Consider the following 72089-nt stretch of genomic DNA (forward strand, 5'->3'; position numbering starts at 1 on the left):
CATGGTTTAGTGCTTCAGCTGGGGAAGGGTTTCTCTTAGCAAATTCAGGTGGATGATGCAGAGGTTCTGTCTGCTCTGTCAGGATAATGGCTGTGTTCAGACATGGATGAAACTATGGCTTTAGGCAGACCAGGTTTGGCCCTGAGGAGCCTCAAGGAAGAAAGCTCTGGCATTTATGCGCAGGTGAACTACAAAGCAGAAAAAAGCAGATGTGCTCCATGTTGATTGTTATGATTCATAAACAAGATTTTATATTCTACTCTCTTTTTCTTACTAGAAACAGGACTTGTAAGTTTTTATCATGGGCTTCGGAAAGTCTACGTAATGGTGGCTGAGAACAGCTATGAGGTGCCTTTCTCTCCTCAGGTACTGAAGATTTACCTCAACAGCCGTGACTCCACGTCGGTGACTGAATGTTTGGTGAGCCTTACCATGAACTGCACAACTGCGTTTCCATGCTATTTAGTAATGTATTAAATGTTGTACCAAAAATTTAAATTCTCGTAGTTAACAATAATACAAGCATTCCTACTTTTAGGCCAACGATATTATACTAAAGGAGGCTAAAGGACTGTTTGGAATAACATCCAGATTGAAAAGGATACTATTTTCATGCATACACCTATACTAACTAAAAACTGTGGCTCCGATCTTGCTAAGACTCAGTAGGGGCTTAACTCGGGGCATGTGAGCAATTGTGTTCAGTGGGTCTGTGTTTCTCTGTAGGAACGGGGCCTGTATGCTACGGTGTTAGTTTGCTATTCAAATACAGAGAACGCACACTCCTTCTTCTTGAGTAGCTTTGTATACAGTTTTCACAACCTGTTTTGACTTCACAAAATGCTGTTGTCCTTGTGCATAAAATAATTTACATCTCAGAGACTGCTGAAGTCGAGACAGTCTAAACACAGTTTAAGGGATGGAAAATAACGCCGGTAAGTCTGTGCCCGACCAAAGACTTCAGATCAGCCTGGGGCAGTGCCATGACGTGCCTTGACTTCCTTCTTCCCTTCTGCACAGGAAATGTGTTCTTATATTTGACTCTTTTTCTATAAATAAATGGAACATAGTCAGGAAAACACTTGCTAGCTTTGGACTCCAGCTTGTGACCCATGTGGGGAAAGTATCAGAATATTTTGAGGCGTATTTTGGCTAGGCTGCTTCAAGATATGGCTGAGGCCTGACAGAATCAACGGTCTGCCAGACCTGACCTGGATAAACCCTCTTCTGTGCTTGTCTGAGTACTGGAGCTAGAAATACTGCAGCAAAGCGGGATGTTTGTTGTGCTGATTTGCTTCTCAATAGCTGGATTCCTCATCGAGCCGCAGCTGCTGCCTAAGCTCCTGGAGCAAACTAAACCACGCTGGGTGATGGTGGTGGCACAGGGAGTCCTCTCTCCATGCCTCGCAAGCCAGCTAGCTTCTCCACTCTGATACTTTTGGACACAAAGCAGAGATTTTTTTCCCCCTTAAATTATGTATTTGCTACTTTTCTTAAAAATCTCCCATGAAAGACCAGTAACTGCCACCCAGCAGAGTGTCTCAGCAGTTCCGGGGGTTTGTTTTCTCTAAGGGTTGCGAACTCACCAGTGTTTGTGCCATGTCTCCAGATCATCCTTCACCTTGCTCCCAGCGCCTGCTGAGCTTGTAAATTGGTTTCTGCCCAACATGGACTAAGAGGAACTGGGAAAAATGGAAATAAAGATCTAAGGAATAGGGTAAAGCCTGAGATGGCAAGACCTAAAAACCTCAGAAAATAAGACGGAGAGACTGTTAGTAAGAACACTGGGATCTATTCAGCTGGAGTAACATAGGTGTCTAATGTGGTTGATTAAATTTAAGACACAGAGAGATTCAGATTGGCTTTACAGAGCTGAGACTGCCTCATACACAGCTTAGGCAAAATAGTACTGGAAGCTTAAATTGGGTGTTTGTAGTTAAAAACTTAAATGCAGTTAATAGTTAATTGATGTTATTATGTGAACTGCCTTCTGGAGGAAGATAAACAATTTCAGTTTATGATGGTTTTCTTTCCCATATGGCACAAATGGGTCCAGGACCAAACTGGCTCTCAGCAGAAAGCCTTCCATCTCCATTCATTCAGCAGGTCATATTTAACAGATTTTAATATCCTTCCTGTACACTCACTGGTGGATCCATTCCAATCAATACTCTACAATTAAAGTTTTTAAAGACTTCATTTTTTACCCTCCTTGACTCTTCTGTTGCTCATGCTACTGTTGGATATTCCCTTGTATCTGCTCTGCTCTTTGTCTCTCTGTGCTATTGATTATGCTGAGCTATTATTTCCAAAAGCGAAATTTTGAGCACTCTCACCTCATTCCAGATTTCCTAAGAAAAAGCAGAAACACTACTACAATAATTCCCATGAAAACCCAAACAAATAAATCAATTAAACAACACTTGCATTGATTTAGAAAGATGAAGAGATATTCATGCCCTCATCAAAGAATGACATAACTGTAGGACACCAAGCTGAGTGGTGTGGTTGACACGCCTGAGGGATGGGATGCCATCCAGAGGGACCTGGACAAGCTCGAGAAGTGGGCCCGTGTGAACGTCATGAGGTTCAACAAGGCCAAGTGCAGGGTCCTGCACCTGGGTTGGGGCCACCCCCGGTATCAAGACAGGCTGGGGGATGAAGGGATTGAGAGCAGCCCTGCAGACAAGGACTTGGGGGTACAGGTGGATGAAAAGCTGGACATGAGCAGGCAATGTGCTCTCACAGCCCAGAAAGCCAACTGTATCCTGGGCTGCATCAAAAGCAGCGTGGCCAGCAGGTCGAGGGAGGTGATTCTGCCCCTCTACTCCACTCTGGTGAGACCCCACCTGCAGTACTGCGTCCAGCTCTGGGGTCCTCAGCACAGGAAGGACATGGACCTGTTGGAGCGGGTCCAGAGGAGGGCCACAAAAATGATCAGAGGGATGGAACACCTCTGCTGTGAGGAAAGGCTGAAAGAGCTGGGGTTGTTCAGCCTGGAGAAGAGAAGGCTGCGGGGAGACCTTATTGCGGCCTTTCAGTACTTAAAGGGGGCTCATAAGAAAGATGGGGACAGACTTTTTAGCAGGGCCTGTTGCGATAGGACAAGGGGTAATGGCTTTAAACTAAAAGAGGGCAGATTCAGACTAGATATAAGGAAGAAATTTTTCACAATGGGGGTAGTGAAACACTGGAACAGGTTGCCCAGAGAGGTGGTAGATGCCCCATCCCTGGCAACATTCAAGGCCAGGCTGGGCAGGGCTCTGAGCAACCTGATCGAGTTGTAGATGTCCCTGCCACTTGCAGGGGGGATGGACTAGATGACCTTTACAGGTCCCTTCCGACCCAAACCATTCTGTGATTCTGTGATTCTACTTGCCTCCCCTTTTTATTCTGGTACCTCCTGTTTTCATTCCAAGTTATATTATTGCATGTTTTCCCAGTCTATCCAGATCAGGCAAGAAACATATTTTCAAATGTACATAATCACTGAAGGATGCAGCTAGGCACCCACCCAAGCAGGTGAAATCCCGTAAAATTTTCTTGGATGCTTAAGCACCTTCGAAAATCTGCCCCTGGATGTTTCAGAACAAGGGCTTATCTTTCCTGGAAAACAACAAACATTTGTAAGTGTCATTAAAAACTACAGGACTGGCAACAATTTGGCTAAAAGACACCAGGATAGAACACAACATAAAAATAGGGTGTAACTGGAGAAAAGCCATCTGAAGAAAAGACATTAATACTTCTAATAGTTTAGGAAAATGGAAAATTACTGAGAAAAGGCACTTTAAGATAACTGTGTTTTCTGGCATTGCTTCCAAAACATCTTAGCTAAATTCCAATGTTTTTCTATGCAAATTCAATAGCTATGAAGGCATAACATATATCTTCCAGTAATAGAGTTGTCCCTTGTATAACCTCATGACTTAACAGTGCTGACAGATGTACAAAGCTTTACTAACAGTAGGACCCATGGATTCTGGAACATGTCTAGGGATGATTTAATGTAACGAAATTTTGCGTCATGATTAGAAACAAGATTTTCTTACCATTATCAGAGGCCCGGTCATGCGGGTCTGAGACTGCTAGATCACAATACTACAAGTCATTTTTGTCTCCTTCTGCTACAGAAGAAAAAGCGGAAATCTTTCATGCCGCTCCTGAAACAAACTAAAGGTCAGCCTTTGAACGGTATCCAAACCTTTTTCTCTCTTAGTATTACAAATAAATTGCTGTACTGCAAACTCGAGCAGTTTGTCAGCAGTTCCTTGCTCCGTGCAGCAGCAGAAGGAACAAGGCACGACAGCAAAGTATTTTAACTAATTGCGTCGAAGTTCCTGCGGGTTTGGAACCCGCTTCGTGTCCCAGAACAACCGCTGGCAGCAGCGGGAAGTCCAGCTGTGGACACACCTGCGTTCCCATGAAGGTACAAAGAAACGGGGTGCTAGTTTAGCGACAGAAAGGAAGGTCGCGTCAGCCAGGACTTCATGACAGAGCACAAGCATCTGAACGACAGCTGACAGCCTTCAAGGGCCTTACAGAGCCTCCCCCACAACCGATGGCCCCTTTTTCCCCTCTAAAAAAGACTGGGTGCTCTCCATGTTTTCAGCAAAATAAATGGCAACCTTTCTTCAATATGTTAGCGCTCCCTTCTCTGTTTTGGTTATCTTTCCCCTCTTGTAATTTATGGTAAGTGCAGAATATTGCTCTTTCTTAACAAAGAATTCTCCTTTTAACAGCACAAAATAATCCCACAGTATAGTTTATGGCTTGCGATCAATCGTTTCTGGCTGGCCACGTGTTGCTGTGGCGTTCCTCGCTGCCCGGAATATCGCCGGCAAGCCCAGCAGTCATTCCCCACTGGCACAAACACTGTTAGGCCAGGTCCGGAGGCACCCGCATGTGCCTGGCTCCCCAGAGGAAGGCAGAGAGCATTCAGTGCAGAGTTGCGAAGGGCGTCTGAAATTAGCGTGGAAGCTTTTGTTTTCCCTCCACTTTATTTTCATTGCTTTGAGCGGATGGGTGAGGTACCTGACGCTGCTTCTCTCACCTACGATGTTTCAGACGGGGACGCCTGAAACAAGCACAGACAGCGGCGGGCTCATCCTCTGCAGGCAGCTTGTGCTCTCTGGCGAGTGCAGCCAGCGCTAACTTCTGGAAGACCGAACTCGGGTAACACACACCTACATTAACTTCTAGGTGTGAATTTCTCCCTCCAATCTAAGGAGAAAAAGAATTTAAGATACCTTCCACAGTACACTTAGATATTGCATTCATCTCAGATCTTTGTAAGTAGATTATCAGAGGTTTTGGAAAATATTTTAAAATGTTTTAAAAATATTTTAAAAAGAAGGGAAAAACATGCCTGAATGTGATGCTTTTACAGAAAGGCAAGGATCCCTCTCTCTCCTGCTATGCTACCTGCTAGCTGTCTCTGGCTATGTAATGTTTTGGAGATTCTGGTTTTTAACTGAAACTGAAAGTTTTCTGGGTAGCGAGAATCAATCACAGTCTGCAGGTGTAACAAGGCTGATTCCAATAGGGGCTTTCACTGCCATTTTATCTGAGAAAATCAAAATGCAAACATATGCAGAGAAGCTGATGTGGCCTTTATCTTCTTCAGTATAAAGAAATATTAAAATTTAACACTCCCAATGTTTTTGTTGAAATAAATGCTATTCTCACCACAGAGCAATAATGATGGCTCCTGACATACATACATACATCGCCAAGCTAAGCATCTTACGGTGTATGAACGGTGATGATTTGACTCTTTCACAGATCAGAAACTGTTCTGCAACTGACTATCACATACAGTTAATATTGTATTTCGGGGAGAAGTGTTGGAATTGTACATTACAGAAATTCATTAATAAAACTTTGAGTTTGACCATAATTTGGTCAGGAAACAGAACACTAATAGTAAGCAATCAAAAAACCAGACACTGTTTCCTACTTTGTTCAACTATAAATACCAGAATGCAGCAGCTAATTGAATTGAAAACTTAATTACAGACCTTTTGGACTATTTGAATTCTATTTTTTAAGCAGAAACTACTAGATGTTCAGACCATAGCTGTAGTTTGTAACATGAAATCCTAAACCATATTCAGTTAACCAAGTTGCAGGAATTATTCTTCCTACTTTGGCTTTCTCTCCAGAAAATCACTTTCAGATATTTTGGAACTGGACCAGATGTAAACATGAGTGAACTGAATAAAGTCTAAAGCCGGATGGCTGCTAAACATTTACGTAACTTTAAACCAAATTACTGCCCATGTTAATTTGTATTCAACCGGTAGGGAAAGGATGCTGGGGTTAAGAGTGCATGAGAAGGAAAACAGATAAAAAGGGATGCCCACCAAATACATAAACACGATGTCCAGAAAAATAAGGGATTGTAAAGAACATCCTCTCTTCTTCAGTAACAGATGTTGCTGAACTGATTTAAAAAAAAATACATTGCTTTGTGGGTCATAGGGTGCAACCACAACGGAAAAAATGTTTAGTGGCCTTTTAGTTAAAGGAATGGAATCAACACCAGTATTGAACCAGGAGACAGCTACAGAAAAAAACGTATGATTTTTTTAAACTATCTGCGCACACCAAAGAAACTAGATCCAATATTCATCAGCCATATAGGCATAATTACCTGTTCCTTCCGTTACACTAATGATACTTTGGAATCTGATTATTAAAGTAATCGAAAACTAATTTTTCAGATGGAAGTGCTTCAAGCCAAGAGTAACCTGGATGGCAACCGAGACGTGGGGACACGCTCAGATATATGGAGGTACAAAATTCAAAGATCACATTAGGAGAGAAAAACACCTCTTATTCACAGTGTAATTGCACTTGCAAATTCACTACTGAAATCTGTATGGTGCTTTTCCACAATGTTAAAAATATGATGGCAGGAGGAAATAAAATTAATTTGAAGAAACATTCCGGTTCTTCTTATCTTTTCTATAAATCTGGTCTTTTCTGTTAAGTATGTAGATTTTAATAAACTGAATCTTCCAATGAGACAACTTGTACACAGTCTGAATTATGTGCATCTACAGTACTTCGCATTTTTTGGTTGTTGTTGCTGAAGGCTGATCATCGTAGCAAGGCAAACTGGATTGTGACTTTCTAGGACAACAGGAAAAAAGGAAATAATCTAATGGATCTCCTGGGCTAAGCCTAAGCCTAAGCATGTCTGCCTAGGCAATGTGCCAATACGACTAAATCCATAGAAATCAGAAGCATTAAGAAAAGTTTTAACACTCTCATAAAAGAAAAAGCGATGAAACTCTTTTCACCAGCTTCTTCCAGGGACTGTACGGGTGTGCTTTCTACTCCAAAAACAGAAGAAAGTTTTTCCAAGAGGGAAAGCTTTTCAAGAGAACTCTTTAAAAATATAGGTTAAAAAAGTAAAGGAGAGAGGGCTAAAGCATTTCTCTAGCAATCACAATAATTCTTTGATCTTCTTCATTCCATTCACATCATGGATTTTACCCAAATAACAACAGCTTATGAGCCACAGGATACATACATAAGGTATCCTTAGATTACCAGTTAAATGCGTATTTTTGAAGAGCTTTTACAGGATGTGCAAAATACGCTGAAGCAGGAAAATAAACAACTGTGCAATGTAACAAGTGTTCTTAATGTTTCTTTATTAGTTTAAAGGAACCTGAAGCTAATGACAATCTGCCTCTTACGGTTCAGAGCAAAGCTATTGAGACACAGCTACTTACTTTGCATTGGCTTCCCTCGGGAAGCTGGTGAGAACAGTTACATACAGTACAGAATTGAATTTTCCACACTTAACATGTAAATTAACAAACAACTTCTTCAAGCATGATGCATAAGGGAAGGAAGGAATCTCTAGAGTCTACAGTATCCATGCGTTAACTGGTATTCTATGTTTTCCTATGCATTTTTTCTTTTTTATACAAGTCGTCTCCAACATTGTCAGATCTGTATTCTTAAAGACGACAAATGGTTACAAAGAGTCTCAACTTAGACATGCTACAAAAACCAAATCATAACTGAATAATTGTGCAACTAGCATTCAACTTTTGTGCTTAATGAGGTTTCATTAAGAATATAAGCACAGGAGAACACTATGTTAATTTTTTCACTTGTTTGTGTCCTATAGAAGTAAGAGGCTACCATGCAGAAATTGAAACCTGCCTGGCATTGTTTTGTCTTGATTAAAATCCAGCACATTAAACACACACATCTATGGCTACATGACATGCCGAAACCATGACATCTTCCAGTATCAACAGTGTCTTGCAAAGGTTCATTTTGTACCAGCGCTCTAATTCAGCGCATTCTGAGAGTTAAAACTTCTCTTCAGAAGAGGCAGTAATGAACTGCCAGAAATGTACTATCAATCACACAACATACAGCTTCAGCTGAAACTTTTGAATTGTGGAATTAAATCAAAATAATGCTTTCAATTTGGCAGCAGCATATCTGACCAAGACTAAAGGGACGCTGAAGTCAATAAAATTCTGTAAAATAATCTTCACACACACAATGGCGCTTTTGAATTATCTCATGCAACACAGTGAAGTACCTGAGTTGCAACAGGTAGCACGATGGACTGAGCGAAGAAAAGATGCATTCACAATGAGACTTGAGGCAGACAAATTATTAGTCAAAAGGCATCTTATGTGGTAATTTTAAATATTTAAAAAAGGTAATAACTTTAAAAGCCCTCCACGTTTTAGGTAAGAGCTCTCACTTCTGTAAATGTTAACCAATATCTCTAGAGTAACCCCCTTGTTATATTGAGTTGAAAGAAACACAAGTCAGTTGAAACACTCTTCTGGGAGATGCTTAAGGGAGTGTAGTCAAATTTCTGCTTCACCAAGCTTACAAATCTTCAGGGGAGGATGGTACTGCTTCAGACTCTGTATTTTGCTTTGCCGTGATCATTGATAACACATATGTGCTGAAAAAAATATAACACTGATTGCAACAGCATAGTTGATTACATTATTAATTATTAATGAATTGTTCAGAAATGCTTTTGCTTGACCGATCTAGTGATCTTGTAATTACCCCTTCCTTTCCAGAGACCTGGAATTGAATTCTGATTTCCCTTTCTAGCTACAGCAAGTTTTCCCACTTGCGATTCCCAGCTTTGAGGTCCTCCCGTGGGAGTACCGCAGGAAGCAAAGGCAAGGCTTGCACCTTATTCCCATCACTATCTCGCTGAGAAAAGGGGCAGGCAACATAGCAGCAAAGTCCAAACCTGTCTGAACTGTAGCTGTGTTTCACTTCTTACTGCTGTCTGTACATACTGGGAATGGTGGACCTGTGAAGTCCTAGGCTCACAGAAGATGGAAGAGTAGCAGAGGTATGACTTCTGCTCGTAGCGGGGATAGATGGGAAGGAACCGTTCACGGCGCTGAGCAGTGACTCCTTTGGATTTTTTGAGGTTTTGCAGGGAGGTCTACACTCACTGAAAGGATCCCAAGCATGACATTAAGGCCCCAGGGAGAAGGCAAATTATGGGGTATTTAAGACGCCCTGGAAAAGTAAAACAGTGATTTTTTTAACTATTTTTTTTAAAGAAACTTACATTCAGATCTCTGAAGTGCTCGTTGTAGTCTAAGGCATAACCTACCACAAATAAATCTGGAATTTCAAATCCATAATCTGTATTGAGACAAATAACAAACACCATCAATACAAGATCAGTAGCAATTATATAGCCCTTAAATTCACGTGTTGGTTCTCTGACAAGCAAACTATAGCTGTATGTAGTCAGTTGAGGTTATGCTACTTTTGACTCTGAGACATCAAGGTCAGCAGGAGCCCAATAACCAGTTCCTGCTCACAGACTCTTTGTGACAGGGATGTGACTAGTTCAGTGGAGAGCAGGAGAGCTGTGTACAATTACCACTGGCACAACAGACACACCGTGGAAGGAAGCCAAAATCAGAGCTGAAAAATTCTGCCTACGTTCGGAAGCTCCATCGGTATACATGCATGATGACAACTGTCCAGTATTACACTAATGATGAAAAAAATGTACCATTTTAATTCAGAAGTAACTTTCAGAGATTTATATATTTTCTTCTGAGAATAGCAAAAACTATTTTGCATATTATGCTACCGAAACATGTCAAATGCTTCTGAAATTAAAGCCCCAACCTTACGAAGACTCATGCACAGGCTTAACAAAGTAAATGCATGCAGCGTAGCTGAATCATACAACTCACACACTTGAAGCTAAGCACAGGCATCTATCTTTTTGAGTGTGAAGGTCTGTGCAGTATCAGCACTACAGAAAACAAGTTAGACTCTTTCCAAATTATTCACTAAGTAACTAGAGAAAAATACAACCTTATGGACACAAAAATAGGTCAGTATGAAAAAATTTACAGGTATTCAAGTAAGGAATTTATTCAATTGTTAAAAATTGTGGATAATAGACACTTTGGAATCATAAATTTCGGTAAGTGAGGAAATGACACAGCACTGTCAGTGATTTACAAGAGATCTCTGATGTTTTATAAAATTCATCACAGTATGAATAAACAAGGATAAAACCTGTTTCATTTTACAAGTTATTACATAAAAATATTAAGCTACCCTTCATGAAGTAATTTTGTTGTATTTTTTATATGTTTAACATTAGTGAATCCAGTCAAATATATACTTTAACTTACTGGTTTAAATTCTAAATGTTAAAAATACCACTGTATAAAAAGTTGTACAACAAAATGTTTGGGTCACAGTTCAGATTCTTGGGCTAAAGCCGCAGGGCCATGCCCAACATTGAGAAACTTTTGCTTCATAAAGTTTCCCTCTCTCCCACATCCCAAATCAAGACCCTTCATGCTGCCTCCTGGTACTCACCTGCCTCCTCTCCTCCCACCCTCCTCCCCAGCTCAGCTGACCAGAGCCTCCTTCAGTAGCAAATATGGGTCAATCTCTCCTAGATGGATCTATACTTTTCAGTATTTAGCCACATACCTGTTATTACATCATTTATTCCAATAAGTCTAAAACGACAATAGCTCCATTTACAGCTTCCTCATAGCACAGTACAAGTACCAATACCTCAGAGAGAAGTGGTGCTGGTGTGAAGAAGTTTAAAAAGCCCAATTTATCTTTTGCTTTTTGGGGGTGGGATTTAATTATAATTTTTTACCCTTCATACAATAATACTTTTCAAAAAATAATAAAAAGTGTTATTCTGTTATAATGTAATGTAAAAATTGTGAATAACTAGGTCACAATAAAACACCTTTCATGTTCAAATGGAATCCTGCAGCTCCTCCAAAGAGATGCAATGAGGAAGGAAGAAATGGACTTTCTCTTCTATATAGTCTGTCAGAGACAGAAGATAAAACACTCACCTTTCATGGATAAAATTAAACCCTTTCATAACTTCCCTATAAAGTTAGTACTCTGCAGAAAACATCAGGCTAGGCTTTCCAAACCACAATGATACAAATCCTGCCATTGCATCTCGTAGTCCCGTTGACAACTAATATTTTGCAATGCTTCTAGCAGTCCACAGAATGATATGACAGGCAAGTGGTAGAACACTGGTAACTTCTTGTACTGTCATGTACAGATTTTCACAATGACACTTACAATCTGGTCTGTACCCATCAGGCCGAGATGTTCTTTTCACCAACAAACTGTAATTAAAAACAAAATAAACCCCATGTAAATCTAGATATTTACCTGAATAATAATAATGCATAAAAACTATTCCCTTTATCAAAAAACTTCCGAGCCACGTGAATCACTGTTCTTGTTCTTCTCCTCCCGACAACGTCCTGATGGCAGGGAAGAGATGGGTGTGTTCCCCTTCAACGTCCATCAGTGCCAGTCTTGAAATGGCTGAAGGGTCATTGCCACTGCAGAACAACACAAAAGCATTTCCTCTCCTTTCCTCCACCCTCCTCTTACTGACTCAGGCAGCTCCTCTGCAGAGCTCCCCATGCGATACTGCAGCATAAATTAAAGCAGGACCTCGGAATGGGAACCTCCACTGGCAAATAAGTTGGGCTACACTAATTAGTTGCTAAGTTTTGTGATCGTTTTACTCACCTTGCCACTTTAATCATTTTTGGCTTGTATTTTTCTATATTATTAAGCAGAACCTTCATAGTCCTTCCAGTTCCAACAATATCCTTACAAAACATGAAAAACAGAATAAGTAAAAAACAAAGGAAAGCTGAAAAGAGGAAATCTGGACAATGACTGAGCAGTTCCACCTTCTTATTTTGTGGAAATTATGTATTTCTCCCAGTGTATTGTGAGCCACATCCAAAAAAGGTTAGAATTGAGCTCACACTCTTTGAAGCAAGCACTCATAAAATAATCAGTTAAAGGACTGTCCACTTCCTCTTGAAAACAGCTGTTTCTAGTACTTGGGATGTAACACGGGACTGGAGATCACTTTACTGAGCACTGCAAGGATGCAGGGATCAGACTGTTCATATTATGCTCAAGACTACAGTATGTCAACATCTCTCCACGTCAGGGCTAAATCTGCTCTATTTGTTGTTTTATTAGTCCAGTACAAATGAGTATTCTCCAGAGCTGCTGTACCCAACCTGATCTGAATGGCATCAGTAGATACCTGGCTACAAAACTGACCCTATCATGGAGAGCAGCTGTTGGTCCTGAACTCTGGGTGTGGATTTCCCGTTAGCAACACCTTGTCTCTGCTCCCCAGCTATCTAATAGCATGAACAAGATTTGCTGCGGACATTTTTCATTTCTGTTACAGCAGCTAGCACAAACAAATATGGAGGTCCTAGCAGCTATTCAGGTAACCAGCCATCTCTGTGGCTGATGACTTTTTTCCCCTCCTTTGCTAAGAGAAGACATTCCAACATTTATGCATTTCCTTCATTACACTTCCCAGCTTACTTCCCACACAAGCAGACTGGGCCCGAAATGCCAGTCCGACCCCGACGTGCTCTCTAACCGTCCGAGTTGCTTTTCCAACATTTTAAAAGAGAATCACCTACATTAATTAAGAGAGAATTTGCAACACCAGTGAGGTGACATGTTCTTTTCCTCTACAACTGAAGACTGTTGATTTACATCAGCAAGATACCTGTGAGGGGCCCTCCCCGGGGGACACTGCAGGAGGCAATGCTAACGAGCAGGAGTCACGGGGACTTGAGAGAATGACTGACGTTCTCAGCCAGCGTGGGAACAACCCTGGAGTTGTAAAGCATGTGCAGGGCTACGCTACTATTTCAAAGTCATGCAACAGAAAAGTGCAGGGCATCGTTGCAGTTGATTCATTGTCCTCCAAGGAACAGAACAACTTGCAGAACAGGAGTTGAGGAAACCATAGAAAGAACAAATCTAGCGACACAGAAACAAAGACTCCTGGGTATCACGAGGCAGAGTACCAATTAGAGAGGCACCAACGTCGTTTGATCCATCATGCAATTGCAAAAAGACTGAGAGGTCATTAAGCAAATCAACCCCTCTCCCTCTTCACCACCTCCCAGCTCAAGAAGTGTAAACACAGGCGGGTTTTAGAAACTGAACACACAATCACGACTTGACTACGTGACTTTATCTAAGTACAATATGACATAAGCACCCAACTTACCTCCACAATTAGAACATTCTGAAAGAAACAAACAAAAAAGAATACAATTACACAATATTCACAAGCGAAGTGAAAAAGTTTGAAAAAGTGAAACGAAGATAGATAGGTTCACGCGCATACGTACAACACGGTAGGACACAAGGAGTTTCCTGTTTCACTTTTGTGCCCTGAAAAAGAGCCAGCCATAAGAGCAAGGCCTGCAGTCAGGGGCTACGACTCTCTTCAGCTCTGCCTAGATTATCCTTTTTATGCAAGAACAGATGTAGCTTCAGAAAGTAAAATTAGATGGAAGAAATCCAAATGGGATGAGCTTCACTTCATTCCAGTGTGTCTAGCCGTGTACTACAGTGTACCCTGTACTTCACTAAAATACTACTTCCGATGTTAATATGAGACTACAGCGATAATATTCTTACTCTGAAATAAATGCTCTTCCCCTGCCCTGTCCCCCAGACACCTCACATTAAAGGATTACAGGCCAAGTTGTGCCGGCCATTCCCATACTGTGAAGCACCCTCTTTTTCTTCAAATACTGCTGATGAAATCAGTAGTATTACTTGAAGAGAAGGGGAGTGGTCCAGTCAAGAGCAGTGATGTCAAGCCTTATGACAGCATGATCACACAGGCTGATCTTTTTGCTGAAATGCTTCCTCACTGTTCCAGGAATCACAGTATCTAAGGTGACTTCTGTTCTTCTACTAAAAGCAATAATAAGAAGCAATGTCCTTATTAGAAGAAATAAAAATCTATTTATTAGTGGGCATTATCACATGCATGTTCAAAAGGATGGACTCTTACAATCTTGTATTAAGATCTACCTTCTGAGGTGAAACCTGCAATAGCAAGAGGAAAGCTATTTCACAAATACCTTTATCTATCTATCTATCTATCTATCTTTGTATACATCTTACATACATGTGCACATTGTACGTCCCACAAAACCTTGGGACAGATAGTTTCGTATTCATGCAGCATTCACCAGGCTGGCTTACATTCTGCTTCCTTTCTATCAGGCTTGTTGGCTTTGCTACGCACACAACGTGGAGACTGTCTAACTTCGTTCTCCATCACAGAATCCCAAGGTCGAGAGTTCTGAGAAAGACTCAAACACCATGGAGAAGGAGTGTGTGAAGGGAGTGTGCTCATAAACAGCACACCTTTGACAGTTTCATTAACTGATATGTTGATCTTTTTTCAGTCTTCAAAACAGAAATTATGAAAACAGATTATGCATATTTATATTCATACTGCAGTTCCTCCTAACAATCACAGTGGTAGGGAGACACAGCATGCTTCATGCATCAACCACTGCAGAAACATGTTACCACACACTGTATTATACCTGGATGCTTCTGAAATGGCAAAACACTTGGTAGAGGTGTGGAGGGAACTCCCGGCAGTAGTTCAGCAGATGTCAGCAATGGAGATATCACTCAAGAAAGCCACTAATTTAGATTGAGCTCCAGTGGAATGTGTATTCATCTTGGAGGGTGGCTCCTTTTTGGTGTTTTCATAACAGGTTTCACTGGTGGTTATCCTGCTTGGCACTCCTGACTTTCAACCTCTCAGCTGCTGACACAAACAACTCTGGATCTGAAAGACCTAGTCCTGTGGAGGTAAAAAGTCAAAGGCCTCTTAACGACAAAAGTCCAAAGATGCCCTGCCTCTAGAAGTTTCTTTCTTCAAGAAAGAATGGAAGTATGTCAATTCTCTAGATAAGATGAAGAGACCAAAACTATGTTCAGAAGCTTATGACAGGTGTGCAGGGACACATGTTCTTGAAGGAAGCCATTTGGATCCGAAAAGGGTTTGGCTCTCATCTGGCTTCCTGGATGAAGTCATAACTAGGAAAAACACTTCCAAAGACTAGCCCAGGACACCTGGGTCTGAGGCATAAGCAAATCACTTGATTCAGTCAGTGGACACCTGAAGATTACGTGCAGGAGTAATGGTTTAACCATCCCCCAGGGAACTTGCACAGCTGGTGATATATGTAAATATTTATGTGTGTATACATACACACATACACACACACATATATATATGATATAGGGAGAGAGCAGAAGAGTTGACAAGGAAAGAACCTCACCAGAACTAAAGATGGAAATGAACTCCTTTAGTACCAGCAAACAATCCAGGATGACTGCGAGTGGCACCTGGTAAGAGAGGCTGACCTGACATCAGCCTGACATCCTGACCCATTCTGCCAGTTTCGTGCATCTCTTGCTGCTCTTCATACTCTTGACAAGAACTTTCCTCACAAAGAAAAAGTGCAGATCTTCTAGTGACAAGACCTATCCAGCAACTATGGCATGAGATGGGACATACCAAAGCTGACACGGCAGAGGGCTGTGAAGTCCTGCATTAAGAGAGTGTCTCAGGGTGCAGCGAAGGCTGGTTGCTCCTGGAGTGAAGGGCACCCATGAGCTGAGTGCAGTAACACAGCTGGCAGTGCAGGGGCCTCGCCAGCCAGGGCGAGGCGAGCGGGCAGACCTGACTCGTCTTCAACCAAGAGTGCGTATCATGGTGATGAGGCAGATCTGAGGTCAAGCTGGGATATCAATCCACAGGTTGGGATCAGGTCCAGTGAGAGTAACCATGAGCAAACACAGCCCACTGATCTCCAGGCAGGTCCACAGTGATGAGACAGGTCCAAGGTTAAACTGGGAAGTCAGTCTGTGAGTTGGGGTCTGGATCAACATCTGTAGTAACGTACAGGCATGGCTGTAGCTGAGCTGAAGATCGGCACCCATAAAGCATAACTCAGGCGTGGACTAAAAGCCCAGGGTTGAGCTGAACTGAGGCTCCTGTGCCCACAGGTGTGGGTAGGGGCCCCAAGTGACACAGGTCATGGCCATTAAGGCCTATTAGTGCACACAGGGACGTGACAGACTGAGAGAAAAGCATAGTCCTGGGACATTTCATTGATAGACAAATACGTATGTTTGTTACCACAGCTGCTTCAGCTATCCTGTCATGAGCAGCAACAGGGATTCTCTTGCTTACTCAGCAAGTAGAAATCATAAAATTAAGACAGAATGAGGGGATGGCAGCCTCCCTGGCCATGGAATTGGGATTAAACAAATAGGGAGGAGCAGACCTTACTAATTACCTTGTGAGAAAAAAATCATAGACATTAATAGAAAATGGGGCTGAGGAGACCATGAAAGGTCACCAAGACTATTCTGTTGGCCCAAAGAATCAACTTAAAACTCACAGATATCTGATTTAACTGTTCTTGAACATGATGAGGACTTCAGAACTTCCCCAGGCGATGTGTCTCAGCACCTCATTATCTAAGAGCAAAAATACCGTTAGAAAACTTCTGTTGCTACTTGATCTGAACTTGTTTTGCAGTGGACATAGAAAAAGCTTTATTTTCTTCTCTTTTTAACTTCTTCTAAAGACAGATGTATTTCCTCAGTTTCCTCCTCTTCAGATTAAACAACCTCTATTTATTCAACGTTTTCTCACAAGTTGTATTTTCTAGCTTTCTGGTCATTCTTTTGTTCTCCTCTGGAACCTGTCTGGTTGGTCAGAATCCTTCTCCAGTTGTGGCGCCCCAAACCAGAGAGAAGCCTTTTCCAGTGTCGAGAAGAATAAAAGAACCACTTTGTATGCTTTTCATATAATCCGTCTTTCTATATATTCCAGTACAACAGTTACATCTTTTATAAAGGTATGCTGTTTTCTCATGTGCAACTTGTGATCCTCCTATCGTCTCCAGTTCAGAACTGCCGCTTAGTCAGTCCTTCCTCACTTGCGTTTATGCAAAAGATTACTTCTCTATAAACACAGAAGTTAGTATTCATCTTTATTGTCATTACATGTCATTCTTTGAACCAAATTCTTAAAATAATTTCTTAAGATCATAATACTATCCTTTAGTATTTTTCCAGGTAGTATCACTAGCATTAAATGCTAATTCCATCTTTTAAATCATGAATTAAATACTGTATAGTCCCTGGAGAACATGCTTTAATGCATCCAGTCTGACAGTGAAGCATAATTAACTGTTTCTTGAGAACAGCTTTCCAACCAGTTATACATCCGTCTAATAGAAATTTAATCTTGTCTACATTTCCTTATCACAAATGACTCATATGAAGAAGATTAACGTGGATCCAGACACGCCTGAAGGGTTTGTCTGGTCACAAGAGTGATAGTCACCTGTGCATGACTTCAGCTGAAGTGTAAGATCTCATATTTATTGACTAACTTGAGAAGCAAGGATACTGGTGCACCCTGAAATTGCCTGACTAGCATTCTGTTATTCTTGCCTCTTCTCCTCAGAGTCAAGGAGTCCAACAGTTGCGAATGATATGCATTGGGAGATTTGGTCCTTTGAAAGTCCCTTTAATCAGGCAGTTGTCTAGGTCAGGAAGCACAGATTCTATTTTGTGTTATGCACATTCTCATTATTTCCAAAACACTGATGAGGATTTTCTGTGCTATGGAGAAATCCTGTATGTAAGGACTTCGTAGTGGAAAAGCCGCTATAAAATATTAGATATGAAAACATTTTGAATATATAAATAAGCAGGCATCCTGATCATTGATTTTGATCCCTGTTTTGATTAGGCAGGGTTACTGTCACTAAAGTCATTGCGCTTAACTTTTACTTAGGACTGAAGGCATTCAAAATGGTTTGCCATCCTCTGGTACCAGAAACCATCTCCTACAAAACGACATGATGTGCTGGGAAACTGACTGTATTGCTGCCTGTCCCCTACCTTTCTCCTGTTGAAGAAGGCTACTGACAGAAGGGTTCCAGAAAAGGAATGGCATAGCAGAGTAGTAGAGGAACAAACTGCCAAGAAATGTTTCGATATATAGTATCCAAGACTAGATGGTGGTGATGTATAACTAAAACTGGTTGAAATAGATCAGCTTATCCTTGAGCAGATGGATAGAAGATAAAAGAAGAATGGAATGGTACCAACAAATTGGTACACTATCAGTAATGTCACCATCATCCTAAATGCACAGCTGGCTGCATCTAGCATATCTTGCAGAAGGTCACAATTATGTGAAAGACCTTATTCAGCTTCACCATGAAATCCACCTGTGAGCTGGTGGGCAGGAGACTAGTGAAACTTATCAGCTTCTGGTGCTACAGCAGTAACTGGTAGCTGGACAAATGATAGGAAGCTGAAGAACACTGGAGAAAAGATCTTTTTTCAAGTATATGTCTTTGAAGCTCCTGTATCACACAGATCAAGACTGTTTTGTCTTTTCAGATATATCTGAGGCAATTGCAGAGGAGGAAACCACATGAAAAGCAAAGTAATCTGGCCTTCTGGCATGCATTTGACGTTTTCTGTTTTTGGAGCTTGAAGGACAGGAAATAGGAATATTGACTGACATGTTGACTAGACTGAAGATGGCTTAATTTCTGAGTAGAGTCATCTTCACCAATACAATCTGTGAAGTATGTCCAGAAATCTAATAATGGTGCTAATATACCTTACAGCGAGACACAGAGAATAGTCATTTTTTTAAAAAATGTCCTGGAAAGATTTCTTATATAGTCCAAATAAAGAAGGGGCGGTGGCTCAAGTCTCAGAGCTTGAAACACCTTTCTATTGAGTCATTGCAAGAGAATCAGCAGCTTTCATTGCTGATGGATCAGAGGGATGGTTGGGAGCTGATAGATATGGATGACTGTGATTCGTCCTGTGTTTACAGCTGTTTCTACCAGGTAGCTGGCAGGAAGTAGGCTGGTGCAATATAGAACCATAGAATCACAGAATATCTCAAGTTGGAAGGGACCCATAAGGATCATCGAGTCCAACTCCCTGCTCCTTGCAGGACTACCTAAAACTAAACCATATGGCTAAGGGCGTCATCCAGGAGCTCCTTGAACTCTGACAGGCTTGGTGCCATGACCACTTCCCTGGGGAGCCTGTTCCAGTGACCAACCACCCTCTCAGTGAAGAACCTTTTCCTAATGCCCAATCTGAACTTCCCCTGATGCAGCTTCATTCCATTTCCTCATGTCCTATCGCTGGTCACCAGAGACAGGAGATCAGCACCTCCCTCTCTGCTGCCCACCTTCAGGAAGCTGTAGACTGTGATGAGGTCACACCTCAGCCCCCTCTTCTCCAAGCTGAACAAACCAAGTGACCTCAGCGGCTCCTCGTAAGTCTTGCCCTTGAGACCTTTCACCATCTTGGTCACCCTCCTCTGGACACACTCTAATAGTCTGATGTCCTTCTTATATTGAGGCACCTCAAACTGCACACAGTACGCACCAGCGCAGTGTAGAGTGGGACAATCACCTCCCTCGACCAGCTAGCTATGCTGTGCTTGATGTACCCCAGGACATGGTTGGCCCTTTTGGCTTCCAGGGCTCGCTGCTGACTCATACTCAACTTGCCATCAACCCAAACCCCCAGATTTCTTTCTGCAGGCTGCTCCAGCCTCTCGTCCACCAATTTGTACATATAATCAGGATTACCCCGTCCCAGGTGGAGAATCTGGCACTTGCTTTTGTTAAATTTCATATGGTTCGTGATTGCCCAGCTCTCTAGATCTCTCTAGATCCCCCAGATCTATGTATAAGGCCTCTCTATCCTCGAGGGAGTCCACAGCTCCTCCTGGTTTAGTGTCATTGGCAAACTTACTTAATGTACATTTGATTCCTGCATCTAGATCATTTATAAAAACATAAAAGAGCACTAGCCCTAAAACTGTACTCTGTTTTTAAATGCAAAGGGGTGCTGTGAAGTCTAAAATTCTCCAGTTTTGAGTGATCAGGGTGCACACAACTTGTGACTCTACACATGGACATTTGCACTGAGCAGAAATAATATTTGTGGTGTGAACTGGATCTACACAAAAATTAAATTTGTGGTCTCATCATTTTTTAGACAGTAGTAGAAATGGTTCATAGCAGCATGTCTGGGGACATCTGGTAAAAGCAGGAGGTTTTTGACAATATTAGTACTATGTAAAATGAAGAAGAAATAATTTCTAATCCCTGCATTCCATGTGAATTTGTCTCACAGGTTAAAGAGACACATTTTCACTTTTACAATAAATTTCAATGGATCTGTGAATTTAAAAATTTTTAATAATGGACTGGAAACCTACAAAACCTGAAAATCTGTAGTTTACTGCTTTTCAAAGCCACATGAGCTTATACACAGCAAGAAAGTAGGTTGTTATTATAATACATGTAAGAAAAATCCTGACTTGTAATAAGCTGAAAAATACTCCGGCACTGAGTCAATACATTTCTATTGTTTACCTTCCCACAGGTCAGTAGTAAGTGGAACAATGTCAGCTAGCCAGACCAAGCAGAGTAATGCGATCACGTATGCCTCCTGCCTGACAGTAGTAAGCAGTATGAAAACTATTTTTCACCTTCCTGGACAAGAACAACAATTTTTTCTAGATTTTGATTTTATGTTCCATTTAGAAGACTGATTTCACAGGAAAAATTGCTATGAAATAGCAGTGCTTTGAAATTAGCACTCAATAAGAGTTTGAAGGAAAGGCTGTCTTTGAATTCACATAAAATGTAAAATTTTAACCAGGTAAAATGCTAAGTTGCGAATTTAGAAAGGGGGAGTATTTCCTGGAAGGCAGAAACTCTAGTTAAGTAATCAAATAAACAACCATACTTAATGCAATACTACAGCTAAGAGGACAAACACAGCCCTTGCATGTATAGCAAGAAAATCAGGTAGGTACACAAAGAGGGTATTTTCTCCTTACATGTTTCAGCATAAAATCAGTAGAATAACATGCACACACATTTTTTAAAGAAAAGATGTTAAAAAAAAAACAAAACAGAAAGAACTTAAGACTGAGAAAAGAAGAATGATTTGAAACCTGGAAAAAAACACCTTACAGTGAAGTAAGGTTTTTAGCAGGAAGTAATAGCTTTTATTAAGTTAACAGCCTGCTTCCCAGTGGGAGAACATTTTTCACAAAAGAACTTTGACCTTTCAGCCCACAACCTCAAAGAGACCACAAAATACCTTCAACAGCTGAGCCCGTGAACAAAAATTCGGAACTGCTGTATGCACTAGAAATCACGGACACAATAAAATACTGGCTTTACGGCACATTACAATCCTCCACTGCAGCTGACCTCCAACTCATTTATCAGTGTTCTACAGATGATAATGTGCTCTCTTATTTTACCTCAGAGGAACTCTTAACATTTTTATCTGCCCCTTTGGTCATACGGCTGGTGATCACGTAGGGCAATCACTTTTTTCTCCCAAATTGTCTGATTACTACATGAGGTTAAAATTAAGAGCTTCTCCCAAACTTAGCTTGAAGTTTGCTGATTCTGTTCAGACCAACAGAAGGATCTGCATGCTTGAAATTTTGTTTCTTCCAACTATATCAATTGCCTAGTATTAATTTCCTGTTATTAATTCTACTTTCAAACCTTGTCTCATTTACTTGTCTCATCCTACAGTATGCCAGTACTTTACAGCAGGCTCCCAATGTATTAGTTTATCTAAAAGAAGCTTAAGTAATGACTGGATGATAGGCAAATATGCAACCATATGGCAATATACATTCGATAACGGCAAGCTGCTCAATCTAGTAGGCAAAGGTATTAAGAAAGGCAATAGCGAAAGGCAAAAAGCTATCCAAATTCAGAAGAGAAAATTAGGTTCACCATTTTAGCAGTGATGACAGTTGACTTGGTAAAACATGCCTGAAGTATGGAGGCTTCTCCATCAAGTCTTTAAATCAAAATAGTTGGTAGCTCAAAAGAGAAACTGTAGGCACAGTGAAGAAATTATCATTTGGGACGCTTCAATCTAATTACCCAGAAGTTCAGACAAGAATATAATGGTGGTTTTGGACCTTGAAATATAGGAATCTCTAAACAAAGCTCTGTTTGTGATGAGGCCAAATAACTGTACTGCAAAGAAAAAAAAGAGAAAATGAACCTTAATGTGGCAAGATTTGCAGAATTTTTTAAGGAAGCAATTCAAAAAGGCAGATTTACCTAAGTCTTGTAAAGCTCATTGAAGGTAAGCAGGTAACAAGCTTAAAAGAAAGAACTTTTTCACATGCTACTTAAATATGAAGCTCCTTGCTATAGGATCTTGATGGACAAGAGGCGTAAGTGGAGTTACAAAGAGATGACACAGACGTGGCTAACAGTTCTAGCACTGGACGTATTCAGAATGACAGTCCAGGTGTAACTTGGGTTTTGGAAGTCTCTGTTCTTGCTGTGTTTCATATATCCTTTCCCTAATAAAACTGCAGTTGTCTGCTGCTGAAGACATGATAGAAGCCTAGACAGACTTTTCATCCTATTTAGTATAGTGGTAATGGTGGTCTTACAAGTGGAGAAAATACATGGAAATTAGGAATGATGGAAATACTTTTATCTTCCAGTCCCCATTGGTGTCCTGAGTTCCTTCCTCTCTCCTTCTTGGATAGAACTATTCTTAAACTATTTGGGGATACATGTAACGTATTGTTAGTTATACCGGCTTATAAAGTACGCATGAATACACAGTTGCTGGAAAAGGCATATTCGTAAAAAATAGAAAAGCCTAAAAAACCCCCGATACAGCCACTTTTTACCTATCTGTATTTCTTTTTTTTGTGGGGGGAGGTGGAAGGCTACAAAATAGTCTATTTTCACTCCCTTTAGTTCCATTTCCATTCAGAAGTCTGCATTTTGGGTTAGATTATTTCTAAAGACACCTTCTTTTCATGTGTACTCCATATCATCAGAAATACATAAATTGATAATGTGAATCTTCAAACTGAATTGTTAATGTTTTATCACCTTACTCATCACACCTGCAGTACTTGCTTTCTTAGCATTGTATCTGGGGAACCTCAGATACTACCGGTTAAACAAGACATTTTATGACAACTTAAGTTAGGCTTGAAGAAGCAGTGCCATAGGGCTGGAGAATCATCAGCAAGCAAAGGTTGAACAATAATGCATTGGGTTTCAGTGAAGAGGTGCAAAGGAAGCTACAAGGACTGCTGTTAGAAGTAAAATCATTTTACACTATGCACAGGAATGAAATCCACGTATACTAACACTTCATCAAGATGTTAGAAAATAATATGAAAGACTTTTGAGAAATTAGACATCTAAGTAGGAGCTCTCTACAGGGTTCTAGAAAAGGTCATGAATGTCTGATTTTCATCTTTTCTGCTGGGCTGATCCACATCTTACAGCATTCCTGAAAGGACAGATACCATATCTCAAAAACGTTATTTTTTTAGACACTCTTATCTGGTCAGTGTCAGCTGCTGATGGTAGCAACTTGGTTAGTGCATTAAGAGTTTACGTATACAGACTCAGCTATTTAAAGTCTGTAAAACTAGTTCAGTATCTCCAAGAGTTAACAGAGTGGGGGACATAATGGAGGGCACGATGATATGCTCTCACTGACGTTTTGTTCTTAGAGAGCATCGTGTTTAATGCTGTACATGCACACGTTCTGCTTGCAGCCATCTTTAGAGCATGCTTCTGTTGTGCCTAAGTACAGCAAATTACCATAATCAATCTAAAGGTAATGCAGGAATGCATCACTGTCTCCATTCTCTTACTTGAAGGAAAAAGTATAATTTTCTGATTATCTGGAATTAGAAAAGGATTTTCTAGACACAGGCAAAATCCCATGTGAAAAATGGGATAGGAAGGCTGGGAAGTTTTCTTTGTACTTTCCTTCCTCCAGAACAACAACAAAAAAAGAAAATAATGATGAACAGTAGAACAGATAACCTAAGAAGGAAGTGCAAAAAAAGGTGATTGACTTTGGGGAAGAAAAAAAATATTGTCTTTTGCTGTGGAAAAAGCAGTTAAGGATGGCAACTGCCAGAAGAGCAGACAGTATAAAATCTAATTAAGAAAAAACGCAAAACAACAAAAGTGACTAAAGATGGCAGCTAAGTAGAGGTACTGAAGATGTGGAATGCTTCAAGACACATAAAATCGACCTTTGAAAAGATGAAAAAGGCAAGGCTGCACGCCTGATAGGAATACAGTAAGATGTAGAGATGATTGGGGAACATGACGATTGCAGAAGTGTATGGTGGATTTTGTACACCTTTACTGTCATATAAATAGTCCCTCATGTACATAATGTTCTAAAGAGAATGCCATTATTTTTTCTGCAAATTTACGGGCATTATTCCAGAAAGGAGTGCATACAAGGAGAGAAAGCACAACATTAGTCAAGACAGTGAATACTGAAGGAGAAAAAAATAATAAGTATAGTACCAGCAGAATTCTGAGAAACAAACTTGGAATGGTGAAGGAGAGAATATGTATTTTAAATCTAGAGCATAAAACCCTGTGTTACACAGCTGCCACATGTATGGTTTATTAAACACTGAAATGCTAACATGTTTAAGAGAATGCTAGAGAAACAGCTCTCAACTGTTAGAACCCACAACATGCAGAGAAAATGGTTCAATAAAATAAAAGAAGAAATGAGAGGCATAAGAAAAGGAAGTGAGATTGCATTATGTTCCTGGAACATCCTCCCATATGACAAGTAGGGCAAGAAAATGGTAGACAGTGGATAAATTGATTTAGGTGAGACATATGAAGGAAGTTTGGAGATTTTATAGCACAAATCCTGCCAGAAGGAAGTGAGGAGTGCTGCATGGTGGATATCTTCCTCTGAGTGAAACCTCTTTTTGATATGAGCTGATCAGTAATTTTAGGAGAGCATCAGAATACTGATGGAGTGCTCAAACTAACACAATGAAGTGCAGAGAGAATATAAGACGACATTCACTTTCTTTTTTTCTTGATCGCTATTTATTACCTTCTACACTTCTCCGAAAATGCAAAACCACTGGCTGTCAACAAGACGTACTTAGTATGAACAAGGGGAATAGTCTTTCATAAAGAACATAAGCATTGATCCATATTACAGACAGATGGAACATCAGAAATTCACTGGCTCCATAATTGTATCATACTAACTACATAACTACTTTGCTTTAATAAGAAGCTCTTATTAACCTAACAAATAAGAATGATTAATTTTGTTCACATTCTATGCTATGTAGAAACAGTGATAATGACAAAATATATGGATCTAATTTTGACATCAAATACATTATACAACTGCAATAAGTATTTAATTGCAAAATGATATAAACTCTATGATTTTGTCTAACTTGTCTCATTTGCAAGGAGACAAGTCAAAGTGGTATAGGAGCTTTTTTTAAAGGTTACAGGACATATCAGATATGGAGTGATATACAGAATGATTCCTGCCAGTAGAGACTTTGGTCTACGTAACCAGCTCCAAAGCTCTTGGAACAAAATATACACACATGCAAGTATAAGAGGTAAATGGCAGTGATAACTCACAACTCCAGTACAGCTGAATCTACTGAAGTTTCTAGATGTTTTAAAATCTACTTTGTTTAAATGCCACAAAGACTTTAAAATATGTTACGAATTTTTATAGTATTATACAGTATAATTACAGTATTAATACTAAACAGGATTGTATTATTTGTTCTTTCACCTCATCTCATGAATTTTCATAGCCATCTTGCTTTGAAACAGTGCCTCTAGTTTTCTGGACAGTTATTAATTCTCTCCCCATTTTCAAAATGTATTCCCCTTTACAAACATTAATGATAATTTTTACCCAAATGAGCGTTTCAGCTTTAAAGTAATTGAAAATTAAACAGCTGCTTAACTACGAAATCAGCTACTGAGAAATTTTATGTTCACCATTTACATCATTAAAGGATAGATTTTGGAATTATATTTTTTCTGCATAGAAACAAATAGTTACGAAGCATTAGAGTCTTAAGGTATATCAGGACTCATTCTTCAAGTACCTTTATTAATGATTCATGCCATGGAAATCTTCATTCTTGCCTCTGTGACCTCCTTCACAGAAGAAGAATTTCAAATTGTGGATGATTTTCTTCAGGTAACAGTTTGGATCTGTATGCTAACTCTCCTCTCTCTCAGAATATTTCTCTTTTTCATGGTTTGGGTCATGACACATTCTTCCCAGGCTTATAATATTTTTATAAACAAAAGCATATTGTCGAGAAGTACAGAGGAGATATTCTTCCTTCTGAAGAGCTATTATCCTTAACAGCCTCTTTTTAATTAGCTTTTAATTTTTTTTGCTTTCTTTAAGCTTTCTCAGAAAAAAAACATTGTTATAGAACAGCATGTTCATGAATATACTCAGGAATCTTTTTTCCCAATAGTAAGCAATGCATGGAAATTATTTAGTTGTTCACTAAAATTATAGGCTAGCCGAGGTTCCAGGTGTTATTACTTAATGAAGAGCACTTTAAGATCAAAATCTCAGAATCTTCTGTCTGCAGGTTTCAAAACTGTTTATGTTATTGATGCTTTTGAACTTTACCAGAAACTTAATGGAACTTACATTCCGAACCCGCTGGCACTTTTGGAAACACCTTCCGTGATCACTAAGTTAATGGGACTTAACCTGGCATATTAATTTTTCAATATAATTACTATCTTTCCTTAATAAGTAGTCCAAGCAGGCAGAAGCAGCACCCAGCTCACTTAAAAGCAGGGAAGTTGAATTCTATCAGTAAGTCTTCCACTAATTCTCTCAGTGACTTAGAATGGTTACTAAAGCCAGCAGTTTAAGAGCCAGCAGCTAAACTAAGGTAGTAAAAAACACTTCAAGGAAAGATTTACATTGACTGTAGGAGGCTCTGAATCAGTCTGCAAATGGCTGATTAGTAAAATGTGCTGAATACTTGCACTAATTGCTTAAGTCAACAACAGATGGAGGAGTTGGCATCCATGGACATAAGGCCACTCCTTCATATATCCAGCTTTAGACATGTAAGTATGAGCATTTGAGCTCAAGCTTTGATAAGTCTTAAGGAAACCCCATTCTCATGTGTTACAGTGAAAATGCTATTTAATTATTCATACATCAGCTGTGTCACAGACAACCACACATACAAACAACTGCCAAACATGCTCTTTCAGCAAGTCTGCTCCCCTGGCAGTCCCAGCCCTCCCTTCCTCCTCCTCTTCAGCCTCTCCACATCCAGCTTCCAGCACTGGGCTCCCTTCCTGACCAGCAACCGCCTTCGTTCCCAAACCAGCCCCTTCACGCCTACCCAAGACCCCAGCCTCCTTACCTAGCAATCTTAAACTATTTTGCTGTTCAGTCTTCTCCCCAAGTATCTCCTAGCCTCTCAACAGCCAAATTTTATGTCCTGTTCCATACCTGGGAACAGGAGGGCTGTGCCAATGAGAAAAAGGTCACCGAGATTTTCAGTATAAGAAAACAATTTACTTCATTTTTGGACAGAGCAGAACTACTTGGGGTGAAATTTTCCTTCTCTCTCATACACATGTGGACACACACAAATACACAAAAGTCCTGCAAAAGAAAACAATGTTTTGCCCCAATGAATTCAAATGATACTAGAAAGATTATGTCTGGAAAAGATATTAATAACTGAAACCATTCATCAAGAAAATTTGGGACTGGAAGATGGGGAAGGGGAGCTGGGCCTGGAAGCTTAGAAAGTGTTTGGACTATCTGGGAAAGAGAAATGTTAGGTAAGATGAACAGGTGCACTGCCAGTTCTGCCTGTGAGGTAGAGAAACATATGCAAAATCATCATAGAAAAACAGGTAGCTCCAGTGTTTGAATATTAGAAAGTAGGAAATGAATTAATATTTCCCAAGAACATGATTAATGCATTAGTGATAATTTGGAAACAAACACCCAGCAGGAGTATTTAGAAGTGCAAATTGAGGACATACGTATCACCCAAATATTCTAGCTGCATTTTTTTCACTTAAGTTCTAGTTGCATCAAAACCTATTGAATATTAATGAAATTAATTTAAAGTTAAGTTTTTCTCTTCTTTTTCTTGTGTGCTATAGTTCAACAAAACAAGGGAGTTTGTTAGTGCTATATTTGAGTGCTTTGAAGAAACTGCTATTATTTAGTGCCAACTAATAAGAGTAACTGCATGTACAGTACAAATAATCAGGTAAGCATTATGTTGCCTTAATGCATTAGTAAAGAATCCATTTCTGACCATTTTCCACATAGACCATTTGCCTAATGAAATCAGCCTTCCTTCCTCTTCCAAGTATTGCTTTGTATTACCATGGTTGGATGAAAATAGCCTTTTCACTGACTCAAGCCACTCTCATTACCACAATGTTCAAGCACAGTGCAAAGCAAATTCAGTCATACAGCCCGCCTGATGTTGAAATAAAAAAAAAAATCCCATGTGGTTATCTGAGTGAAAGGTTCCACAACTGAAATTTGTGCAGTAGGCAAAATTGTACTGAACTCCTCATATGCTGAATTCAACAGGGATACTCAACCTGCAGTTTGCTTGCAAAACCCATCAAAGGCAGAAAAAACAAGGCTCCAAGACATAAACAAGCTCAGGGGAAGCATTACAGCACAAATTTTGCCCACAGTCTCACTGATGGTACATGTATAACTATAGGGAAATCCCTACACTAGGATGCAGTGGCTACATTCTGACCTTTTTGGGCATCTGCAATCTGAAAGCAATGGCATTACAGCAATTTAATAGGGATTAATAAATTTCTTTGATTCCAGTATTAATATCTGACAGTCCATGTGCAAAATTACACAGCTTTTCTCAAGTGTGTTTAGTGGATTTATTTTCTTTCTTAAATTTAAAATTAACAAACCTTCCCAGTCAGCTTTGAAAGATCATCTCCTCCCATTATCTGCATATCTTGCATAGACTGATCATTCTGAAAGAAGAAAGACAAAACTTTGAAATTGGATATAACTGTATAAAATAAAAGTATAAACATGTTAACTTTTTTTTTTGATCTTTCACAGTCTTCGTTACCAATATTTTCTAATGCTCATTAGTATTGGTGTATGACAAAACCGCACTCTCACTTGTTCCTGTGGCTTCTGTCATCTCCTGGTTGTATTTAAGCTAACATCAAGCTCCAGGCTTTACTGAACTAGAAAAAGTTGCACCTTTCTTTTTAAAATAAATAATGTTCCCCTGCTCGCTATTTCTTAATATGGTAATTGTTGAGCACCCCCTTTCACAACGGGAGGACAGGAGCATCTCAACGCTTGACCAAACATCTGTAAGCACATGCTTTTTTTGGAACAGTCTTTAGAAACACAGGCAAAATGTGCTTACATCTGTCACTCACACAGACAACCCAGCTATTTTCGAAGAAATTCACTCAGTATTTTTTTGGGGGGAAAAAAGTTTTGCAAAAAATTATCCCTTGTTATCAAGAATAGTTTCAGTGTGCCATACAGTTTCAAGAGATTTGGTTTTGCTTTTTCAACTAACTCAAAGATAAAATCCTTGAGGACAATTTCATAAAATAAAATACTGCCAGTCAGGTCAAACTAAATGCAACAGAATAGTATGCTTTGATTTTCCTATTAGAAAAGGTGTTTTTTTCAAAAAAATCAGTAAAACTTTTTTTGATTAATTTGTTTTATAGACATTTCTAGTTGACATTGGTTCTGATGGAAAATTCTCAACCAGCTCTAGTTGAAATTAATTATCAGCAGCACACAAAGTTAAGATCACGTAAAGGAGACATACGGAAGCCCTACTTTTAAGGGAAGACAAAAGAGGCCTTAAAGAAGGTAGCAAATTAAAAAATATGCAATCGTGGCCAGGCTATATGAACTTTCCAGAGAAAGCACGAACAAAACTAAGTATAGTTCATGTGGGGTTTTTGCCAAATTGGTGCATGTGCTAATCTAATCTCCCTACCCATAGGAAGACAGCGTTAGTCCAATTTTAATAATAGCTGCAGTACCGCAACGTGACACTGTAGTTTACTAGTAACATCAGGAAGCTTTATCATTATAAACAAGTGACAAAAATGCAATACTTGAATACTTTGCTTTTATTTCATAAATCCAGTGCTCTGAAGTCAAATGTTTTTCCATGAATAAATAATGGGACAGCAGGACTTCTAAGGTAGGTGAGGGTATACTGGGCTAAGGGGTTTATAGCTCATCTTCCTCCCCCCAAAAAGCAGCAGCAGCAGAGGCAGCATGCACAGGCTGCCAGGCGGCACAGTTACAGCTGCAGCCTGTGCAGATGGAAACTGCATCTGCCCACGCTCGCAGCCCAGGTGGCAGAAGTCCAGGGACTTCTAAGGCACCTTTGCAGCCACTTGATCACATGCAATCTGACAACCCCAGGAACTATTCCTGGTCCCCATGGGAATGGATTGTCTAAATTAATGCAGCCTTCCTGAGTAACTGTAAGTAAAGGTTGAAGAATTGCCCAGATGACAATTTCTCCAGATTTGCATACTGCAGACCCACCAAGAGGCTCTCCTTTTAGTCAGACTCCACTCCCAAAAAACTCTGACGCCACAAGTCTATAAGACGTCCTTAGCAGTCATTGCCTTAAAAGACAGTTTTTAGACTTGCCTTCACTTGTTCTGCACCGGATCTAGGAGCTTTAGATCCTTTTCATGCTGCTCTTATTTGTTTCCTGGGAAACAGAGCTAGAGCAGGAATGAAGGTTACATCCCATATGTTTTCTAATAGACATTTCTCTGATTTTTGTAAAGAAAAACAGAAAGAAAAAAAAAACCAAAGGAAGCAACTGATTTCCTCAGAAGATTATTTTAAAACTAAACAAAAAGTGAAAATAGAGAAGATTTTAAGTTCAGGCTTAAAAGCATAAGACTTTTGTTGTAGAGCAAGACAGGTCACTCTTCAAAAGTCAGGGACATATTCAGGTCAAGAGTATTATAAGAGTATAAAAAGCAGATTGTTTCTAATATCTACCATGGTATGTGTAACCAAGGCAGTGACAAAATGTTTTTTTCTTTCCAAATGAGAAAGTCTGGAGTTTCATTAACAACCAACACACAAGAATTAACGAAGAGGGGGGGAAAATAACAGTGAGGTGCAATGATTAATGAATTTATTTATTTTTAACTAAAAAAGAAACCTCTCTTTCAGCAGTCTTCACAGCAGCACTGTTTCCTTTGCATTTGGTATTTCTGGCTCCAGCTGAAAGGAAGATGCTGAAATAGCATCTTCATTGCTGGCAAGCAGTTAAGCAAACACAAAAGCCATTGAGAGCCGGGGGATCACAGCATCTCGTCAATCTGCATATTCGCACATTGGCTGTTGTGACACAACTGCACACAATTATGAAAATCCTCATGTTCTGACTGAAGAACGATTGCTGTCAGAGGACACAGCTGAGTACGCACTGTGCCTAAAAACCATACAGAAAAATGCAGCTCAGAACCCTCCAGCCAAGGTTCTTTCAAGAAATTTAAAGAAATTACTTGCATCACGCAGTGCAGCAATTCTCTTGCAAAAAAAAAAAAATCAGACCATTGATTTTAACGCCATTTACAACTATCACTACATTCATCAATTAACTCATATTGTAAAATACGTACCTGCCAAACAGCAAGACTCAATACCACGATGTCACATTACTGTAATCATAATGCTCACATAGATAATGTGCACGCTATGGTTGCCATAGGAACCTGTCAATGCTTTTTTCTGAGTTCTCAGTTTATAATCTCAAAATAACACTGCACTAAATGTTAAGTATAAAGTACAATAAATGTCAGGAAAGAAAAAAAATCTGTTTCATTCAGTACCAATTACTGTCAATTCAGAACCGTTTGTTTAATTTTCATGGTCTCAAGTCATTCAGAGCTGCTTTTTTCCTTTGGGAGTTGTTCCGTTCCTTGACAGAACTGGTATGATTGAGTCTCTAGGACTTCGTATAAATGCAGAGACATGAATTAAAGGTTCACCTTCCGTCACCCGAAGTTCCTCAGTACTTGCTTTCTAACATCCCTAAACGGTATCAACACAATTTTTGCTGTTAAATGCTTGACACTAAATATAATGTCCCAGATAGAGACATATCGAAATCACACTATGTTTTGGTTAATGCAGCACAAAATTTATTGCAGCTGTTCCTAACAAGACATGATGCATTGTGTCGCACCCCTACGCCTCATCCCAAGCTGTATTTAATACTCCATTTCTGATTTTTTTCTGTGTTTAACAGATCTGCATTTTCCAGGATAAATCTCAATTTCTTTGTTTTTACTTGCTGTGTTGTGCTTTTTCACCTGTTCATCTTTGGTTTATAATTTTATTTCATTCAGACCTTCTCAATATACATCTTCAGATCCTATGAATATTTGATGAATGAAAACAAGAATGTAGCAATTTCCACCTCGATTTTTCACGGCATGCAAGATAAAACTTTGACTTTCTATGTTGATTGGAAGTATAGATATTTAAATTCCATCTATACTAAGTCATGTCTTTTGAACTGGGTGGGGCACAGAATTATTACATCTCTTTCACATCTCCTGAGATCAACGCTTGGACATAGTTCAAGTTACAAGTGAAATGAGTTGGGTGGTCTCAGGAAAATTTATTATAAACAGCATTGCTCATCTGAAAATTGCACCAAACTGTGAACATCTGTTACTCTTCTAAAGAAACAGAATCTGGAGTACATTAATACTGGGCTCAGCGAAACAAAGATTCTTTAATCATGGCAAAAAAGTAGTTCTAACATAACAGTTTAAATGCATAACTAAATTATGAAATATGGACACCAGGTCATTATCACACATCTAGTTACTCTAGCCTGCAGAGTTCATATGGAATTTCTTTGAAAAAATGTGATTACCTTTTTGTCCCCAAATTTATTAACTCTTAACAAAGAAGGATGTGACCATCAGGCCTGTTCTACTTTGCTTTCTGCTACTTGGGTGATACAGCAGATCCGCCAACCTGAGGATTCCCACGAGGACAGCTCTCTCGCCTCGCACCACCATCCCATCTCATACAACTCGGTTTTCCAGGAAGGTTTTGACCAAAAAGAAGTGACTGACAGGCCATCACTTTCAGTTGTCCCTTGGAACCTCAAGCCGTTGAACACAGAGCATCTCTAAGGCTTCCCTTACCCTTCCTTAGTAGCTAAGTGAAATAGTTAGGACAGAATTACTGCCTGTGAGGTTTCTGACTTATACCCACAATTGGCAGAGTTTGAAAAGCAGGAGTCAAGCACCACTGCACCAATAGGTTTGGTAAGACATGTCCACTAAAGCAGAGTAGAGTTCAGTTCTCCACATTCACTTTGACCTCATCTTTTTATTTTCCGTTAAGACTGCCATTAACTGCACGTGATCTATGCTGCTTCTGTTCTCGTAGGGTGACTCATGACCTTGAAATGTCTTCATTAAAGACAGGATTACTCTGTTCCTAATTTAGGTATCTGAAAGTTAAGACATCTAAGTCTATGCACCCTGGGCTCTCTCCATAACCAACGGAGAAAACAAGATAGATCATGTAAATCATCTGTTACACCATATGGGAAATCTACAGCAAATAGCTTACACCTAGACATCTAACTGTGCAAAATCTGAAGGCAGGTGAGAAGAATCCCAGCTTAAGAGATGAGATCAATATTCTCTTCCTAGAAACCTCACTGAGCACTCAGAAAGAAATTATTTTCAATTGATCCTATTTACCGTAGGCACATAAGAAGCAATGGTCTTGACTATTTTCCATTAGTAACATCCTGAACTATCCACTCAGGCTCTGTCTCACACAAATGTTTAACACAATTCTCCTTGGTACCACTCGGGGATAATTTGCTTGCATGTTTACTCAAAGGTTTCACTTTAATCTAGGTGAAATATATTTGAGGAGAGATTTCAAAAGATACAACCAATCTAATATTTCTTCCAACTTCTGTCACGAAAAAAAATATTAGCAACCAGTCTTTGTAGGTTTTTTACAAAAACATTACACTGGATGATTAATAGGGCTCTACATTCTACACTTCTTGGAGGAGAAATATAAATTTACCTACAGGGTTTACCCTTACCAACTGAATAATGAAATAATGAAAACAATTGGATTTCATGTGTGTGGAGTTCATGATCATCAAGAATGGAGTCTCAACGAACCTCAATAAAACAATAATAACTTGCATTTGATACTGGAGGAAGGATAGCAACTGGGTAGGGTACACTAACGGTAACTTTGAAGGTGATCTGAACAGTTACATTTCGAATGGCACTGAGAGAACAAGGTGGATGGCATTAAAGCCAAAGGGCAGAAGACATTTACCAAGTTAATGAATGATGAGGATTTGAACAAAATTCTTGGTAGTTCATACAGTGAAGAAAAGCTGAGGCTTTGAAACATCACATGGACAGAATTGACTTATGAAATGGATATATGTTTTCAGAGACATGGCTACAACACACTGCTGCAACAGAAATTGAAAACGACATAAAGCCCAAGCAGAACTGTATGCTCTGGCATACAAATTAACACATACTAGAGATATGTTTTTCAGTTAAGAAAAAACATAATGCTCGGATGAAAACAGAGCAGATATGACAAGAAATTACTTTCTGGTTAATGTCTTTCAAAAATGAAACCACAGAAGTAATGTCTCTTGCACAACTTTGAAATAGAAAATTATTACTTCTATGTGACTTAGCCGCAGCAAACTGATTCATAATATAACCAAGCTTTCTGCACTTAAAAAATAGCAGTGCAGAAATTAATTGCAGGTATTGGCAGAGTTTAGACACATGTATCTGCAATTATAAAGACTTCTGCTTTGAAATTATACACTGTTCAATAATTATAATACCTTTTGCTACATGACCATACTATACCATCTCAGTCATGAACATAATAATTAAAATGAAAATTTTCATTTTCCAGTTTGGATGCTGATACCCTAGTATGAAACTTAATTGCTTTTCAGCCTGCCTTCTGAGAAGTACTTCAATATATGAATATGTTGGTCAGGGAAGTGTCAGTATGGCATCTACATCATCTGTTAACCTATTTTGACTACTAGGTAAAGTCAAACTGATACATAAAGTATAGGCTATCAAATTATCCTCCGTACATCAGCAGAAGTAAGAAGAACATCAGTGGAGTGGTAATATATAAGATGCTGTACTTACTTATAAGCAGCATACACTTGAACTGATACCATTTTGGCTTTCTTCTCTAAAGAACAACAGCTAAGAAGAAAGGACCTCAAGAGTGTAGGTCAGAACACAGACTGTCATGGTTTTCATGGCAGGCAACTAGAAGGACTATCCAGGCTTAAGTAACAACATTCAGAGGACAACTAGTAAGTACTGTTAAGCTGGAGGCTTGTGCAAATGAGTGGGAACGATATGGATCGCTTCCCAGGAAAGACTGGAAAGCACGCCTTCCCTTCCCCAGAATCAAATGTATACCAAAGGGCAGACTGCAACCTCCGGGGCACACCCACATTCAAAATAATCAAGTGCCAGGTCACTAATACATTTGCAGGAGGTGCTTTGAACACCTCGCAAACAAGCCAAGAATGCTGAACCAACTGGAAACCAGATACAGTAAACTGGCATACACGCACTGTCAGAACATCACCTATCCCGCAGGGACAGTAAAGGTACATTTGCACTGAAGCACTGACACTTGCATAGATCTCTCTTAGCTGCCTTCCTGAGCTGCTTGGTAACCACACCACTGACTGTGCTGCACTGAGATCTGCCTTATTGCTATTGCCAGGATAACCTGCGATAGTAAATTTTAAACTGCTATAGGTGTATCTATTAGAGCTCTAGTTACTATAGTGTAAGATATACTTTACTTCTTTGTGGCTAGATCTACAATATAACTACTTCGAAGATTTCATTTATTTTTTATTCTTTTTCTTCCTTGTTATTATTCCTTAACTAAAAGCTCCATCACACAGGTTTGGAAGTGCTTCAAATTCAGGTTAGTCTATCCAGTTCCAGGGAAGGCCAGAGTTCTGCAATGAGGAAGTTGGCTTTGGACCGAGAAAGACAAACAGCGAACTTACTGACAGCAAGGTAGTCCTTATCAGCTGACCTGTGGTAACACATGCGTATGTTTCTTCCCTGCTGTAAAAGCAAGGCAGATCATTCAGCTTAAACAACTCTCAGGGCAATAGTAAGTTATTAAACTTAATAAATTGGATTGTTTACAATCATCTGTTCACACATTCAGTAATTTCTTGCGTACCAGGACTCTTGCATGCCTTCTCTGTGTTTAAGCCAAAGAAGGTAAGGTATCTTGAAATAGATACTAGAAAATTCATCCCCTATAGGAGTTGCTTCCATGGAGATTCTCTGGTATCTAATGAAGCATAAACTGCCATTGAAGCTTCTCCCTTCCCGGTCAAGGCATTTGGAATTTTGGATCTCTCTTGTGTGTACTCTCAGACATCAACAAAAGTGAACTCACATGCAATGTTCATGCAGTTAACACAGGCTAATACAGATTATACCTGCAACTAAGAACATATTTGCTAGGGGCAAATATTAAAAGCTGTAAATTCTTTACGCTCTTATTTTGCTGGAAGCATGTGTTCAACACTACGTTTCCACCTATTAATAACTTCTGTAGATATACAGAATAAAGATATTTCAAATGTTTGCAAATAAAGAAAATTTTCTAAAAACATGACTGCATACATGATCTACCCCTGTAGTTTTACTGCGGGTAAAACTTCCCTTAAAATCTCTAAACAGAGATATGATTTCAGTTTTATTGGCATAAACATAAAGTAACTCTCCAAGAAAAGGGCCAAACTGTTGTAAATTGCAACAGAATTTAGGCCAGTTAACTTGGCTAATAAGGTTTATAGACAATAAATTATTTCATATTTTCCTTTCTGGTTTAGCAATTAAGTTTTATGTATTTGCTTGGTATTGGTTCAATGGGTTATTCTGTTTAAGAATGAGGCAGTAAGATTGCAGCACCACATATAACCATATAGCACAAATAGCACCTGTACGCTTAAAAAGATCAGCAAGAACTGAAATCAAGAACATGTGATACCAAATGTTTTGAATCATATATAAATCAGAAACACAATCATAGAATCATAGGATGCTTTAGGACGGAAGGGACCTGTAAAAGTCATCTAGTCCAACCCCCCTGCAATGGGCAGGGACATCTTCAACTAGATCAGGTTGCTCAGAGCCCCGTCCAGCCTGGCCTTGAATGTTTCCAAGGATGGGGCATCTACCACCGCTCTGGGCAACCCGTAATTTTGTTGAGGACAATATGTCCTCAAAACTCAGGTTAGTTTCCACAGAGTGTAGTCTCAGGTTTCCTTGTACTATAACTTATTTTTATTCTGCAAAATAATATTTAAAACATAGAAATAAAATCTGCATATGTTCCAGGTTGAGAAAAGGTATGAACAATTTCATAGGGCTGTTTAGTCATGTGAGGTGAGGTTCAGACCACATACTTTGTCTCCAGAGATGGGAGGCAAATAAAATTTAAAATTTACAAGCAAAAGAATAATTTAGGAAGTGTACTCTCCTGAACTGCCATAATCCTACTCAGGTACTCATTTTGGACTGCCAGAAGGCATTACTAAGGGTGTCCACCTTTTGTGATAGTAAGGTAATACAAGCCCACACTCTTGGAATAGGAGACCTGGGCTTCTTTTCTTCCTCAGCTCTCAGAAGACCACCATAAGCTCACAAATGTAGGGAAAATCTTCCTCCTGTTACTATGCTATGGTAATGTAAAAATCATAAAGGACATCAAGCATGCTATGGCCAACTACACTGGACTCAGCTAGGAAAAGGTCAGTTTGGGTTCAAGTCCACGTTAACTGGAGTATCTGTCTTTTACCCGATTATTGTTTAGCATTAAATGCATGAACATCACAGAAGCAGAACTAGAAGTCGTGTTTCCCAGCATCAATAGAGAGTCTCAGCATGCCAGTTGGGACACTACTAGATCCATATGTACCATCTTACCCCATTTTTTAAATTGTGTTGTAGAGTAATCAACAAAAGTAAATGCACATTGTGAAAAAATTGTATAGTGAATTTGTAGCTCCGTACTAAAACCCCTGTTCCTTGCGGGGTTCTGCAAGCACAAGAGAAAACAGCTTTCTCTAGACTGAGCATAAAGTACTAACCTTCTGACCCTGACTATCAGCAGTTCCTAGGATTTGGTGATAAAAGGAAGGTAGGAGAAGAATCTTCAAATTTGTCAAATAGCCACAGGCTGAGAAAACAAACAGATAGGTGTAAGCAAATTCACAAAAGATGAGACTGATAGAAACCTCAAATGCTTAGTCCCTTCCAGCAATCTGGACTCTAGTTTATCATTGACTCTCACAACTCAGTAGCACTCTCCCTCATACCATTATGTTTAGTCCCTTGGCTAGTGACAACTCGGAACCTTTTGACAACACACATATCCTTTGTGAGTTTGCTTGCAAGGTTATTTCATAGTATCCCTTCTCTATTTAAATATTCTAACTTCTGTCTGTCAAACGAGGAGGGAAAAGAATTTTGTATTTGTCACACAGATAAGCACTGCAATAATACAGTACTTCTTGTTATTGCTATATTCCTTTAAAGTAACCTTTTTGCTTTATGCCTTACAGCACCCCTGGGGTGTGGCACTGCATGAACATCCCACATGCTATGATCTGTTTTAAGAAACAGCATTTAAGAGATGCCAGTAAAACACAGTCATAGAATTCCTTGGGAAAATGAGAACCCTCCGGCTTCTTTTAATTAATTTTGCCCCATTTCAGATCTTAATATAAAAAACCACACACTAAATGGTATTATTAGCATCCAAGTAAGTAATCAAGGTGATATTTTTCCAATGCATAAAGATGTCACGGTCCTTTCAAACTTGTCAGATCTTATTTGTACAACAGGATTAGCAACCATTATGTTCTGGAACTTTCTTAATACATAAGAGCCTATCTCCCTGTCACTGTAAAAATTTGTGAGGCAGACTGAAAATACAGCCTACAGTCTCTCCTAATGATGACATATAGTATTGCTGCAAATGTCATAATTTAGTAGTAGCTTGCTGTATTTTTGGCAGAATATGAAACAAAATATTTTACTAAGACTAAACTTCAATTTTTTAGGCTTTGTAACAAACCACTACTTTACAACAAATATTGTATCCAGGGGAAGTTTAGAATCTAACTCATTGAAAAGATGACCTCTTGAATGCTTTTAATGAAATCCCTTGATGGCTTTGAATCTGTTCTAAAACTGACCAATTTTAAAAACATGCACGGTCTCAAATGTTAAGATGTTCCAGAAACCTGGATTGCTTAAAAATACAAAAAATTTAAGCTCACGAAAAAAAACATATTAAAACAACTTGAGAAAAATCAGACCTAAAACTCTATTTATGCATAGTAGCTATACCCTCTGTAACATACTGTAATCTAAAACATTTATTTCAAATTGGAAAACATTTTTTCAAAAGAAAACATTACAGCTTGTTAGAAAAATGTGACCCTTGGGGAGACAAATTTCTCCAGAAAGATTAGAAAATACCTCTTGTGGAGTTTGCATTAAATCTGAAGTCCAGAAGACCAGAGTACCAACCCACAACACAGGAAAACTGTAGAATTTTTTTGGTTAGAAAAAAGAATTCCACAGCTAAAAACCACAGATCGCAATAAAGGAAGTAATATCTAAGCAGGGAACAATAGATAAAAATGAAAAGTATCTTGACAGGGCAAGTAATTACTTGCTTTAATATGCCCCATAAATGCCTTAAAACAGTATTTTGCTACTGCTGGAGAGCTGTAGCACAGCTCAGTACCGCTCTGCCTTCACTGCCACATCTGTTCTCGTTCTGTCCCCATGGCAATCAGGTCGCTTCCTACTCAGTTCTCCCCTGGCTGAGCTGTTTGGTTCCCCCAAATCTTTTATATGTGAGTCACTGAAACACTTAGTCATACTTAAAAAAAATCACTAAGAATTCAGATGGCGCTAACATATTTAAGTGGTGTGTAGGTGTGTTATCTGATGCATACAGTTACAGAGATCATCCTTCTATGAGTAAGTTTTACATTACAGATAAACTTGATAAACTGATGGTATGATAGGCTTGTTATGACCTTTCCTGAACTATGCCCACAAATTAACGCCTACTAATATTATTAGTAACACTCCAAGCCCCTAAGCGGTGTCCAGCAGGAAAATACTGTATGTTTTAATTAAAATAACTTAAATCGGAAACACTTTCTTCCTCCTTACACTCAAGACAGCCTTGAGCAAGTGATGAATTTAAGCTCTCATATCTCACAAGTCTGCCATCATGTTAAATGGAAGCTCTACGATGCCTAGAAAGGAGAGCATCTGCCTCCAGGCCTGAGAAGTTCCACGACACTGAATTTTAAGGTCACATTTTATTACATACAGTATAGCCTTCTCCAGCTTGCCTTAGAACACTATGAAAAGTAGGTTAGTTCTCAAAAATCATTAGGGTTGAAATATCCATGCTCCTTCTGACACCTTTGAGGAGCATCACCTCTTGAGATAAAGAAGAGGGGGGTCTGAGGCTTGCCGTGCTGCACCCTTGGTGACGAGGATCCCTTGACTATGGGCAGACTTCTTTTTCCAGCAGGAGCTGTGCTAACTAAAGAAGTTACTGCCCATAAGCCGTCCCCAGCTGCTTATAACTCTCCCTCTGGCAGGGGCTACTGGCAGGCTGAGATGCATGCGTGCATCTGGGTCAGACAAAATTAATCCAGCAAGCTGAAGCCGTTCAAATAGGAAGTCTCTGGTAACTGGTCTCATCTGGGCTGAGACAGGTTGGGAAGTGCTCAGAGGCAGCTGAGCTGCCAAGCGTGCCTGGCAGGAGGGCACTGCAGTCGCTGCGGAATGAGCCAGAGACTGCCATCGTTCCAGCCAGTGCAGACGCAGTCAGAAGAGAGACCCATTTCCAGTGTCTTAGTTTTCACAGCAAACCACTATCTATACCTGATGTACAGATGAATCGGGCAAGAAGTTTATTCTCAAAGTTGCCTGGCTCATGCTGTTACTCTAATAACATCAGTCACAATTTAACTAATGAGGCTAATGTTCTTCTCATTACATTTTTGTAAATTTCTTAAAAAAATTTATCAGCTAGTCGCAAGAGTAAGCTTTTGGGATAACTCCCGCTACTAAGACATTTTCAGCTACTTCTCTGAAAAGCTTTAGTGTCTCTGAGGCTGACATTTTGCAGTAAGACACTGCTGCATGTAGAAGTGGTTTTTGTTTCTTTCATGAAAAATTATCTATTTTTAAACAAGTCTTAACACTGGGAAAATGAACATTTGGATACAGTTAGGAGGGCTGTAAATTGTAGCAACTCCAAACATTCTATCCATACAAAATATGACCTGTTTCCACTGTTCCTCACCTTCTTAACCATCTCAGGTCTCATTAAGTTTCAGGAAATAACTGAAGCATCAGAGATACAGAGATAGCATCACTGCCTGCTTAAGACTTGGGAGTATCTTTGGCTTGGAACTGTAAAGGGCCTTTTACTCACTAGTCTTAGCAGGTTTGAGCATTTCAGAGAGCTTTCACTCAAAAAGATACTACTACTTTGGGATGCAAATGCCATTTTATCCATTCATAGACATGGAAAAGTACACAGAGATAAAATCCCTTTGGCAATTCTAGGAGTAGATTTCTAGTCCCAAATCTCTCATGTTTAGCTTGCCTGTAAGACATCTGTTTGGCAGCACCATCTACAATCACTAGAACACATTTCTCAGAACAGCAACAACTTTAAGGTGTATATCCTTGACACTGGTAGCTTCTGTGGACTAAATTAATGTCATACTTTTGTTGCCCATTAACTTCTAAAAGTATATCATGCTGCAAAATTCTCTGTACACGTGTTCACTGTCTACAGTGCTGACTGCAAGCCATGCATCCAAAAAAGCTTCATTTATATTTTAGGTTTTGAATGTCTAGTACATGCACAACCTTTCTGCAAATTAAATAAATAAACCACATTTTGCCTACACTGAAGCTATTTACTTGCATGTCAGACTGATAATTCACAGGTAATTTGGAGTTCAATCCCGTGAAATTACTGCAGAATTTGGCCTTTGTATTGGGTTTACATGGCAAGGTTTTGGTAGTGGGAGGGCTACAGGGGTGGCTTCTGTGAGAAGCTGCCAGAAGCTTCCCCCATGTCCAATAAAGCCAACGCCAGCTGGCTCCAAGACGGCCCTGCCGCTGGCCAAGGCCGAGCCCATGAGCGACGGTGGTAGCGCCTCTGTGATGACATATTTAAGAAGGGGGAAAAAAAACCCTGCATAGCTGCAGCCGAAGAAAGGAGTGAGAGTATGTGAGAGGAACAACTCTGCAAACACCAAGGTCAGTGAAGAAGGAGGGGAGGAGGTGCTCCAGGCACCAGAACAGAGATTCCCCTGCAGCCCCTGGTGAAGACCGTGGTGAGGCAGGCTGTCCCCCTGCAGCCCATGGAGGTCCACAGTGGAGCAGATCTCCACCTGCAGCCCCTGGAGGACCCCACACCGGAGCAGGTGGATGCCCGAAGAAGGCTGTGACCCCATGGGAAGCCCATGCTGGAGGAGGCTCCGGGCAGGACCTGTGGACCCGTGGAGAGAGGAGCCCACACTGGAGCAGGTTTGCTGGCAGGACTTGTGACCCCGTAGGGGACCACGCTGGAGCAGTCTGTTCCTGAAGGACTGCACCCTGTGGAAGGGACCCACGCTGGAGCAGTTCATGAAGAACTGCAGCCTGTGGGAAGGACTCATGTTGGAGAAGTCCATGGAGGACTGTCTCCCGTGGGAGGGAACCCACGCTGGAGCAGGAGAAGAGTGTGAGGAGTCCTCCCCCTGAGGAGGAAGGAGTGGTAGAGACAACATGTGATGAACTGACTGCAATCCCCATTCCCATCCCCCTGCGCCGCTGGGAAGGAGGAGGTAGAGAAAATCGGGAGTAAAGTTAAGCCTGGGAAGAAGGGAGGGGTGAGGGGAAGGTGGTTTTAAGATTTAGTTTTTATTTCTCATTACCGTACTCTGATTTGATTGGTAATAAATTAAGCTAATTTCCCCAAGTTGAGTCTGTTTTGCCCATGATGGTAATTGGTGAGTGATCTCTCCCTGTCCTTATCTCGACCCACAAGCTTTTTGTTGTATTTTCTCTCCCCCATCCAGTTGAGGAGGGGAGTGATAGAGCAGCTTTGGTGGGCACCTGGCATCCAGCCAGGGTCAACCCACCACAGCCTTAAAGCTGAAAGGAATTAATTCTACCAGGTAGGCTGCAATTTGTAATTCTTTCATGGCTTCTCAGCATCAGGAAGATGGCATGGTCATCAACTAAACCGTGTGCATGAAGCAAAATAAAGGGAACTCACAGCCTGCCCAAGAGAAAACCTGTAAGTACAAAAGCTAATGTGGATTCTCTTTCATCTCAGGACATGCATTAAATGCAAGCAATACACTTAGTTGTTTCTTTTGTGTTGTTAAATGAGTAAAACCATTTTGAAATTACTTACTTTTCAGGGTCAGAATTACAACATATTATTTTCAGATGTAAAGTTCATACTGATCTTAAAAAAACAAGTTCCATACAGTAAAATTGTACTGAATAAGTTATTATGCAAAGCAGGAATGTACATTTTACACCATCCCCTGATTATAGTCTTATGCCTCATGCTGTTGTGTTTTTTACAATGTAAGGATTTAGTAATGCTGTATGAGAAGCAAAGCTACATGGCAGAAAAATAAATTTTACTACTTTTACCAACCATCTTTCAACTTACTCATTGTAAGATCCCTCTGTTTCCTTAATCCTACAGTAGAGAGCTTTAGCAAAACTATTTACTGAGATGGCTCCACATAGCAAAAACATTCAGATTTCTACTAAACAATGCTTGTTTTGTTGCTTGTTTTTGGAATTTTGCAGCACTAATGGTCCTGTTTATGCCAAGATTAATAACCAACAGTTGTAAATATATTTCGAGCAACTGGAGGCTGAAGAGGAAACAGATCATATCAATGGATTTGTTTGTGAACAGACTTCAATGCAACCATTGTGCACAGATTACAATTCAGAGGTCACGTTTTTTTACTAGTTATGTTCTAGTAGGAACCATGAATAATGTATTCATTTTAAGGAATTATATGAATTGACCAAATCCACATAATCCTCTAGAAGTTTCCTCCAAGTGACTAGCAAGCAACACTCCTTTGAAGTTCATTCATATTTTTCAGGATGATTTTCAACAATATCTTCTTGACACCGGAAGATTAAAAATGTACTTCTAGAATGCACAACTCAGATACTATATGGAAAACAGATCAATATTCTGTAATAATCTGTGCTCAAGACAGAATTAACAACTATGATGTATTATCTGATTATCAACAATTCATCAACTATCCTCTTTCAGAAGTGCATTGCACAATTTCAAACTAACAGAGATGACTGGTCTTCTGTCACTTTAGTCCACACAGGAATAACCAAAGAAATCACAGAAGTCTTAAGGAAAAGTATGAATCTCACTCCTAGTTTAGCTCACCATGGTTTTCACTGAAAAAAGCTATGCCACCGAGATTCACTTGCCCTTCCCTAAAACATGAGGTTTACTATCAAATCACACTTACTTTGTAAAATATAGTAAATAAGAGAATTAAATAGACAGCTATGGATAACGATATGGGAATACTAAACTTTTCACAAGAACAGGTAGCAATGCATGTAGAAAGAATGCTGGTCTGCCTAATAAAAGTATGTGGTATTTTACCTCTCTTTCACCAGCCCCCATCATCAGTTCCAACAACAACTCTTAGCATGATTCTTTCAATTTTTAGCTTCCACCCTCTGTCCACTAAAGAAGTCTTAATTCACACGCATTTACTTTCTCTTCTACTGACAGGTTGCTGAGAACTTCTCAAGAAAGTATACAGACGCTGCATACTTCCTCTACTTCTCCCCTTAATTTTTCTAACTCCGTTTCAAAATTGAGCTTTGGTTTAAAGATTGCATTTGGCATACCCATGGAACAGGATCAGGTGATATTGTTGCATCTATTAGTAGGAGATTAGACTTGATGAGTCAGAACACCCTCTTCTGTCTCAAGCTCTAATTCAGCCTTTACCTTTATCAGCCTGTCCTAAATTGTCTCTTCCACACTGAACAAAGAGAAGCTCTAATTATTGTTCATGAACAGTCTGCTCTTTTGGTATGGTTCTCATGCTATGTTATTTTACTAAAACATATGCCATTCAGCCCTCCTCTTTGTGACATCCACATCCTTCTATTCCTTTGTTCACTCCCTCTTTTTGTTCATCCTTAAACATTCTTTCTTGTCTAGTCCTATCCATTAATTTGTAAACACCCTAGTAAAACACCTTCCTGCTTCCTCTGTTGTACTTCCCTCTGGATTCGTCCTAATTAGTTCTTTAATCTGCTAAAGTTATCAGTATCACAAATATATTACAGAATTTCTGGATCCATTTTTCTTACCTCTCCTGCTGGTGTCATATGCTCCTTGGATGACATTCCCAAGCCCAACTTCTTCCTCCATTACTTTTCATCCTTGATTTCAACCTATCATGTTTCTGAAAATAATTTTGAATTCTTCTATCAATCTGAAACTCTCACCTCTTTTCAACTTCAGAGCTCTGATTCCCTGTGGAGGAGCGATCACTCAAGAAGAAATTCAGTACGGTGAAAATTGAATATATTAAATTTTATTCATCCAGTTTTAAACTCGAAAGTCTCTGCAGTCAATTCCACTGTTCCTAACACTGTTCCTTACATTAAAATCCAATGTCTTAGAACTTAATACCTAAGAATCTGCCAAATTGTATCAGTTCTTATGTCAGTGTTTCCAGAATACATTGTTCTCCTCTAAAACTGGACATGCTGCTTTCCATTTCATCTGAGGACTATTCGAGTGCTTCCTTGTCCACCCACTACACTTACTGCCTCCCTACTCTTGAGTTCATTCAGAAAAAGTGTATGTTTTCTTCTCTCTGTCTCTTAAAACTCAGAGCTGCTGCTTCTCATTCAAATTTCGATCACTGGATTTTATTTTCCTCTCCATCTACTTCCTGACTCTTACCCTTAAGTCAACATGATACTTCCATATCTGTTTATTTCTGAAATCATATTTTCTAACTCTCACGTCGGTGCTTTCTTTTAATTTGCCTGTGGTGCTAGAAGCTTGTAAAGTCACCATACAGCCTCTAATCAAATCCCCACTTAAATAATCTCCTTATTTTGAGCTCATTTAAATACACAAAATTAAAATGAGAACAAGTATATCGTATCACTTGTAAGTCTACAAGAAATTGCATTCTCCAAAGAGTTTATCGTATTTCTATGGAGGAAAATGATCCACGTATCTTCCAATCACCATTCTTTTCCTTTTCATAATTATTTTTAATATCATTCTTACCAATGAAGAAGCCTTCAAAATCTGAGTTATAACAATGTTATCAAGTGTTTCTTTGTAAATTGTGTATTTATGGATTTACAGATATAAACTTCACAATTAAGAACACCTAATTTTTTATTTATTGATCTACACCTAAGCCTATGAGTTTCTGTCTACGTATAAACTTCTTGATTTTCTCTACTGTATCATTTTAGCATTCTAGTGAGAAAAAAAAACCCTAAAGAAATGGAAAAACATAGTTTGACTTTTAGAGGAAGTAAAAACATGCTTTCAGACAAGGCTGCACCTCCAGTTTCAGTTGCAGGAATTCTGTGAACTAATACTGATGTCTGTAGAGTATAAACAGTATAACCACATTATTTTTAAGCTACAGTTTCCTAAGCTGGATTCCACTTTGCTTCCTCTGAAAATAATAAACAAATGGTATTTTCGCACTTTATCTGTATATATATTAAATTCAGTAATCTGACATGCCAATTTGAGATAATGAAACTAAGACACCATTTGAAAAACACAGGAGGTTTTCTCATAAAAATGTCCAGGCTTAGGCACACATGTCAGTATTTTTCAAACCAGATAAAACCATCTTGATTCTGGAAGTACAAACAGCCCCTCATCTCATTAATATCCAGAGAATCTAAATGTACTATGCTTTTTTTAAAAATCAGTTCATTTGTATGAAGAAGTCTAAAATAGAATTTACTTGCCCAACTTTCAGCTACTTAATATGAAAGCAGATCTTAACATCTTAATTAAGTGTCTAAATTCTGCAATATGATGACGTGTTTGAAAAACAAAGAGCCATGTAAAGCAGGTCACATTTGCAGTCTCCTTTTATTTGAAAGGTAGTGATGTCAGTATGCCAGACAGCAAAATACAACATTTGCTGCTGATACTTTGCAGTTAAGATGCACTTTCACTGATGCCAAGATCTGACTTTGGTTCACAATTACAGACCATTTTTGCTACATGATTAAACCAAGAAATCCCACTTTAAATTACAACCTCTAAATATCGACTAACCTTTCAGTACTGAAGGTGGAATGAGACAATTCAAAAATCCCATGAGTTTGAGCTGAAATTAGTTGTTGAATTTAAACAGCTGGAGGGGAGAAGGGAGATATATCTGAAGGAAGTATATTGAGAGCAGCAGGACTCCCTTTAGGAGAGAAACAGAGAACAGTTAGTAGAAGGAAGCACGATAAATAATGTGAGAAGAAAAGTGTCTATAAAATGAAAAAAGGATAAAAAGAGAGAAAAATGAGTTGAGAGCAGTAGTAAGTCTTAATAGAAAGTGCAACAGAAAAGGCAAAGGAAAGTAAAGAAGCGTTACCTCTAAAACTGTAATTATTTGCCTCTGATTAAAGTGTAAAACACTGTGAGAGATATATTACGGAAAAAAATTACATGGGGGATTTGGGAGTCTCATATAAGGCTGGGATAAAGAGTCACTCAAATGAGTAACAGCTAGTTCCTCAAGTGTTCTGACTACAGCTATGTTGACAAGGGTACTTTCTCTAAAACCTGCAGTTGGACAGGACACAATGATAACGCAAAGGATGGCAGGTAGTGATACTGATACTTTAGTCAGCATTACATTTATGCATATCTCACAGAATGAATCTACCAATATTAATGTAATTTCAAATTTATACTGCAGTGTCATTCAGCTTCTCAGGACCAGGCAGATATCAAGCACTATTCCAAGCACTAAATCAAGCACAGCTTCAGGCTCTGAATACGTGACACCTGTTTGGAAGCACTTATAAGAAAAAAAGGATTTATTGTCTAAAAATTAGATGCAAGCACTAGTTCGAGGGAAGGCACTACCTTCCTGCTAAAGCATGAGGCTAAGATCCAAAATACGCACAGCCAATAAATGCCAGGATCACCTAAGACTTAGCCTTGATAATTGCATCCTTGCATAACAAAATTTGTATTGCAGTTTCAGCTTGATATAACGTGCTTTTATTTTATTTCCTAAGCAATGATGTGAAGATTTCCACACTTTTGCAGTATACATCTCCTGCCACTCATTGGTTATGGGTTAGTATGGCTAATAAGAGTTGAGTTGTCACCAAGGGAAGAAATTTTAGAATCAGGGTATCTTCATACTGGATAAGAGATAACCCAATAGGAAAAGCATGTGCATTACCTATATGCCAGATGCAAAATAAAAACCAATTTAAGTAATTCCACCATTCGCCAAGCAGTATTATTGAAGTGCTATCATTACTACACCAAAAAAATTTGAGTATGATGTCCATGTGCCTTTATGTGAGACAGACATTGTATTTTACTTTATTAATTAGTTCTGCAATACTTCTAAATAGCTAGAAATTGTACAATATTACTATTGCACTTATCCTTCATAGACCTGACTAATTCTTGAAAGAGAAGTCCCAGGACCAAATCCTAATCAATGGCTACAAAAGACTCTCATGCACTTCTCTTCCATGATGGAAAAAATTCAGACTGGATTTGTGAAAGTTATGTAAATTTTATGGTCACTGGGGTCAGAGCAAAATGCTAACCAACCAACCTCTCTCTGTGGAAAGCACGTAGTGTTACTGTGGGAACCACTGGACTCAGCAAGTTGCATTTGTGCTCAGAGAGCAACTGTATTATCACTCCGTTTATTTAGTGTACTTACTCAGACATTTCTAGGACAACTTACTTCTAGAAATGCTCCCTCACTATGGAGTGTGAACTACAAGGTGGAATATAAATGTATAGCTTATGCAAAAGGAACTGTAATCACGCATTCTAAAAAAAGGCCAGTCATCTCACTATCATTGCCTCACTGAAACAAATGAATCATTATTGCGTAACTTCCTCTGAAGATAACAGGAAGTCTTGACCCTTACTTCAACACTGGATTTGGTTCAATGGCTTATTTCATTTCCTTATAAAACACTACAATCATCTAGTGGTATATTTTGCTACTATGTAAACTGCATGTTATGAAGATGAAAGCATTTCATTTACTTAGCATTGAACATTTAGAATAAGACGCTAGATTTATCATCTTGCAGTTATGCCAAACTATGTGGGGGTGGGGGTGGAAAATGAAGTAACATGAAATAAACTTGACAGAACTGTTGAGGAGTTTGAGAACAAACAACATGCCGACATTTTACACGACGGAAACTTGAATAATTTGCTGTCCAAAAGTGAAGACAGACTAAATAAAAAATACAGCTCGAGGATGCTTCATATCCTCATTCATACTATCCATAAAGTACAGAGGGACATGAGCAAATATTTTGAAAGAAGAACTCGCAGGTTTTTCAAACAAAAATATTTTTCACACTGTTTTTCTTATAATTTGGGGGAAAAACAAAATTTCCCAGTCACAGAAGTCCACTATTTATTATGAGCATACAACCAGAATCTACATAAATAAGTAAGTTGTTGACTTACGTGGTAACTTTTCAGTCTAACAAAATCGACTTTCATAGAGATGAACCTTTCTGAATTTCTGCTGAGATTTTTGATGTGCTCCACAAGGTCAGCACAGAACTTGTAGCCACCTTTGAGGACACAGAGAACCACAATATCATTGTCTCCAATGTCTTGCATAATATCTTTGGCCAATCGTTCTGTCCTGGGGCAAAAAAAATAAGGATAAAATAACATTAGATGCAGATTCCCTAAGTTCATGGTATGCTTTCCATGTGGTTACAAAGAAACACTATGGTGAGTATATAGCTTGACTGACAGTCTGTTTAAGTGTCTTGACTTGATGGGGTTTGTATTAAGTTCACAGTAGGCAGATACAGAGTGATGAATGCAAGATGCAAAGCATGTGAACCAAACTCATTAACCTTAAATGCACAAATTCCCTAGTTATAGAAAAGGGAGTATCACATCTCAGCATATGTTGAATTCAGAGACTTTGGAGTAAAGAATGCAACTTAGCCTTCAGTTTTACCTCACAGGAAACATCAATATAAAATATTCCTGTACAATCCCCTAACTTGTTATGTTAGTTACTATGCAAGAACAATAAATTAAGTGAAAGATAGGGAAGAGAATTATTAGAAATATTTCATACTGACAGGCTTTGGAAGATGCTACCCCTACAATTTTTAAAAAAATATACAAAAATACTATAAGGAAATACAGCATCAATCAAAATTTTATAAAGAGTACACATTATCACTATTTCACACAGCAAAATGAAGAGTGCAAAGAGCTTAAGTGACTTGTTCAAGGTCACACACATGAGAATTATCAAGGTTATGCTCCAGTTAACCCAGAATTGCAGGGTTCCCATACCTGTCTTCTCTCTGACAATTCTGCATTGCAAACACAATGTGGCAGATGATTGAAACCAAAAGATACACATTTCTGCCATACAATTGTACATAAATTTTCAAGATAAAAATAATAAACGTGAATGCTTGTCCTAAGTAGCTTTGCTTTCTAAAGAACAAGGTAGATGGCATTTCTAGACCTAAAACAGGGTACCAGGTCATTTCTAGATGTAAAGCAGGTATCAACAGAAGACTGAACAATGTTATTTGATGTTTTGAGGAAAAACAACTCAGTGCATTTTCTGTAAACACTTTTGCTGGAAAGTTCTTTGATAGCGCTCTGAATTAGATCAGTAGTTTCAATGAGAGCGGACTTCTTGACAGGATACAATTTAGTAAATAATCCTATAATTTATCCCATGTCTTTCATGATTACATTTTTCATATTTTTTTTCTCTACCCACTGTAATATAGGAATCCATTTGCCACTACAGAAATACATTGAACTTTAGTGAAATCTACATGTATGCATGTACTAGAGAAGAATAAGCTCTAAATTGAAAATATACTAGTTATGAACAAAAGCTGTCACATCATTTTCACATCTTTGTATTTGTAATGCTCAAGTAAATTCCACATAGCAGCAATTAGTATTTTTTAGATTTGAAAAGTAGAAGATATCATTAGATCACCTTGTTTCACCTCAAATATATAATTCCTTTTACTGATATAAGAATGAAGATCAGTAAAAGCCTTTCACTTACTTTACTGAAGATTAGTAAAAGAGTCTTTTATCATCTTTTATCAGGTCTGAGCATAATGGTGAAAATCACAACAATCTCTCATTAAGAAGAAACATTTCTCTGGTGATTTTCAATTTTTTTATATTCTTCCTGAGATTGTTTGAGGAGCTGGAATTTCTGAAAATTCCAAAGACCATTTTGTATTTCAAAAAGAGTATGAACTCCAGCATAGACAAAAATGTACTCATTTCAATTTCTAAATAAAAACATATCAGTTTTTTAACCTATATTTAATTGCTACCAACTGACAAGAGAATTTTCTCAAGTGCTGAGCCTTCTTACTACATGAAAAATTGGCATGATCACAATATATTCAGTTCTGCATCCTTTTCCATTAGAACAGAATAAGTCTTTTCTGCTGGAATAAGAAAAAACAGTGGAGTTCCTTCTGCTGGAGTACAAAAACAACATTGGAGTTCAATGCTTACTTCAAACAAATTTATATTGAATTCTATGAGAACTGAAGTTGTAACGTATTTATTTAAGAAAAAGAGGAATTAAAAGTCAACTGACCCTAACCAGAAGAGATTAAAAATTCAACACAATGGTAACTGAAAAGGCAACAAAAGAAAGCTTGTGTTTAAAAACAAATACAGGAGTCATAACTCTTCCTTATGATGGATGTTTACAATCCTCTTTCAAGGAGTTCCAATAATTTCAGTACTTGCAACCGGCTGTTTAAATGTGGTAGGTAGAAAGCTGCAGGCTGAAAATGTCCCATGAAATTCCATTCAGATATTTGCAATAAATACACTGTTGAAAATTACCATTTTCATTTTGTAACTTTTTCATGAGATTTTTAACAGCATGTCAAAATAATAACTGAGCACGAACACTGAGCTGGACTACCACAAATACCAAAGCACCATCAAATGCCTACACTGAGAGCACATGGGAACTACTACAAGGTAAGGAATGAGGGATGATCAAGCTTTCCCACTGCCACCCTCCAAACGTAGCATCTGGACCCGAGCAGTTCACGACACACTTTTCGGTTGTGCTGAATGGCAGAAGTCAATGGTGCAGTCGGGAACCATTAGGTTAATCGGCATTAATGATTTGTATTAGGGAGTCGCCAAAGTTATACATAATGGAATGTATTTTTTTTCTCCTTTTTGTACTAAAAACACAGGATGGTTAGAGTGTAAGTAAGTGGGACATTCAAATATAACTATATACAAAGCTTTGTACTTGCCCTTTCTTCAGTTCAGCTCTCTTGTAATTTACATTCCAATGCCAATTTCACTATATGACCACACTCTCCTTTTTCTGGGACCCCTGTCTCATTCAATGCCCAAATCAGAAATTAAGTCAAAGAAATTAGACAGGGAGTTGCAATCATTTTTTTACTTTCCAAATTAAATAAATAAAAGTATTTTTATAATTGCTAATATAATATTTTAGGACAAATGTTATATACACACTGTCTGTGGATGACAGGCTTTATAAAAAAGAATACTACTACTGACCAAAGAATTTATTTAGTAACATTCAAACTATACACACCTGTCAACGATAATGCCGTGAGGTATGAGCACATATTCCAGATCTCCGTAGTAGTGCTGAGGATAAGTGAACAAATCCAGACTGTATCCGGGCCAATTGTCTGAAATCTGAATATCAAATAGTACTGTAAAGAATACTTCATGGTGTTTGACAATACCTAGCTGATATAAAATCAGTATTCTAGTACACTCCATTGGCCGAATTAATGATATGACATACTCTCTTCCAGTTATTATTTACTATTTCACTTTTCCTATTAATTATTTTGCTTCTCAGTATATCTCAGAAATCAAATGCTAGTTTTTTCCCCACAGAATGTGGGAAATTTCACCTGAAATTACAAACAACTAGATAGAAAGAAGAAATACTTAATACTAAACTAGTGGCAAGTCTAAGTTTCTTACTACTTTCAAACTCGAAATGCAAATGTAAGATTACCAGTAAGAAGGGATTCTCCAGTGGGAGATTCAGACAGTGGGATTAAAAGTCATAAAATCATACATTAAAATGGTACATTTCTGGTTTAGAGGTATTCTAAAGTCGCACATAAATAAATAAATATTCTACAGGTGAAACAGTACATAGGGAGAATAAGTTATGGGGTTCATGGATGGTATCTGTACAAATCAGTGGAAGACTGTACTTGTTGCCAAAGGTGAGGTTCTTAATTTAGATAAGTTATCAAAGAGAAGTGATTACAAAATGTTCGCATCTCACCTATCAGCTAGTCTGTAAATCCATATATTTACAGAAAAAATATTTTACAGATTTAATATACGTTAATTTTATAAGTATCAGAATAGAACAATTAGGAGATCCCACAGCATAGAAGGGCAATAGAAATTAAGTAGGGCAAAAATCAGCCAACATGTAAAGGCTTCAGAAAGCTATGAAGATGCAAAGTCATCAGCACAAGAACTAAACAAACTCCAAACCAACAATTTTCACAATTCCTTATGAAAGACAAGACCTGCAGGTTCACAAAGTATCTTGGAATCATTACAAAGCTTTGCTTCCATATTGGTTCAGGATAAGAAGTGATACCAAACAGGTTTTCTTTACAATCATGTTCCTCAAGTCACATATTATCTGTCTTCTTTCTACAGCTTGGCCACATGAACCTTGAGTAGAAGGATAAATGGTGAGAAACTTGCCTTTGCGAAGTAGGCATCCTAATGGCATTTCTGCTAAATATAGCCTTTAAAGGACCATCACTGAAACTAACCTCTGCTTACGATTTCATGTAGTAGAGCAATAAACCATGTCTCAAACATATCTAGGCTAACACAACATATTTGATGTTGAGCTGTTCCTCCACATCTAGTCTTCTTGACCTTAGGCAGAGCTCTGCCTCATGCTGTACTGAAACAGTGTTCTGCCTCATGTATTTTTGTTTGGTTGGGGCTTTTTTGCATATTCATTGACAGCTACAGACACCTCGACCATCGTGTTTTCTTAACTCTGCCCAACAGTTTCTGTATCAAAAATAGTTGTAACTACTACTGAACATTCGCCCATAAAGAGCATGGCTCGGAGATCACTGGAACCAATGAAAGGTCTTCCCCTGACTTACACAAGCCTTGAAACTACACAAAAGAAAAAAGTTACTTAGTTATGTTCCTCATTTCCATAGAAACGGGAGATTATAAATATCCTCCTTGGCGAGGTTTTTAATTAGAGGCAAATCTTGCTCCAAAAACACTGCTGCAGAAGGCCTGGGAAGCCTGTTTTCCCATCTTCATTTTGAGTACAGAGGGGTGGCTGACAGGTTTTAAACATTTTGTAGCAATGAACTGTCTGGCATCATTTTGTTCAAAAGCATTTTAACATAAAATGAAACAATTTCAGATAGTGCTTTAAATTGCGTAAGTACTATAAACACCCACTAAGAACCCTTGTCAGTATTGCTTACTTATGCATTCTCGTCAAATTGCGTGTTTTTAGTGTGATGCAGAAGATCAAACTAAATGGATGGGAACTCCTTCAGAATTCACACAAACCAACAGCTTTTACTTAGGTTACAATAAGTCCTTTATGAAGCAGGATCAGGATGAAATTTTGATTCTCCTATCTATCCTTATGGTTCTCTTGAATCAAAGAACATACACTGCATCACTTTGCAAGAATATATAAGTTCTCATTCACAAGTGCTCACTGGTATTTGACAAATAAAATTAAATTCACATGTACTTTCTAATTATTTTTCTAGTATAATAAGCCTATTTCATATTCTTCTTTCTTTTAAGCAGGCACTTCCCAACAACAAGGCTTAGAAATTCTCATTTACCCTAAAGCTATTCACAGCGTTATGCTACAGGATGATTTTCAAGTACCTGTAAATTTTTATGAGTATTTTTTATGAGTATTCTGCTTGTGAATTTAAAAAAAAAAAAGTATGATTATCATCAGTTTAATAGCTAAGTGTCAAAAAATATCCGCCCCAAATTAAACTCAACTTCTATTTACTTCTGGCTTTAGCCCTTGAAAATATGAAGGACATATTTGTGATTGTTTCAATAAAAAGACAGTATTCAACTGGATAAATAAATATATATACTAAATATAGTGGTACACAAGTGTGTAAAAAAAGTCCCACAGTGAAAGAAAGAGCTATTTTTAAAATTCAGGCTTGGCATGTTCAAGCAGCCCAGCAGAAATTCTTCAGTAGCTCTTTAAAAAGTTGATGTGAATGTATACAAAAAGGAATACAAATACATGGCAATACCCAAAAGCGTTCCCTTGAGGCCTAAGGAAGAAGCTGGAGACATCCAGTTGCAATACCTGTGGAAGAACATTGCTAGTTTTGTTGTCTGGCAAAGTGGGTACACGAGGTTTGAGCACAATACTTGCTTCAAAGCAACAACGGCCTGGATTCTGCTTTAGTATAAAATAAGGGAGCAGCCATCAAGCAAATTTCAGCTTTTGTAAACTTAAATCACACTGCACTGGCGTTACTTTTGGTTGTTTTTTGGGGGGTTTGGGGAGCACATGCACACATTTCTGTGTGCAGAAAACATGAAATCAGTACAGAACATGGTTATGAGCATTCATCTCCTCCTTTGCAGTATCGTCACGCTCCTTTGGTGCTCAACACACTGACGCACTTTAAAACCGTCATTTATTACACAGGTGTCAGGAGAGGTGTTTGATGCACGGTGGTTTCAGACAGCGCTCGAACACACAGCAACAGGTTTCTTGCAAGGGGGACGGAGGGGACGCTGGCGTGGGCAGGGTGTAACCGCTGCCGACACAGAGCCCTCAGCGCTGGCCACGGCCTGGGCTGCTCTTCTGCAACTCGGTGAAAATCCCAATGCCTCAAGAAAATAAGAGCAGAACTAAGGTGGTGGCAGTGATGGTGTCTGCTTCACAGGAGAATCTGGTTTGCCCCTCAGAATAAGGAGCATATTCGTTCACTTTTGCATCATTTTTTTCAGCCCCACAGGTCCTCAAAACTCACTGCCAACGTTCGGGGGTTTTCCCACTGCAGAAGAACAAGGGGCAGCCTAACAGCGTGCCTTTACAGCGCTCCCAGATCCTCAGAGGCCTCCAGGCACTTCAGCGGGAGCCCGGCACGTCGCGATCCCCGGGGGTCCCGATCGCAGTTACACAAGCAACCTGGTGACACGCACAGCCGCGGCCACAGCCCGGTGAAGCCTGGGCAGCCGGCCGGCCTGCCTGCCTCTGGCCCGGGGAGCCCGACACGCACCGTCCCGCCGCAGCCCGCGGGCCGGGCCAGGCACCGGCCCCCTCCGGCAGCCCCAGCAGGGCTGGGGACGGCGGGCTGCGGCGTGAGGCAACGCAAGCGCGGGGACGAGAGCAGGGTGAGGGGAGGCGGCCTGAGTGCCGGCCGGCGGAGCGCGGAGCAAGCGGGGAACCTCACAGGGCGGCTCCGCGGGCGGGAAGGACGCGAGGGGACAGGCGGGGGCCGGGCAGAGGGGCAAGGCAGGGAGCGGAGCGGTGCCGCGGCCCGGCAGGGAAGGGGGAGAAGCGCAAGGCGCCGCGGGAGGGACAGCCGCGGGGGAGCCGCGCTGAGGGGCGGGCGGCGCGCGGGCTGCGGCAGCGCATGGCGGCGGAGGGCGGGAAGGAGCGGCGGGGAAGCGGGAGCGGCGGGGGGGGAGGGGGACCGCGCACCGCGGGGGGCGAGCGGCCGGGGCGGGCCGGGCGACGCTTGCATTTACCACAACGCCGCGGCCTCCACCGCTCCGCGCCGCCGCGGTGCTCCCGCCTCGCCCGGCCATCTTCCTCCGCGCCCGCCCGAGGGGCTGCGGCGGGGCGGGGCTGGCCGGGGGAGCGGCGCTGGAGCCGCGGCGGGGGCCGGGCTGCGCCGGCAGCTGCTGCACGGCGGGCGGCGGCGGGGGGACGTGGCCGGGTCCTGGCGCCTGCCGGGCTGCGGGGTGCCCGGGGGGGCTGGCCCCGGGGCGGGGGGCTGCACCCCTGTGTTTGGGGCTTCCCTGGGGAACAGAGCGTGCGGTGTGCCCGCCGCCGGCCGGGGCTCACCAAAGAGGCGCTCATCAGCTTTTCATAGAATCATAGAATCGTTAAGGTTGGAAAAGACCCTTAAGATCACCGAGTCCAACCGTTAACTCATCACTGCCAAGTCCACCACTAAACCATGTCCTTAAGCACCACGGCTATCCGTCTTTTAAATACCTCCAGGGATGGAGACTCAACCACTGCCCTGGGCAGCCTGCTCCAGTGCCTGACTGCCCTTTCGGTGAAGAAGTTTTTCCTAATATCCAACCTAAACCTCCCCTGGCGCAGCTTGAGGCCATTTCCTCTTGTCCCATCGCTTGTTACTTGGGAGAAGAGGCTGACCCCCACCTCGCTACAGCCTCCTTTCAGGTAGTTGTAGAGAGCAATAAGGTCTCCCCTCAGCCTCCTCCAGGCTAAACAACCCCAGCTCCCTCAGCCGCTCCTCATAAGACTTGTGCTCCAGACCCTTCACCAGCTTCGTTGCCCTTCTCTGGACACGCTCCAGCACCTCCATGTCCTTCTTGTAGTGAGGGGCCCAAAACTGAACACAGTACTCGAGGTGCAGCCTCACCAGTGCTGAGTACAGGAGCACTATCACCTCGCTGGTCTTGCTGGCCACCATTTGTTATGCCATTTTGTTATGCCATGACGAGATAAGCTTAATTGCTAAAGGTCTCTAATGGGGAGAGGCGATACGGGCTGTAAGGCATAAGCTGAGCTGTACGTAAAGCCATGGATGGGTGTTCAGAAGGCAGGGCGCAGGGCAGAGCGGTGCCTGCAGGCGGGATGGCCTCGTCTAGGAAATGGGATGCGAGAGGGAAGGGGGCGCGGGGGGTACGGCCTGAGGGGCGCGGGGGGGTACGGCGTGAGGCAGCCCGCGCTGGGACGGATGGGCAGGGTGAGGCCGTGCTGGTGGGAAGGCTTGGACAGAGCTCATGAATCGTTAGCGGATTAGATTGAGCTGGTGTGGTTTAAATAGACATTTTGACAGGTTTTTGCTTATACTCTGGGGGGGGGGGGGGGAAATAGGATGCCAGAAAGCAAACTTCCATTCGTTAATCTTGCCTTCCATCTTTGCTGACTTCTGAACTGGTGCTCCTCCTTCCCAACCACTGTGTACATGCCGGAGCAAGTGGTGTGTGCCCAGTGCCTTCAGCCCACCTCCACGGTTCTCATGCTGTCTGTCCAGTAGAAGGAGAACAGAGCAGGAAGCGTGCTGCCTTGTGCCATCCTCCTTCCAATTCTATAAAAATTATTATTAATATTTTGCTTTCACAGCCTCGCAGATGAGAAGGAGCTTGTTGCTTCTCTTGGGTTGCTCTGATAATTGTCTGCCTTTATATATCCATGTAAGAAATTCAAATTTGGACTCACTCTATTCTTTTTGTATCCTGTCTTTTGGAAAAAATGCTAACAGCCACTGTGGGCAAAATTACAGCTTTAAAAGTGAAAGTTGGTAATAGTGTATGGTATTTATCTGTTAAATATACAACTGGTAGAATTCTGCCGTTCCTATACTAGAAATTATTAGAGGAAGAAAAAGTTGGTTTTAGGAGAGGCCTGGACATAATGAAATATGCTTAGTGATACCTGAGGGGCTCTTACAGACCAAGTAGGAAGATCTTTCAGTTTGGTACACTGCTTTCTAGAATGCAGTCATTGAGACTTGTAGGTCACAAGTCATGACAGATGAATCCAGAGAGCACCATGGGTGTGTCTACACTACGAGTTTGGTGTCCAACGTGGGCTGTTTTTTAGGTGTATCCTGTTAGTGCACTTATATTAGAACTGATAGGACAATGAATAGCTTAGGAACCTGGTGTTAAGAAGGCTTCTATAAATGACTCACCAGCTAAAGTCTGGTTAAGTACTAAAGCAATTGAAAATTGCCTTGTGATAAATGCTTTGTTTCTTATATGAAGCCAGATCTGTTTGCTTTTTGGTGGGTTAGGGAACTACTCTTAGAAGAACTATCGCTACAATTGATAACATGTCTAAAGGAACAGAAGACCAGGTTTACAAAGTGACAGAGGCCGACTCTAGAGTATGTCTGCCTTGGAAGTGATGCCTGTATATGAAGACTGAGGTATGCTGGAAAAAAATAGTTTCTGTTCACAGTGCTTTAAAATAAACTTAATAAAAAGTAGTAAATTTAATAAACAATATATACAGATTTGTACAAACCTACATAAAGTAAGTAAAAATATTTTTGTAAAATACATAGGAGATTTTCATAATGGGCAAAATCCCTAAATACTTTGCATGTCAATTGCATGTCAACATTTCATGCAACTGTTGAGAAAGTAAGTCTAATGTTTCGTCTAAACTTTGGGATTAAATGCTACTGATTTGTACCCACCATCACTTTTCAAGATTTGAAGATTCTGCTTGCTTGGTGGTGGGCAAGAACCCCTTCTAAAGCCCACATTCACCCTAAAGCTAATGCAATCTGATTCAGTTACCACACGTTACATATAAAGCTGCTGTTGCATAAACATCACAGAACTGGGCTCTATAGTTCTGAAGCTATTTGGATTACAGCTAGAAACTCAGATTAATTTTGCCACTGCTGTACGAGTACTGGTTTCTTCTACCTTTTAGACTACTTGGGTTACTATTACAGTTTTCTGTCTTTCTTAACCACTTTTTTATCAGACCACTGGAATACAACAGATTTTTCTAACTATTCCACAGATAGAAGCTCAGCAATTTGGAAAAGATTAACATGAACAAGATATTTAAAAATAAATTCCTCTGGCATTGTGCTGAAAAAATTAAGCAGGAAATGTTTGTTCTTCCCGTCAAGGTTGGACGACTGTTTTGTCAAGTCTTCCTTTTGGTGTTCCCCTCTTCCAGCGGTTTTACAGGGCTCACTTAAGAAGTGTAATGAAGTGCCATGTCTCACTAGTAACAATAAATAAGAATATGGAAATGAAAAACTAGATAAATTTAGCTGCGGTACAGTTTGAAGGGTAGTGCTGCTATCAGCAGCCACCAGTCCAATCCACAAAGTTGCTCTTCTCCATATAAGATTTTTTCAGTGGCATAAAATGTAATACATTTCTTAGTTTTGTTGCAGATGAGACAAATTCATGGTTCTGTAAACCCACAGAATTAAGAGAAACTAGAATTACTGAGGTTCTTTGTGCATGATGGAAATGAAGCTGCTGAGGATTTTGCTGTGGAGGTGTATGCACTTACTGAATGTTTACTTTTTTTTTTTTACAGTTTGAACTGGTGTAGAATGAATGAATTTAGAGTAGGTTTTCAAAATCTTTTTTAATTAGGGCCAAAATATGGTTATTTAAAACATGATATCAGAGTCTTAACTGTGAAAAAGACTGTAAGCATTCTGAAAAACTTCCCTATTATCTTTGTTTAGCTGTTTGTTTATAAACTAAAAATAGGAGGAAAAGAACAAACACTTTTAGATATACAACCATGAGAAAACATCAAAGGGGGAAAGAACAAAGAAAATAGGGTAGATCATACTTAGAAGTAGGTCCGAGTAGGTCTGGACACATAGCCAAAAGACATAAAGGAGCAGATGGAAGAAGCGACACACAGAGAAACAGCAGAGTTAAGACTGATATGCAAATCCCTTGTGAATGTATTTATATCTTGGGCCTTTAAAGAACAAACTTCGTAATTCCAGTTACATATCTTTTCCTCTGTTACCCTGTTACTGATAACAACAGGACATGTAGTATCCACCCTTTCACAACTCTAATGTAAAGAAATACTGAAAATAGAAGGTTGGGGGCAGGGATATATCAAGAAAGCAGACCAAGACAAACATTATCATGGAGTTCCCTGTTAACCTTTGCAACTTCATTATGTATTCTCCTCCCAAGAAGTTATAACAAACATTTGGCAACTCAGTTTAATATGTAAACATCAAAAATAGGCAAGAAAAGCATGAAAATCCAGAATATTTCAAGAGGTATGGCTTACCTAGGTAGAAGCTTGCCAATTAGAGGATGAAGTAAGAGCTCTTATTCTGGTTCTGCCTGTTGCTGCAGCTGATATGTGAACAGCAGAACTGTAAACAATCTTATCAAGCATAAACCTGCACTTCTTAGTGGTTACAAGGTAAGCGAACCCCCCTAGTTGTTGCAGAGAAAGACGTTTTTGGGTAAAATGGTCACTGAAGAGAATATTAAAAAACAAGTCTAGCAGATACAGTACTTTAGGGCATGTTGAAAGCAATTCTAAATTGCTTTCATATCCAGCTTTAATATATTGCAGAATTTTGCGTTCTTTTGCATTATATCTGAGGCAGTTACCCAGTCCATAGGGTGGCTGCTGAAGACCCTGAGTGCAGCAGAACATACTTGCCAGACAGCGTTACAGATATCTGGGAGAACACGAAGCAGTTTTTCAAACCATTCCCCTACATTCAAGAACCTAGGGAGACCGTAGGAAAAGCTGTCCAATAGGCAGGGCTAGGGAGCATCCTATGATATACAGTAGTATAGATACTATACTTCCCTTTGTGACTACTGTACAGGTACAGATGGAGTGGCACTGCAAGCTGGAATCGAGCTTCTGTCCGCCTTCAATTTCAGCAGAATTAGCACCTTGGGGAATTGGAAAGTTCAGCTTTAAAGCAATTGCAGCATTTAAGATCCACGAGGGAAAGTCAGAGCATTTAGCTATCGCAGTTAACCTGTACTGAGTCCATGAGACCGACTTAGGCTTTGAAAATTAACTACAATAATTCTGACATCAAGAAAATGCCTAAAAGCTGCCATTCAAGATGTTAGTCTGGTTTTTAATTTTTTTATGATCTTTAAATCAGTGTTAGGCACTGCTTGACAGAATTCTGGGCTTTGACTTCTTTGGTCCATGATAAACATCTTTCTTTAATACAAAACTACATTTTTGTTTGTTATTAATCTCACTGTGCCAGACTAGAGCAGCGAGAGCTTCACTTTGCAATTTCCTGGCTCCTGAAGATACTCTTCCTGCTTTTCAGGTTCATGTTATTAATATAGAGTTCTTTATAGCTGAAATAAAAGCCAACAAAAATTTTCTTTTGTCCTTTAATACTAGAATAAACTTATTTCCCTCATATTATGCCAAGATTTTCCCTTATTTTCAAGAAATGCTGCTCACATATCCTATGACAAATTCATCGTGCACGGCCATGAAAACTAGTCAGGGAATTGTAAATATATAGTGAATCACACCCAATGTAATTAATTTAACTGTTAGAGTTTGTTTTCTTTTTAAAGGAGGTTGTTCACTTGGCTTCATCCCTCTTTTTTCTTTTTTTTTTTTAATAAACTACAGCAAATTTGGGAAAATCTGCAAAACAAAAGAATTCTGAGTGTTTTAAACAAGTAAATGAATAACAGTTTAAGGATTTTCCCTCCCCGTCGTCCCCCTCCAAATAGCGCAGTCGTCTTTGATGTAATTTTGCATACTTCACAGCTTGGCTAGAATAAACAGTGCAGTAACAAAAGTGTATTGAAAAGCAGAATCTGGTCCAGCAAGTTCTCCTGTAGCATAGGCACGCTAAATGTTCACGGCCCGCCAAGCCCTGAGCTCTGTTGCTGCGCAGAATGACCTGCTCCCTGAGGGCGCTGGAATGCTGGATTTAGGCCATTTGCTAATTTTATCGTTTGTGTAAAAGACAGAGCATTCTCTTGAGCAAACAGCAAAACGGGGTTGTTTCCTCATGGTGCAGCGCTGGGGGCCACATGTTGAACGCTACTGGATCTTCTTCCTCTGAAGAGAGAATTACTACATTGATTCCTTAGCTTTAATACAGCCCTTGAAGCAATACGGGAACAGTTCTAGAGGTACTTGTCTATCTTTACAGCAGCTCTGGGAATTAGAGGACTGAGTCACCTGAATTTTCCATATGGGGGCTCTCACCTAGCAAGAGTAAATTAAACTTTAATTTCATTAATTTTGAGTGACCAGTTTGAGACAATAGCTTTCAAACTATCACATAGCGCTGTCTAGCTTCAAAGCATAGCTTCTAACTTCAGGCACACATATCCTGTATTTGAAACATATGGGCACAAGTTGCAGAAGTCAGAAACCCCCAAAATGAGAAATGCAGTATTAATGGCTACCAGTGAAAAAGCCAGGTATAAGTCATTTATCATTGCATTTCAAAAACATTCTATGACAAAGACATGAATAAATCATATTGCTCCAGGGAATAGGTTAAGTGCTTTAAATCTCATTTCTCTTCCTTTGACTCCTACTTTCCAGTTGCTGAAACAGATGAGATGAGGGTTCTTGGAAAACAGATTGTCTTAGTAAACAACTTGAATCCGTTCCCTTTATTGCATGGTCTTAATTCATCCCCAGATGATCATATTTGTTATTATTATAATCACATAGGAGCTCTACTTACAAACAAAAATTTTATTGTGTCAGACACTAAGCAAAGAGAGAAAAAGATGATCCACACCACAAAAACTTGCAGCCTAAGCCTAAGACGAGAACCAACTGGCTACTGTGCCAGGGGGGTTCAAGGAAACGAGACAGGTCAGTGAGCTAAACCCTCAGCTCAGCTCAGCAGCAGCTCAGCTGTTGCGAAATTTTTGGTAGGCACTGTTGCAAAGGAACATTTGAGGAAGGATTTGAAGACAGAGTTACTCCAGTGTTTGCCTGTTTGTGTGACCTTCTCCATGCTGTGGAGCGAATGTGGAGGCAGGCATGGAATAACGAATTAACAACACAGGCTAGTGCTGTGACTGAACAGAAGTTCATCCTCACAGCAGCACCAAGACCAGCTGACACGAATGTAATCTGCTGTTTGGCTATGCCTGCTCGTCTACAACCATGTGTGGAGGTACAGTCTGAAAAAAAAAATGAAGTATGTTCTTTATAACTTGGTGAAATGGAAGTCACGTTTACCTCAGCACCCTTTAAGCAGCAAAGAAAGAAACGCCAACAAGAAACTCAGCTCACCTTGTATCCCTACCATAATGCCACTGCTTAGCCTGGAAGATGAAAACCCTGAATTTACTCATATTTTGTTTACATAACAGTACATAACAAAAAGGAACTGGAGCAAGATCAGGGCAGAATGAAAAAAAATACAACCTAGGCATTCAGCAGTCAAGGATACATCACTGCCTCGGACGTCCACTCGCGGGGAGAAATGGCCAGTCTTCCTCAGCTTGGCGAGGCGCAATGCACTTCTGGTTACTGGGGTGGGTGATCCCCATCAGCTGCAGAGCTCAGCAGCTGCCTTCCCTGGCTATGCGAAATGCCAGGCAACCTTAATAACAGGTTTTGCCACCTGTCTCTCCTGTAATTATATTAATATTATAAGTATCATAAAGCCAAGGATGAAAGCGTTGACTAGGACTAGCATTTATCTAGGACTCCCATTAATCTGCATATAGGTGACGTTTTCTTATCTGAAAGATGTCTGCCTTCATTAGGGCTGAAATGTTTAGATACGTTGTTTTCCCTGAAGCGTATGCCAGTGAAAGGGCTAGATTTTAGCTTTGTGGCAGAGTGATCACAGCAGCAGTTTGTGATGCCAGTTTGTCACAAAAATGTACAAAGGGCCAGAACATGCCCTCCTATAATGAAACCCACGTACAGAGACTAAGGAAAATGAAATCGGTGAGGAATTTCTCCCGTGTTACTACTTCCACAGAATTTTGCCCTTACTGTTTCGTGAGGGGAACGAGGTAACCCCTCCGCAAGGAAGATTTTGCGGAACTGTCCCAGACTTGGTCCCCAGGAATGCATGCAGAGCCCAAGAAACTGCCGTGCTCAGAGACCAGCCACATGGAGCCCATATGCTCCCGTCGGATCCGATGCTCGCTCGAGGCAGCTCTATCGCAGCCGTACAATCAGGAACTCCCTGTGTTTGTGACGATGCCATATCTGATCCCTTCCTTCCTGGATATAAATAGTTCCATTCTGAAGAACAGCCAGTGAGATATTCATCATAATTTCATGTTGCTATTTTTGAAAAATAGATACGCAGTTTTGTCATGCACAACTTCCAACAGGAAATATTTTCAGCTTGTGGCAACACAACTCTTACTGACCGATAGAGCATCCATCCCGTGTTTAGCATGTGGTTTGTGATGGTTATCCAGTTTAATATTGACCGTTTCAAAATACCAGTTCGATAAAATAATTATGAAGTACTAGAAGCATTTTGATGATTTTCTTTCTCGTTATTTCATTGATTATCAGTAATTGACTAGCGAATTTAGAGAATGTTTCAACTGCTAATGCCACTTTTTAGCCTGAGGACAGAACTCCCATAGCGGTGGCTGGTTTTGCAGGGTGAAGTTCAAACTTCACTACAGAAAAGTGTTAAGTCCCACAGCTTGTGCGATTTGGATCTGTTTTAGTGATAGCCCACAATAAACATTTTTATTGAAATTTCATTTTTATATTTGCAAAAATATATTGAATTTCTGAAGACTAAACCCTATTCCAGCTGGGGCTGGTATAATTCTGTGGTCTATGTATGAAAGTGAAACACCTGGAAATCACGATTTGGAAAGACCAAGTGTGGAAAAATAAAAGTTTTTCATCTATTCTAAATGGAGTTGCTTGTAGGAAAGCGTTTGATCAGTCCTGAGGTTTTTTTACTTTTCTTTACTCAAGTGCAGCTGGTCACAGTCAGTAGAAAGGTTACCACTGGCACCAGTAACTTCGAATTACACACTTAACACATTCACTTAGTTACACAACTTGTACCCTCAGCAAGTGCTCAGAATATATTTGAAAACCCCAGTAAAACTTCCAGCAGTTTGTGTCACAGTATAAATGCCATAGTAAAAATGGGGGAGGGTGGAAGCTCCTGCTGATGAAAACTAATTAATATGTAAGCAAAATCAAAGTCACAAGAGACATCTTCATGTTAAACTGAGGTGTTAAGAAATGTCCAAGATGCTATGTTTTTATACATTAGTGTTTGGGTTTTTTTTAACCAAGAAGACAGCTTAAAACATTTTTTAAACTAAAGAACATTATAATTTCCCTTTGTTTCAAAATATCACAGCAAAAGTTCTGCTCTCAGGTCTACACACTCGGTCTCAACCAGACTTGACTCTAGGGGGTTCCAGAAAGAGATTATCATACTCAGGACTTACAGTTCTGAAGATACAGGTTGGAAAAAAGCTGCCCAATAAAAACAATTTGAGACTTGTTTCTGTTAATATTTAACATCTTTTATGAAGGAACAATTCTATCAGAACAATTGAGTTTACTCACCTTTTTGCTTTAGTTATATTGATGGTACATATTAGTTGATTGATGAACATTACCCCTTCAATTACTGGCATTTTCTGAACATATAAATACAGAGTTACATTCTTCGAGTTCTGTAAATTTATTTTGTCAAACTTCCCAGAGGAAGTTAAAGGGTAAGAATGTTATCCTTCTGTGTGTATTTTCAATGGTTTTCATTATAATACATTTTTTCCATAATCAGAAGTGTTGGTAGGTCGCATGGAATACACACCAAAATAGATGGAAGGGGTTATAGCCTCCCCATAGGGTGACAGAAGCTGTTCACGTGTATCAAGAGGGCAACATCCCCTGTGGCAGCAGAGCTACCCGCAAAGCGCTCTATGAGGTTTATGCAAAAAACCCCTCCCAGTACTGTTGAAAGACGCTAGTGACAGCCCCCTCAGCTACAGAAGTGCACCGGCTTTCGTCTCTCCCTCTCCTGTTAAGCAGGAATACTTTTTCCATCCTTTCCTGTTCACTTCCTAACTTCCCAATAATATACTAATATCCTTCTGACAATTTCAAAAAGCAGTCGTTATTACTGGTGAATGCAGAATGTTCCCAAGTGTGGCCTAGTTGCTTGTCCCAAAGTTTGGGATAGGCCATCACCTGCTTGGCATTTCCATAAAGTTAGCACTGATGATAAATGGAAGAACCAAATCCAGCTCCTCAGCCTAACCCAGCCAAATGGTCTACGAGTAACTAAAAGCTGCGAGTGAGGCAGTGGGAATGCACGCTGTTTTGGAGTCAAATCTAGTTTTTTATTTTAAGCCACAAGAAACAGCCATGTTTGATTATATTGCATTTCTTCAAAGAGGCATCTTGTACTTCACTAGGAGATAATGTGACATGTTATTAAGTGCTTATAATTGGTGTGTTTTTGTTAAAATATACAGTATAAGTCATTCTTTTGAGTAAGCAGTAAATGAAATTCATATTTTACAAAACCACAGCTTTCTTCCAGCTTATATCTTTCAAAAATAAACATGATTGCTTAACAATAAGTTACAAAGAACAAAATACACATTCCTGCTCACCCACGCTTTCCTAGTGTGTGCCACAGACAAGTTTAAGATGCACAAGAAATACAGCCTAGAATCACTGTGAAGTCTTCAAAGCCATTCCCTGACAAATTTATGAAAGGAACTTAATGTACGTGAAAATTTGGCTTTTAGTAGTTCATTTGAAATTTTTTACTTTATCCTCTGCTGATGTCAGGTACTATGATGTCACAACAGCTGCTGGTGGTAATGATTGATACCATACAGAAAAAGCCGTGTTCTGAAGCAGAGGTTAAGCAGTAGGAAAGAAAAACAAATTTTCTTTTTATGCAAATAATCGGAGTATAGTGTGCTGATATAATTTCTGCCTAGGTCTTGACTCACATGCTAGTATATTGCTTTCATTCTAACATTACACACATAATAGCAATCAAAACACATTTTTCTACTTTAGTTGTAGATTGACTATAGTATTACAGAATTATTTATACATAAACACACACAGCAAGCTACATGTGGTATCTGTATTGTGTGAAGTCTATATTATTATGGGCTTCCACTATAAAAATTGGTTTTGATAACAAAAAATGAGTACACAAAATGTTATGCAGAAGCCAAGCTGTTTAGAAATACAATTGCTCAAGCTTTTAAATAAAGCGCAACAGCTCTTTAGTAGCTCTTTAGTCCAGAAGCCATCCCACCCTGAAGTTATATTTACCAAGCTGGCTTCAGCAGCCAGTTATTTCACTTTGTTTTGGCTATGCAAGGAAAGAAGTGCTCCAAACATACAAACCAGTATTTTTTATGCTTTTCGTATGATGTTTATAGAAATTTTACTAGTTAATAAAAATTACAAAGAATAATAGATTAAATCATATTTTAATACTCAAAGTTTAATTAAGAATTTTATTTCAAAACGTTTTGTGAATTATACAGATGAGAGCTCTATGCAACAACTTTTCTAGGAAGCTACATACTTATATTAGTTAAATATTTCCTTCTGAATAGTTGGCGGTGTCAATTTCTTCTGACAATTTAGGCGGGCGGGTCTTGGAGATGTAGGGATAGAGAAAAAGAAAAAGAGGAGAGAGGCAATATCTGAAAAACAGTCCTTACTCATTTGCAATGTAGATAACTTTGTGCTTCTCAATTACTTCTATGTCATGCTCCAGTTGTTTCATCTGTGATTCCAGCTTTTCTTTATATATCTTCTTGGGTATGGTGTCTATTTCTACTGAAAGACCCTGAAATTCACGATACACTTCCTCCCAGTTCTTTTTCAGCCCCTAGTGCCATTACATGAAAAGGAAATATAAGAGAAAAACTTACTTCATTAAGAATAATAGGCGTATAAACTACTTAGGGTTTTTTGTTAATATGGCATTTGATAAGTGTCACTGCAATGTCAAAATAATAGATAAATATATGGATAATGTTTAATGATCTTAATTGGACCAAATTAATTAAATGCTTAAAAGTCACAGTAGTTGCAACAGAAAAAATTTTGACTCATTCTGATGCAATATAAGGAATAGTCCTTAAAAAACTCTGTGCCTTGGAGAGAAAAAATTACAGTCTTTAAGAGGCAACAAAACAATAATTATACTACCCAATGAAGGACGAGCTACAAAAATGCTAAACTGAAAAAAATTATGTCAATCTGAGTAACAGTCAACAATTGTTCTTACTTTCTCTCCTCAAGAGGATAATCAAAATCTACACATCCTATACGTGCATACATACATATATGAGGATTTCGTAGAGTTTATTCAGTGCATCAAATGTCCTCATGAAAACTACATGGGTGAACTTAATAATCACACCTACTACAAGGAACTTGTAATCAGTAAATAATACAATACAGCTCTCAGTGAGAAAACACTTTTCCAAAATGTTTTTGGCTGTCAGTTCTTTTTTCTTAGAGGAGATCACAAAGTATCTTCAAAAATGAAGAACTGAAGTTACTTTCTTGGGAACTAAAGTTTTCAACTCTCCTCCGTAACTGAAACCGAATTCAGCTGACATGCTTATTTTATGGCACGCTGTGATTTCCAGCCTCATCCTCTCCACCTCTGCCTTCTTCTCCAGTATTGTTAAGCACCTTTTCTCCCAGATTGGCTAATTGATTAACATACTGAAGTTAAATTTAGATGAATTGTTCTTAATACATATTTAGCTTTGAAGATTGTTGCTTCTATTTCAGAACTCAAGGACTCTTGTGCTTGATGATTTTGTCCACTGTATGAATTGATTTAACAGAAAAAAATGACCTCTCCCTGCCAAAACTGACTAAGAAAAACATACTTTTTAATATGAACTAATATTTTACTGATTCAAAGCAGTGTATTTATTGCATAGCAATTTGTGCTTTTTGCATATTCATATTAAGCATCTAAGTGTTGTCCATAAAGGTTATGCCAACAATCTTCATACACAAATACCTACATAAATTTAAGAATCCTACCTCAACATGTGAAACTAAGAGCAACAAGCCTTTTTATTTACTGTCTTGTAATGTTACTTGTCTTTGCAGTCCAATGCTGTGAAGTACTTAAATAAAGCTCCTAGTCTACCAGGCATAGGGTATAGTTTACAAATATAGAGTCATGAAAATAAATACAGTATTTCCAAAACTTTCATAGAATAGTCATTCATAGCTTCTTTTACATAATTCTTCTTTGAGTACATTAGTAAAAACTGGTTTGGAAACAGTGAGCTTTAGAGCGTGCACTCATCACAATTTACTCCATCCCTACAGAGTCGAGAGATCAAAAGCAGATCATGACTCCCTACATAAAAATCTCCCTCACAGCTCCTCCAACAGCGATGTAATATGCTGACCACTATTGCTATGTGCTAGATCACAAACTGAGTATCTAACGCTATATAAGGAATTCTAATACATGCTGGATCAGTGAGAAATATGTGCTGCATTTATCAACATACTCTCTTAATTCTCATAAAATCCCAACCAAAGTAAGCATAATGGAGAGAGAGTTCAAAAAATGTTGGCACAAATTATTTCCCTTTATTTTTGTAAGTTCATGAGGCTTAATTTTGTTCTCAGACATCTATTGCCACATATTCTTTCAAATTAGATAGTGCACATGTGTTCACTAGCAATTTCAATTATTTTAAAAGGCAGGAATTCACATATGTCTACAGCTGAGCACTGGGCAGAAGCCACATACCCTGGGGACACTAATTCCTCCTGACAATATAACTGTATAAGTAATCTGGCCCATGAAAGAGCAAACTTTTTTTAAAAATTTAAAAGAAAATACTGAGTTAATAAAAACAATCTAAAAACTTTTCAATTAAAATATTTAAGTGCATTCTTGTATTTTAAAAATATAGAACATAATTTTAATCAAACTAAATGCAGAACTGTGAGCAGCTGAACTCACATGCCTTTTTGCACATATATTTTTGCTGCATAGTTAACTTGCTGGACCACCAGCTTGTCCCATGCCTTTCCCACCATAAAAATATCTTAATCTTCACCCTTGCTGTTATGTTCTTTATATTGCTGTCAATGCAATACCCTCACCTCTCTCCCATACTCCTGCCTAGCTTCTACTGCTTGCTGCATAAGCAAGAGACACCATTGTGCTAGCTATTTTGGATCTTGCTGATTAACCAGTTAATCTTTGCAAGTGAGTTAGACACTGTGTTTTCTCTCTAGATATTCTGCTGGCTTTTTTGTGGGAATTTAGCATCTTGGAGATGTCCATCCATCTGCTAATTTGTTTCAGGTGGCTGCTAAGATCAAGTTGTTAAGGGACAGACTGATAAACAGATACCACAGTGAAGTAAGCCTCATTTTCACAGGAAATTTGGATAAAATGTGGTCATCAGAAATTCCAGTTGAAGGATTGGATATACTTTTAAAATGTCCCTTTTCCGCTCTACTTCTTTTATGGTATTACTTTTCTTTAGAAAATCTTGCGCAATAAAAACTGTATGAAAGA

General features: G+C 39.5%; 2 protein-coding genes across 7 annotated transcripts in view; both read right to left on the minus strand.

Moving 5' to 3' along the window:
* Positions 1-7654: 7654 nt before the first annotated feature.
* Positions 7655-57676, minus strand: PRTFDC1 (phosphoribosyl transferase domain containing 1). 5 transcript variants are annotated; one of them, XR_015708824.1, is made up of 9 exons: positions 57592-57676; positions 53414-53520; positions 50269-50452; positions 29271-29336; positions 13604-13621; positions 12076-12158; positions 11614-11660; positions 9257-9534; positions 7655-8953 (listed from the first exon to the last, which is right to left on the minus strand). XR_015708824.1 is itself a non-coding variant. In XM_087776930.1 (9 exons), exons 1-9 carry the CDS (start codon positions 57649-57651, stop codon positions 8906-8908), a joined length of 690 nt encoding a protein of 229 aa, XP_087633056.1. In that variant the 5' UTR covers positions 57652-57676; the 3' UTR covers positions 7655-8905. The 5 variants fall into 5 exon arrangements, 2 of the variants coding, with proteins under 2 accessions (XP_087633056.1, XP_087633067.1); XR_015708826.1 differs by lacking the exon at positions 11614-11660 and adding an exon at positions 11707-11882; XM_087776930.1 differs by lacking the exon at positions 9257-9534 and adding an exon at positions 9587-9663.
* Positions 57677-68980: 11304 nt separating this feature from the next.
* The window catches only part of ENKUR (enkurin, TRPC channel interacting protein), a 13112-nt gene continuing 10003 nt past the window's right edge, over positions 68981-72089 (minus strand). For both annotated transcript variants that reach the window (XM_087777008.1, XM_009469036.2), the window contains exon 5: positions 68981-69404. In XM_087777008.1, coding sequence (XP_087633134.1) covers positions 69231-69404 — 174 coding nt within the window. In that variant the 3' untranslated portion in view covers positions 68981-69230. The remainder of the gene's footprint in view (positions 69405-72089) is intronic.

Source organism: Nipponia nippon, unplaced genomic scaffold, assembly GCF_047370975.1.
Source record: "Nipponia nippon isolate SJK-2023a ecotype South Korea unplaced genomic scaffold, ASM4737097v1 scaffold_1, whole genome shotgun sequence".
NCBI classification, from domain to species: Eukaryota; Metazoa; Chordata; class Aves; order Pelecaniformes; family Threskiornithidae; genus Nipponia; species Nipponia nippon.

Coding starts and splice junctions, on each gene's coding strand:
- PRTFDC1 (XM_087776930.1), bottom strand. CDS start 57,651: ATGGCCGGGCGAGGCGGGAGCACCGCGGCGGCGCGGAGCGGTGGAGGC. Junction 29,337..50,268: donor TTAGACTGAAAAGTTACCAC/GTAAGTCAACAA, acceptor TTCTTCTTTCAG/AATGATCAGTCTATGCAAGA. Junction 8,954..9,586: donor AGCACTTCAGAGATCTGAAT/GTAAGTTTCTTT, acceptor TATTTTTTTCAG/CACATATGTGTTATCAATGA.